This window comes from Manacus vitellinus, unplaced genomic scaffold (genome assembly GCF_001715985.3).
Source record: "Manacus vitellinus isolate BGI_N305 unplaced genomic scaffold, ASM171598v3 scaffold_126_pilon, whole genome shotgun sequence".
NCBI lineage: Eukaryota > Metazoa > Chordata > Aves > Passeriformes > Pipridae > Manacus > Manacus vitellinus.
In genome coordinates, this window is record NW_021938932.1 from 210,476 (window position 1) to 282,564 (window position 72,089).

At 39.5% G+C, this 72,089-nt stretch overlaps 2 protein-coding genes across 2 annotated transcripts in view; both read right to left on the reverse strand.

The window, feature by feature from the left end:
- Nucleotides 1-34,328: 34,328 nt before the first annotated feature.
- On the reverse strand, nt 34,329-48,883 carry FAM171B (family with sequence similarity 171 member B). The gene is given in 8 exon segments (XM_008919349.4): nt 34,329-40,734; nt 41,004-41,127; nt 41,665-41,781; nt 45,403-45,570; nt 47,359-47,517; nt 47,812-47,904; nt 48,609-48,861; nt 48,863-48,883. Coding segments are annotated over 8 exon segments (2,271 nt in total). The 3' UTR covers nt 34,329-39,398.
- Nucleotides 48,884-72,075: 23,192 nt separating this feature from the next.
- The window catches only part of ITGAV (integrin subunit alpha V), a 44,580-nt gene continuing 44,566 nt past the window's right edge, over nt 72,076-72,089 (reverse strand). The window contains exon 29 of the mRNA XM_029965940.1: nt 72,076-72,089. This exon is cut by the window's right edge and continues 5,461 nt beyond it. The gene's annotated coding sequence lies outside the window, so the exon portion shown is untranslated.

Sequence of the window (72,089 nt, forward strand, 5' to 3'; positions counted from 1 at the left end):
TAAGTATCATTTCATGCATATCCCTAATCTGAGAAAAGGCTGATCTCTCTTCATCCCAGAAGGAATTACATCTCTCTTCATCCCAGAAGGAATTACATCTCTCTTCATGCCAGAAGGCCAGGCCATGTGCTGGATCTGATAATGACTGGGATAAGCAGAGACATGGGATTAGATCAGAACAGTTCTAAACTACTGCTCTTGTGCTGGTTTTCTGACAAAGGCACTTTGTTCTCATAAACCTGCACTGGCAGCCAGTGGTGCTGGATCCATATCCCAGCAGGAATCACAGGAAGGCAATGCCACAGCTGTAATTTGCTCTTCCATCAAAACCAACTGGGACTATGGAAAGCTGATCCTGAGCTTTTGCAGAGGGTCAGCACATGTTATCACATTAGCAGGGCTCTGATGTTCATAACCATCCAGACCAAGTTACAGCAGGAGAAACCAGAGCAGGGGGAAAAATGATAGTAAAGAAGTGCAACTCTTGTAAGGATGCTGAGTTTTGCAGTAGAACAGGAAGTGGCATAAGTAACCAAATACAGATACAAATAAAGTGAATAACAGAGGAGTGGTAATATTAAAGTGACTAGGAAACAGAATGCAACAGGAAAAGACTGTAAGGGAGATAAAAGAAGTTTATGGAGCAAAGACAGTAAGAAATGGAACCTGCTAAGTGTGTGCATAAGTATTAATTACAGAGAATTCAGATTCCTTCAGCTCCAGACTTTTATTAGCAATAATAATGACTGATTCAGTCACACACGTTAAAAATGAATTGAGAACTAATCTGATAAACTCAGACAAAACTAACAACTAACAAATTCCTGCAGTATGACTGAATTGGGATGAGCTTATATAGCTGGTGATCAATTTGGCCCTCAAAACTTTCATGGCTAAACACTTGCAAGAATGACTAGCTTAACAACTTTGGGGTGATTCACAACCAGCTTGACTATCATTCCTTATTTAAATTGATTAACACAAGTGGGTATTAAAATATCTGCAGCTTGACAAGTGAAATATGCAGTTTTACATAAAGCTATCAAGTGCTTCAGAAAAGATGTAATTGTTGGCAATAAAGTACACTTTTCATATAGAGCTGTTTGCAATGTTCTGAGCTTGCAGTAGAATCATTTCAGGCTACACACAGACACACATAGTTCAGCAGGCACATAAATCACTTAGTGAATCTAATTTCTGCTGTAACAAACAGGATTCAGCTTAGGACAGATAGCAAATAAAGTCTCTCAGTAAGACTAAGCTGGAAAACTCTGACAAAGACAAAAAATGAAATAAATAGTCACCTCTTCAGCCAACAAAGGGGAATGGTTTGCAGGTAGGGGCCAGGTATACAAACTCCAGGAGCTGCTTTTTGCCACTCCTAAAGCAAAGGCTGCTGGCCTGGAAAAGGTGTTCTTGATGTGTCCTTGACTGCTCATCTTCCCAACTACACCCAGAGAAATCACCTGCACAGCTCCTCGCAGTTATACCTCAGCTTAGGAGCCCAGGATTAAAAATGCTGGGTAACAAGAAGTTTATGGAGGGGTAGAGCTAGAGAAGCACTGCAGAGCGTGCTTTTATGGCCATTTGTTTTATCTTCACTGCTTTCTAGTCCGTGCAGGTTACACCAAAAACCATACTGCACACGTTCCCTGATGTGCAAGCAAACAAAAAAATATAGGAAGAAATAAAGGTGTTAAGAAAACTTCAAAGCTTTAGCACACCTAATTTGGCTAGAAATGAAAACTTGCTGTTGGGGCGAGTTACACAGGAGGTTTGTATGCTTTTTTTCTCCAAACAAAAAAATGCTAAAGAATGGTAAGTTTTTAATCACATCTCTCAGGATCAGTTTATCTTCATACAAAGAGTAGGATTTGAATGTAATTTCAACACTCAAAGGCTTATCTGCCTAAAAAGCAGCATCGATTTAGCATTTTTTGAGCTCTTCCTTGTCTTTTCATTACTATGCAACTGCACTCCTCAGTGCTGTGTCCTCAAGAATTTTATGACACCCTAATCATAATACTACACTTATAGAAACATATACAGTCATCTAGACAGAAAAGCTGCTCCTTTATCTGAAAATCTGGGGCCTGAGCATTAAGAATTTACCTTTAGACACTTCACATTTCCTTCTGAAAAAGGAAAGCTTTCTTTCTAATGGAAGGTGGGCAAAATCACACATTTAAGGTTTTCCAAGGACCCATCTCACTCAGTCTTACTTCTGCAAAATTTGAAGGGGAAGGGAACACAGGGGAAAGAATTTGTCCAGTTTTGATAATGTATGGAGAACTCACCAAAGTCTTCAAAGCTAAATTTTGAAAAATATGTAAAATAATTATTTCAGCTTTTCAGATGATGTTATTTGAGAATAATTCTATTTATACCAGTGCATGTAAGAAAAATCTTACTTTGTCGAGACATGAGTACTTGAACAAAAGCTTTAGCATCCCACCCCAAGCATTTAGCTCCATTTTTTAATCTCCTTAGCAGTAATATCCCTTCTGAAATAAAGACACATTCCTTCTCTTTCTGCCCTTTCTCCAGCAGTGAGTTGTGCTCCTCTCAGCAGGCAATTGGCACAGCTGCAGGGCTGAAGAAGGTCTAACTAAATTTCTTTAAAGTGCTCAGGTGTCTATATTTAATTTTAATGTTGAATATAATAAATAATGATGAATATAATAAATACCACATTATAGCATTTTTCTGCCTTCTTTTGTCACATCAGTACCATCCTTTATAAGTTTAAATGATCTACAAAGATGAGGATTAAAAAAAAGTGTAAAAAGTAGTGATAAAATGTAACTAGAAGCCAAAACTCTCAGTCTAATACTAATTATAATCTTAGCATGCCAGTTTTATTTCTTAATACTGAATTTATTCCACTTTGAGTAGTTAGATCTTCACTCCCTGAAGCTAAATATAAATCCAAGAAATCTGTATTACTGCCCAGGTGCAGTAAAAGAATCAAAGAAATTCCATCATATTTTAAGTCTCTCTGTCTATGTTAAAATGCCACATGTACTTTTATCTTCCTTGCCAAAAAAAAAATGAAATCAGATATTCTGACTGACTATTCAATTTCTTACTACTCTGATAGTTGTCTGTAAATAAAATATTCTTGAATTTCCCTGGTTTTAGCCTATGCAGTGCAAGAAGACTTGGAGAAACAGGTGGGATTTAGCACTTGTAAATGATCAGAATATTCTCTTCCCTCTAGAAACTAGGATGTGGATGAGAAACCAGCTTACTGGATATTTTAAACTGAAACTGGTGGTATTTAAAGACTTCCAGAGAAACAGATGGGTAAAAGATTTAGTGAGGAAATATTTAATCAGCAGAAATTTGACAAATTAATCTGTAAATGAATCCTTGCCTGTGTGCTCTTTTCATTACAGGGAAGCCATATCCCTTCTGCCAATCCTTTCCCAGGCTTTTCAGTGCCAAAATGCACCTTAAGACACACACACTGCCCCACCAGACTCCACTGGTTTAGCAACAGCCTACTATACTTATAGGTCAGATAATACACTATTTTACATTTAAAAAGCAAACAAAAAAAACCTACTTTGATTCCCTGAGGATTCTAGAGGAAGGTTCTACTTCTGGAGGTTGTTCCTCACCAACCCAGAAATGGAATAGTGTGTTTACCTAATGAGGGATTTTGAGTGTGACTTTGATGCTCCAGAGATTAATTGAACTGGAGGTTTGGGTCTAATCTCTCAATTCAGTGAAGAGAGCAAGGGAAGGGAATAAATGCCAGTTTTTTACCTGGCCCTATTGTTTTCCAAAAAAAAAACCCCAGAAAACCACCAAACTGATTTTCTCAAACCTGTTTTGTAATGGCCTAAATTCACCAATCCTACCAATACCTTACAAGCCCTCACCATAATGTTGGTTTTTGAGTATTTATAGCTCCACTTTTTATATCACAGGAAAAGTATGCAGGGTCTTATACACTGGAGAGCAGAGATCAGTGTCAGGAAACTCTATAGTCCCTTTGCTACAGTGCAGTAGCTTTGACAAATAATAAAACACAAGCCTTAAAAGGGTCAAGCATCCAGCATGTGGAACAACTTAATCTATTTTAGAAGAATTATACAACTAAGAGGCAATGATTTCACATTGGCAACTCTTTTTTTCTCGTCAGCTTGCAGGCATAGTCCTAATTTATATGTAATTCTTAATAGAAATCTATGCTGAGGTCGCTGCTTGAAACCCTAGACAGCTTTTCTTTCCAGCCCTTCCTGAGCTTATAAAATGGAACAGGTGTTGCAGTAACTGTAGTTGCTCCTTTCCCCTTGAGGTAACCACGTGCCACAAAGAAATTGAGAAGCTCTTGCCTGCATTTTTCCAAGTGTATTAAAGGAGGCTTTATGTGCTGTGCACACATTTGACAGAAATAACAGCACAAATTTATTTATCCCTTTGCCACAGCTGCCTTCCATCCACTTCACAAAGAAACATAACCCTCCCTGTGACACCCCTTTAGGGAAAGCTCCACTCATCATACCTATAACATTAAAATAATAAATACATTTGGGGAGGTGACAACATAACTGTTCTGAAGACTAGCAGGTGGTTGTATGGCTGAGCTGCTCCATTGTGGCAGCTGCATTTCATCATTTGTGAGTACCACATGAAGAATGAGTTTTATATTAAAAGTCCAGTTTACAGAGCTCAGCAAGGAGTTATGAAAAAAAAAAATGTATTCTTTCTCAGACTTCCAAATCTTTAGGAAGGACACCTTTTCTGCCTCCAAAGAATGTAATGTAATTATTTAAAATCTTGTTAGGATCTGTTTACGCTACTATAAAATTCAGTTCTCCAAGCATGGTATGACTTTAAATAAACAGTACAATTGCTGTACTTTCCCACCCAAATATTATACCTTATCTCTGATATAAATGTAAATGCATGTTCATGGTGAAGGAGAACATCTACCATCTATGAATGTTCCTGGTACACAAAGGCTACCAGAGATCTTGCAAACTTGCTGCCAGTTTATCCTCATGCTCTTCAGAGGAAGGAAATATGTAGATCCTCAGCTGGTATGAATTTTCAAAGGCACGGGAGTGAATATTATACTTATTCATATAACTCTCTATTCCTGTCCCTCTAGGATCCTTAACACAGCTTTTAATTATAAAATTATGAGTGCTCTTTAAATTTTAATGAAAAATTATTATTATTAAAAATATATTATACCTGCACCCCCAGATATAGTCCCTAAAAGAAAGAAACACAGAGCCGAGTAAGCATAAAAGAATCTGAATACAGTTCAAGTGCATTTGCAGCATACAAATTCTGGAATTATATGTCCTTAACTCTTCTAGAAAACTGTTATTAGGTGAAACTAGGAAGCTTTAAAGTACTGGTATATCCACTTTAAAATCCAAGAGCCTGAGCAGCTCTGGATCCCAGTTCTCCATCCTACAGCCAGCTATGGGCTAATCATCCCTGTGTTAACCTCGGTTTGACTCGTTATACTGACAGCAGTGTGGAAATACATGATTTATGAGGCAAAGAAAGTTTAATCCTTCAGAAGAAAAACCCTAACTCAGGCACCCCACGTCGTGGGCTAAAACGTGAAAGGCTCTTTCCCGCTGGATCTTCATTGCTTTCTGGATCGAACCCTTCTGGCCAGAAGCTGCCCACCCACAAAGATTATAAAGGATTGTGTCAGCCTGAATGCAAGTTTGAGAGAGAAAACTGTATGTTTTCTGCTGGCTTCTGCATAAGGGCAAATCTCAAAATCGGATTTTTTTATATGATTGGTTTTGTTTCAGGCTTTACCTAATAATTTCTAACGCTGTCAGAAAGATTAGGGAACAGAGAGATTTTGTCAAGAGGATAGCCTGAATGATTTATTGAGGCCCCTTCCAACTCGATTTTTCTACATTCCTATAATTCTGGAAAGATGCTAAAATTTTCATGCTGTAGTTGGAATCTGGACCAGAGTATTGCTTCACTACACTGAATGGCAGAAGTGGAGCCTGGACACCAGAGCATCAAAGCTGACCATTAAACTCCATGACATACTAGAGAGGAAATGTTCCATCCTACTCCCCTGTGTCCATGCTGGAATTCTTGAAAATCCTGGCATTGTTTCCCCTTTCAGACAATCCTGTTAATACTAGGAAACCACAAAAGTCCAAAGAACCACACAGCAAAATGATTAGTAATGTGCTTTTCACACCACACAGCGAGGGAAGAAAACAGAAGGGAGTAAAAGCAATGTTCTAGTATGTCTGTCCTCAGGGCACAGGCAGAGGAGAGGGAACTGGATTCCTTGGATTCCTGGGGTAACTTTGGGAAAATCACTCAAGCTGAGTCTAGAATGCTAATTTTGTTATTTTGGAGTGCTCTGGGCTCTTAGTCAATACGCTTTCCTTCCCCATGTTCCAAATCAATCCCAAAGTGCACACCCTCTATACCTTGATCCTTCATGAGACCAGAGCCACCAGGAGTGCCACTGCTCATTCTTTCAGGACAGCACGGGGCAGAGACATCCAAGTTCCAAACCTGCAGCTATAACAGACACCTTAATTTGAGAAACAGTGCTAAGGAGTCCTATTGTGGGGCTGCAACAACACAACGGTGTCATTTCCAGGACTTCAGCCAGTGTTTCCAACAGCTTTATGCTACAGCTTTCCAGAAGACAGCTCAGTAGCACTATCTGGGGGCCTCAGGATTGTTTTGCACTCTGTAATGTAACTATATCCCTTATAGTCTAGTTCTCATCTAACTCAGGACTAGTACCCTTTACTTCACAAAAATGCAACTGCAAAAAACATTCTCCAAAAATATTGCAAGACCCTCGTACTAAATTATTGGGAGTGAAGAGAAATACCCTAGAATGAGAAAACTGGGATACAGTCATTAAGAAAATACAGTTGTTTTGAGCAGGATAACAGTAGCCATTCTGTTATGTTCTGACAAATCAAAACTAAACTAGATGCCAGCATCCACAGGAGCTCCACAGATAAAGCAGACAGAGGCTATCCACAAAAGTATTATGAATACCTTCTTCAAAAGAAGATAAAATTGTCACAGAGGGGAGACTGACATTATAATATCAAAGGCAACATCACTCCCCATAGCCCTTGGTTAGGCAGTGACTGCTGGTTTAGTGCACTATACAGAATGTTCACAGGTAAAGCTGCCTTTAGTTTACCTCTGCCTCAGACTCTGGAAAAAACAGGTGATATTTTCATTCCAGGCTTATGTTTTCCCTCTTGGCAAAAAAAAAAAAAAAGAAAACAATGCAGAAAAGTTTCTAAATCTGAGCAAACCTAGAAAATAGCATGTCTAGAAAATGCAACACTCTGATCAAACGAGGCTCCCTCTAACCATTGCTAAAGCCAAATGAACCCCCAAAAAATATAACAGTGAAAGAGGGGATGAAAGAAGGGGATGGGGTTCCATATGAACCCATGTGCCTCTAGGATGAGAACACCCACCTCTCTTTTCTGAGACTTCATAGTGCAATATTAAAAGTGTGGTGTTGGGAACAGATTGATTTTCTGAGACTTCATAATGCAGTATTAAAAGTGTGGTGTTGGGAACAGATTGATTCAGCTCTGCTGGGGTTGCTTACACTGTGTAAATACACGGAAACACATCCCAACCTCCTCACACTTCAAGGTGTGTTTCTGTGCAGCACAGACAGCTCTAAGTAAGGCAGCCCATCCCAACTCACAGACTTCAGCAATTCTAAACCAAAATTATCCTTTTGTGTTATTGTTCCGTGCATAAACATTTTTTAAAAAAAAACCAACTCTTGCCAAACACAAAATACTTCTTCCCAGAAGGAAAACTGTATAGTCAGAACATCTTCTTGCTCTTTGAAAGAAAATAATTGCTAATTACATGATGGGAACTTTCAGAACATACTGCATCAATCGAGTTCTGCATGAGTAATTACACTAATGTTTTGTAATATCAATAATTTTGTCTGCAGAAAATGTCTCGGCTTTCTGAAATACAAGATTTGTTCCCAAAAGAACATTAGCCCTCAGCATAAGTTCTTGGCTAATTTCTGTGACTCTGCTGAGAACATCTGAGTAGTAAAGAAACATTTGTTTTCTGGGCATAATTTGGCTGTTGAGGTCACAGAAGGCATTGTCTGCAAGCTGGTTTTTCCTTCTACAGCAGTTGTTTAGAAAGATTTCACAGAAGTGTACACACTTGTTAGGTGTAGGAAGGCTCATGTCAGTAAGCATTAAAATTATTTTTCCTTCCAGTGGGAAGGCAGCTCACTTCTTTATCTTTATTTCTTCTTGAATGAGACTCTATCTATTCCTTATGGCTATATCTTGAGATTTCGAGTGGGGGATTTGTTAGTTTTTTTAATTTATTATCATAAAGAAAGGAATTAATTTCTCTGCAGAAGTCAACAGGCTGAGAATAGCTTTACTGTTTTATTAAAAAACACCCAAAGGTTAAGGCTTACCTTCAAAGGGCAGAAATAGGAAAACTGAGTCAAAGGACTAGTTTGTTACTGATCACATAACCTTAGAGTAGATTCAGAAATTATTACAATTATTACAATTATTACAATTATTATAATTATTACAAGTGTTCATATAAGCAATGACCCATCAAGAATTTCATAATAGTGATAAGGAAAAGATAAACCTTAAAAAAAGATCAACATTTGCACAGATAAGAAATGTAGAGGAAAACAGTTCCCCCATAATGGGGAAGAGAGGACTAGGAAGGAGATAAGGAACTAATTATTTGACCTGATGAAAGGTCATCCATGGGAGATCCCAGAAATGTGAGATTGTTGTCAGTAACAATATGACCCCAAGATGGGTTTTAAGCCAGACAGTCATGCAAGGAAACCCTTGGTTTTCGGAAACAAAACTGCTTTTTCTTACTTTATGTGGGTCTGCCTCACCACACAAGAGGTGTGGTCAGGCTTCCAGGACACTTGTGCAATTAAATTCCTTTTTAATAAGGAATTACATTAAGCCTTTTGTAAATTATGCCGTTTTCAATTAAAAGAGCTCCGAATTAACAATTTCAACAGAGTTAACAAACAACACTTTACAAACCAAGAAAACTTCATTCTTATTTTTCCCAAGACACTGACTTGTTTTGAATCTGTTTTGAATGTAAAACAAGTCAGGTGAGATGGCAAGAATGAGATTTGGTCAGACCTCTTGGTGAGGAATTCACTTGGAATATAGTATTTGCTCCCTCCAAGAAGATAATATATAGGATTATTCCTTTCCTCAATTTATTTATTTACCTCCCCTGATTTCTATTGCTATCTTCCTACTTGCTGTGCTCCACAATAGTCCAATTTTTTTCTTGAGACACCACTAATACCCGGGGCCCAACACAGAAAAACATCCTTGCAGCCTGTCTTTCTTCAATCCTTTCTATGCATCACAAAGAAATCAAGAAAATAAGAGTCCTGTGCAGCTGTTTTACAAATATATTCTTCACAGAACAGCACCTCTGGGTAAATGATAGTGGATAAATGATCAGAAACCTGTTTCTGATGATGTGTAAGTCTCCTGTGTTCCAAGGTCAGAAGGAATTCAGCTGTCTGCTGTTCTCAGGTACATTAAAATTTTAAGTGCAATATTTTAGAGTAATATAAAGGTGATTTCCTTCACACAGTCAGCCTCCATAATTCATAGTGCCCTTCAATTGCTCTCATTCAGAAAAATGGAATCAATAAATGCAGTATATATTAGAGCAATTACATGCCTCTACCTATTATTCTTCTCTTGCTCTGTATATCATTGATCATCTTACACTAAAATAAGGTATTTTACTCAACTATTGAGACACCAAGGAAGATAAAAACCCCATAAATGTTCAGTTTTCAGGTTTTCCAGGTCACAGCTGGCCTCAAAATACCTTCAGACAGCAAAGGCACACACACACAGACTAATTGAAGGGAAAAGATGTGAAGGATGATCTCAGAGACTTGATCACTTTAGCCCACAGTGGACTTGGCCATCCCATCTACTTTGCCATTGACTGGGCTACTCTCCTGAGCATAGAAAATCCTAGAAAATCCTAGAGTGGGAAGAAGTCCAGAAATCATCTGGTTCAACCTCCTCTTGAAAATGGGGCTTTAGATTATGTTACCCAGGGCTTTGTGCAGTTGGGTCTTAAATATTCCCTGTGAGAGACAGTCCATCAGTTCTCTGGGTATCCTGTTCCAGCATCTGGTCGTTCTCATGAGGAAGAGTAACAAAAGAACCTCAGTCCTGTCTGTAAATCCCTTCCAGTATTGCAACACTGTGATAAGGTTGCCCTGAGCATTCTTTTCTCTAGGTTGGACAAACCAATTTCCTTCAACCTTTCTTCATTTTTCAAGCTCTAGAACCTTTTAATCATCCTGGTATTTCCCTGCTAGATCTTTCCCAGCTTTATAATGTCTCCTGAAACGGGGAGACTAAAACTGGACAGTGTTCCATGTGTGCAGAGTGTAATAATCACATCCCTGGTTACATTTTGCTGATCCAGCCCGGGCTGTGGATGTGTGGATGAGCACACCAGAGACTCAAGGTGAGGACATTGCACAAGATCATGCAACAGGAGACATGCAACGCTGACCATCCCAAATATTTTATGTGGTTCCACCACTGGACTTCCCCTCTGGGCCCAGAGCATCTGGATGACCACAGCCTGGAGGGTTGGGGCAGGAAGGATTCCCAGAAAGGCAAACTGAAGATCCTGAGCAACAGGTAGCTGTTCATTCAAGGTGCACCTCCAGCACAGTAACACAGTTTTCAGAGCTAATAATCCCCGACCTAATTTCTGTGTTCTGCCTAAAATAATAGGAAGGAAAACATTTGTCAAATTGTAAATCAATCCACAGATAAACCACAGCCAACCACATAGCTTATGATGATATTCATTCATTGCCAGGACTAAAGAATATTAGTCTGACACTTAAAATCACATGGAACTCTGTTTACACGTATAAAAATTCCAGAAATGTTATCTTGACATTCCTAGTCCGGCTTATTCATTACTTGGTCTGTGGAAAGCACTTCTGTTTTTCAGTCTCCATGACAATTCAGGTTGTTTTTAATTACAAGGTTGTTACAGTATTTCCAGCCTGAAGTGTGCAATAGAAAAGGAAATCAACTTTGAAAATAGAAAGGGCTTGTGTTGAGCAGATTAAACAAATTGTTCTTTTTACAAAATTTAACATTCTCCCTCTCCCAAAATTCTTGTCATTCTGATTCTACTGGTAAGTTACTCTATATGAATTTTAGCTTTCAGTTTTCCAGGCAAACCACAAAGACTGTTACAGTAATAAATCTATCCACTGTGTATTGAACATCTCACCCAGGGCTTGAATAAAACATATGCACAAAGTAAGGGGAAGGATTTTCATCCTTTTAGAACTGTTTAGTTTTGAATCACTTGTAAGCAATGCTCATTCAGAAATCACGCTGGGAAGTGAGGGAGTGGGCCACAGTGGCCTGTTTCCAAAGGAGTATTAGTGCCACCATGGTAGTCCTAAGTCATTGTCATCCTACAAAATGGAACAGCAGCAGCAAAGAAAGTACAGGAGACTTAGACCAGAGTTCACTACAGGATGATGGTGAGGATATTAAATCAGAAGCTGCTCACAGATGGAATTTCTAGTAATCTCTCAGACCAACAGATGTAGAGAAATCTATTATAAGCCTGGCAAACACAGAGAAAGAAATCCCTTCCCACAGCACAGTTAAAAGTCTGTAAAACTGTGTCCTTGGCACATGCAATCCTTTCAGTGTCAGTACATCCTGGAGCAGATGGAAGCTCTCCTGATGAGATTTTTCCTTCCTCTGCATGGTAGCCCCTGGTATCAAAATAGAGTTGCTTCTTTCCTGTTGGTCATTGTTCTGGTTCTGCGGGGTTAGGAGATCATTTTGCCAAGCGGGGAATCTCTTTAATTAAAGATATCCTTTCAGGAGATGGCTCTGCAGCATCTTCACAAGGGCTGCACTGGGTGGGGTTGCATCAGATAGGGCTGATTTTCAGGAGCATTTCTCCTTTAGAGCAGCACTAGGGCACGTCACAGGAATGTATTTCAAGCTATTACAGCTTTCTTGGACGTGTGACTGCTAAAAGTACCAGCCAGTGAAAGTTTTATTTTACTGACACTCATACAAATGTCTGCTGTAAGTCGTGTATTTTGACAGGAGGATCTCATAGTTTGCACTTTTCAATAAATGTGCAAAGTGGAACTGTGAATCTAATAAAACCCCTGTAGATAGCAGAGGTGTCTTTGTAAGTGCTTGCTCGATCTTTGCCTTTAATATGTGTGCTTAAATCTGCCTTCCACAGTTTCATAACTTTTTCCTATAAATAATTAACAGATTTCCTTTTAAATATTTTAATGTTAGTTGGAAGGTAGATTCTATTATTTCACTGGTTTAGACTTCTCTGAATTTAAGAAACTGTTTTGAAAAACAACTGTGTCAGCTGTAGAAATGGGCCTAACAGAAATTTAACCAGTACTGCAAGACTGGTTTTTTTGGTGACTTTACTAGAGATTCTCTGAATAGTCAGTCAAATTCGTAACACCAATATATTCCCATATTTAAAAGTTTATTTTTTTGCTGTAGTTCGGTGCAGAATCATTAATTACCCATGGATTATTCAAAAAATTTCTCATATTCCAAGAAACCTGCTTTTGAATTTTGTACCTTTATTAAAAAAAACCACAACCCAAACCGAAGCAGAACTCAGGCAGCTTCAGTTGTGGTCCCAAGTATTTTGTAAAGCTGCACTATTTAATTAGGAAATTTAATCAGAACAAGTTTGTATGGCTTAACATCTCCTTGTGAAATAAATAGTACAGCCCATTTTTTGTGTTATGTCTTAACATAAAAGTGCCTTGGAAGGGCTGAGGTTTTGCTGAGCAACCTAACCTTTAATTGCTAGCTCTACAAGACAGGTCCTCAGGACAAAACATGTCTAAAAAATACCAAACAAACATGTATTCTTGTCCCTTATCGAAAATGCTGATCTGTCATGTAAGGTATCTGCACAGGATTTAACATATAAAATAATTATATCTAATGACATCTAATATTTGACACAATGAAATGCACTGATGGCCATGTTACAAAAGCAGGATGCTATTATAGAAATTATCAAGGTAAAATTAGGGAAAAAAAAAAGGTAAAAATATTCTGATTCTGTTAACTGCTAGGGATAACCTTCAGTGCAATAAAAAAAGATAAACCAGTGAAGAGCTCACTGGTGGAAAAGCAAAATGCAGACTTCTGGCATTTAGTTCAAAAATAGTTCTTCATTGACTGGCTTTCACAAGCAGTATAAACCCATACAGCTAAATAATATTAGAGTTCTCTATGAGTGACCTTTAAAACTGGCTGTTGTGAGTTAAATATATAATCCTGATATGCTTGGTGATAGCTTTACATGCATAGCTTTGATTTTAAAACACAAATGTGCCTCAAAAAAAAAAAAAAAAAAAAAAGCCAGAGGAGGATGTGGGGAAACTACCTGGCATTTAGTGCTACCACAACAAACCATTTCAGAGATCAGCACAAATCCATGGAAATAACAAATGCCATAGATCAAAGAGCAGTACCTGAGCAGGACTATAACCTTTTCTATCTGCAATTGTTTCACATGCAGCTGCAGGTATTTTCTTTGGATCAATTCTGAGTGTGCTCTGTGTCTGCCCCTTTCATGAGTGAGTCCTTTCACGAGTGCTTACACTATTTTCCATTCTCCTGATGCCTAATAGAAAACTCAGGGAGAAAAAAATTCCGAGGCAACTTAGTTTTGGAGGTCAGGTAAGGAAAGGATTTAATGGTGCCTCTCAGGCATAGGGGTTACAAGATGTGCTCATGTGTTCTCTGTCTTAGGTGTTACAATTTATAATACTGTCTGTCCAATCCCAGGTTTTTCCACCCCCTGGCTTTTGCTCAGATCCACCCCCGATCCACCTCTTGGGAATTGGGGCTGAGGTCTTTTTTAGACCACCTACTTCATCACTTCATCTTCCTTGGAGCACAAAGGGCACTTGGTTACCCAGTTCTTGACTGTACCCAGCAGTTCAAACTAGAGTACAAATGCTCTTAAACAGAAGAGGCCTATCTTGAAGAGAAGTCTAAATATTTTAGTAGAGTTCAGGGGGGGAATTGATATGGGGTGCATGGAATATGGTAAGAGGGTTGGGTATCTGTGTGTCTACTGTGCTATGGGTAAGGGAATAATGCAGCTGTTTCTAAAACCTATATTTTCTACATAACTACTTTTTAAAACTTATAAAATTAAAAAAATCAAAAATCAAATGGACCTTAATGCATCACTCCCAGGAAAAGCCTATGTTCTCATTCCAGTCACAACAGTAAATCACATGCTCTCTGTGGATCCCTCTTAATGCCTTGGTGGTGTAAAGGAAACAAAACCTGCACAGCAAGAACATCCACCCAGCATTCCCACAGAAACAAGCCCTTGGAGCCTTGGCCAAAGAGGGATGTCGGGAGAAGGGACTGACCAAAAGCCCCTTTCTGACCCAGCCACCCGTGCACACCAAACTCTTGCACCTACAGAACATGGGATGTACCCAGAGGCTACCAAGGGATTTGGAAGAGTCAAACACTTCAAAGGAGGGCATTCACAGCTTGCAGAACAGCACTCTGAAAGCACCACCCCTCTCAGAATCCTCTGAAGGAACAGACAAGGGAAATCCTTCCGTTGTGGTTCTGACTTACATGGCAGATTGCATTTTACTGAACAACCATTTCAAACCACGGAGGACCAATAGTGCCATTTTTAATCTCTAACTTAGGGAAAAAAAAACCAAACAAACATCCCCAGGAAACAGAATCTAGAGGTATCAGGGTGATCCATAGCAATGATTTTGCATATGGTACAAATGTCATACGGTTTCTTAATAAACTGCAGGCCAAACACCACTATGAAGATTTCCAGTATTAATGTTAGTCACAATCTCTTAACTTTAAATTGTAACAGATTTTTTTCAAACACTCCAGATGGTCATATGCCTGCAGGGTAGAAAAGAGGGTCAAACAAAATCTATGCCCTTTTTTTGATCCCAGAATATTCCAATAAAAATGAACCTTAGAAGAAACAGTGCATGGGTCTGGATTGTTTCAAAATCTAATTAACCATGCCTGAATCTCATGGGGGTATGTCTTCAGATCCCTTAAAAAAATAAACCAAAGGCTCTAGCAGATACTGTTAAAAACCACCAACAGCTAATGAGAACAACATTTTTATTCCACTCATAAAGCTCATCGAACTTGTGAACTACAATACAGGAATAAATTATTCCCTATGTATTGGTTCAGGGGAACTATAGTTATTACTTATTGTCCACTTCCCATGCTAAGTATTATTTTAACATAGATTGCCAATAGGTTCTTGGAAATGTCTCAAAGTTTGTATTTTCTCCCTAGTTCAAGAGAAGGTACTAAGGAGTCAGAAGAGAAAATACAGATATGCTCTCCTTTAAGGTATTATAGAGATGCATTTTATGGGGCACATTAGGGAATTAAAAGGATATATTGGGGTACTTATTGATATTAATGTTTGAACTTTACACTGGTAGAGAAAAAATGAAATTAATTAGCCAATACAACTGTATAATTATTGCACATAGCTGATATAATTATTTATGGGCATGGTTCGTTAAGTAAAGAACTAGAAATATTAGCAGCTAGATTGTCAAAGAAAACAATCCACCAGATTTTGCTTTGGGGATACATTCACCCAACATACAGTGTATGTGATTCAAGGGCAGGCAGTCTCCATTGCTGCTGATAAACATAACATTTAAAATACAGCAACCCAACACAAGTCTCTCTGCTGACACTGTTCTTTCCTCTGCCTTCCTCTCTCATGTAAAACCATATTTTAATAAGTTAGGTAGAGCTTTTTTGTGGTTTTGCTGGGGTTTTTTGTGGTTTTGCTGGTTTTTTGGGCTTTTTCCAATCATTTCAAGCCACCAACCAATATAAACTGCTCATTATTTTCAAAGAGAGAAATCTGTCTGAGACTATGCAAGATGTGCACTGAAAAGCCTTATATTACTTATTTGCTTGTACCCACTGGAGATAACCTGCTAGCTACAAAACCTAATTGTGTGTGAGATCTAATAGTTGTTATATACAACAGTCTGAATTTACAGAAGTATATTATTTACCCTGTTAAAAAAAAATAAAAACAAACTGAAATAGTTTAATCATTTGCCTGTCTTATAGAATTACTTAGCTTTGAGGAAAATTTGAGGAAAATTCATACTAGCCAGTGGAAAAGAATTCCATCACACACATCACAAATCAATTAGCTGAACCACTGCTTGGCTGGCTGTGAGGAAGCTTTTAAGCTGCTGTGTCTCGAACAAGAAAAATGAGTGGATGCCTGCATTTAATTTTTTTCCTTACTAAGGGATATTGGTACATTCTTATGCCACTTGCATTCCCTTTGTGGGCTGCTCTTTCTGTTAGTGCTCTAATGAAAAAAAACATTAAAATGAAGAGCTGCTAGCAGTGAGCATATTACAGACTTCTATCTCTAGTATTGTAATTCAAATTTGGCATTATGAAGAAAAGGCTTAGAATCATAGAATATGCTGAGTTGGAATGAACAAAATATGTTTCAAACAATAGTTTGCAATTGTGTCTAAAAATAAATTTAAAAAAAAAGATGCACACATAGAATTGAAGAAAAAAACCTGGCAGTTTAGAAATTACTTTATATTGACAATCAATAGCCTGTTCTTAAACCACCTTTAAAAGTTCCTCGAACTTCTTGGAAACTATAATGCAATAACTTTATGTGAAAGACACCTAAATTCAAGTGGTCCAACTGAATTCCAACAAGATTTCTGATGGAACACCAAGAACAGTTGCTTGAGCAATGAAAGCTCTTCCAAAAGTCCAAAGCCTCCTCTTGCACCTGCTGTAGCCTAACACAGTTGCTGCCAGATGTAGTTGCTGGGGTGAGAAAAAAACCACTGAAAGGAGCAGGTGCTGGTGTGAGAGTGAGATGTAAAGTCCTCCTTCAGAAAAATATATGGAAGGAAGGAAAATATGTCCTGGGGAGATGGAGCAACATTTAGATTTGCCTTTGTGTGAGATTCAAGCACATTCATCTAACTGGTTGCAGGGCTTGCTCGTATGAATGTTTAATCTGAAATAAACTTATCCTGTAATGCTTTATTCTTATGTCCAGGAGAGAGATTGAACTGAATCTAAGAACAATTTACCCACATGGCTTTCCTCTGTTATAAAATGTACAAACATTTTATACAAATACATGATAACAGGTTGCAGGCATTCAAGTAACCCAAAGTGTCAGACAAGACAAACAGAACAATCTCCTTACTACACAAAAAGGATGACCAGCAAAGCCAAAATCAAGATGAGCAGCACTGTGACACTCCTTTTGGGACTGGGCAATAGCATAAGAACATCACACACAGCCAAGGAATATCAGAGAAGAAAGAAGGGATCACCTTGATCTCAGATACTAAGAACCACAAAGGATTTAATCAATAGTCTGAATTATAAAGCATCAGCTCTGTAGTATTGTATGCTCAGGGCTAATGTGGGTGCTATAAACCAACAACTGTGTGTGGTTAATAAAGGGTAAGAATTAATCATTGCCAAGAAGTGTGTTGTTGATGATTTATTTTGGTAAGGTTAGTCTTCCAAATACTCATTACAGCAACCTGTAATTCCTTATTCTTTATCCACATATATTCACCTGCAACAGCATTATAAGAAAGATGCATTACATGAGCTATAAAATACATTGGCTAGTCTTCAGTAAATCACTTCAGAGCACAGCAAGCTGTAAATAACATGCCTAGTCCCACTAAGTGCAATAAAATTATTTACTTTAACAGGTGCAGCATTAGGAACTTTTGCTTAGCATGGGAAGTTTTAACATCATATTTAAATCCTAACTTTTTAATGATTTGAATAATTGGGAAAAAAATCACGAGGACTACAGAATCCTGACACTGACACAGCAACATTCCACCGGGGAGCCACCTTTCCATCAGTTAAAACAAATTAACTCCATCCAGTAGAGAAAGCAACTCTATGGTCATTACAGTGGATAACTCAAGCTACCATGATCTGTGAGGGTGATTTTGATGTCTCTGAAGTCTCATAAATGTAGAAGATTTATCTAAAAATCCAGGATAACAATTAAGGAACCCACTCCCAAAGTGTATAAGCACACTTTCTGAGCAATCCCTTGGGAATACCGTTTCATCTTAGATTCTCTTGCAACTTAATTTTTGGAACAGTGTCTTGTTGTAAGTAGGGCCAGCATCACAAACTGATTTGAAATCAAAGCAGACCATGAACAGGCAAGAACACAAGTTAGGGTAGCAACAGAGAGAAAACCACCAAGCCTCATCCACTCCAGTCTGCACAGGTCTCAGTGCTCTGCAGAACTGGGAAAGGAAGCCAGGAGAATGGAGACTCAACTGGCTGCATGGATTTCCTCTCTCAGTTATCAGACCTGTTCTCCAGGAAGCTCAAGATAGGCACTCAGGATTAAGGAGCTGGGGGACAAACAGAGAGAGTTACTAGCTCCAGCCTTAAATATTTCTCAGTCCACAGTAGCTGCAAAATAACAAAATCATAACACTGTGATTTTGCAAGAGAGGTAAAACAGTAGTTGTGTTCTAAGAATTTTTTTTCTATTTCTTGCTGCTTTGCTTTTTTTGGAAATTCTCCCAGGACATTTCGGGTTGGTCTCTTTACACTTCCTCAATTGGTCTATGGGGATTTCCGAAATCCAAGCTACAATGAAGACATATATTTTATGATCACATCTAAGACAGGGCACTATTAATAAAGGAAAATGTGATGTATTAGTCAGAATGCTGTAACTCACAGGGGTAGGCAGAGTAGCTCGGGTGGACAGGGAAACTATTCTCTGTAGACAGTACATGATTAAAACACTGAACACTTCTCACATCCTTCCACAGCATTAGGCAGAAGTCTGACTTTGTGATTTGAAGACTAAACAGCAAACTCAATAAAGACTCTGCTCGTTCCTTCATATTCCATTGCACTGTAGTTAAACAGAGAGAACAAAACTGTTAAGAAGTCACATGAAGTCATCTAACTTATTGTTGCCTGGCCATGAGAAACTGTTTCAGTGATTGGATATTAAATCACTGAGTCAGTGATTGTAAGTTATTTGTTTCACCAAAATGCTGAAGCTTAATAGTTTTCTGTTTCTGGGAAAATGGGATAAAAGGCACTCTAGGATTCAGGGACTTTTACGGGACTTCTTCATCCGTCATCTTGACCATTTATTTAATGCCTCATCTGTCTCTCTCTGTCATTACTTCTCTTACCTGTAAATTAAAATTATTAAAGCAGGGCCAATCACTCCCCTGCATGGCACAATGGATGCAGGGCCCAAGAACTGAGATCCTAAACACTACAACAACACCATGAAGTACCACTGACAGTCATCAGTTAAGCTGTATCTCACTGATGAACACACTATATCAATTTAGCTTTGAATGAATGACAACAGTGTCAAACTGAAGATTACAGCCCACCTTCAATGCTTCAGGCCTTGATTTAAAAGCTGTGTTGGGTTCTAGGATTTTAATGAAGCAGATCAACTACATACAAGTTTTAACAGCTTTGCTCTTACTGAAAATCCATTTACAGTCTGAGTAACCATATTGTAATTGTGTGGTTCTCCATCAAGAAAAGCATCTAGGCAGAATTACAGACATGAATCAAATACCCTATATTTGGAGGAGTAGGAGGGGAGGAGAAAGCCCTTTTCCTTTCTCTCTCTGGTAATTAAAACCTAAAGCCTTTAGAGCCAGCTCAGTCTTTTTAATATGCATTTGGAAAGTACCCAGCACAATGAGCCCCAGAGTCCCCAGTTAAAGTGTCTGTGCTCCATCACAACAGGAATGAATATGTATTGAATATATTCAATAAACATTAATTCTAAGTTAAAGAGCTTAGGGTGATTTTTCTGTTTCCTAAAGGAGAATGAGGGCTTGAAAGGAAGTCACTTGGGCTGTAAACAGGAGTTTATCATATTCCACTTCCTTCTGTGACCACCTTTCTTTTTATGGCTACCTGATTTACAGCCCCATGCAAAGCTCAGCTGCCAACTAAAAGTGAATCTCAGCAGCACCAGAGGCTCCTTTCCCAGATTTTAACTCCATCCTCCCCGTGCCCCTCAGTGTCCACGCAGCAAACATCTGCAGCGAGCGAGCTGGGCTGGAGATGGAATCCAGATAATCCCAGCACACTTGCTTCCCACATTTCTGAGGGTGTGTCTTCCCAAAGAAACAGGAACAAGCCCCAGCAGCAGCACCTCGAATGCTTTTCTCGCTGCAATTCTATGGCAGGAAGGAAGACACGGCCGATGCCAGTGGATCTCACATCTGAACTTTCAACTCCCACCGGCGCTGAGGCACCTCCAGCCTGAGGTTTTGTCAGATAATGGGAGCAGATGGTGATATTTGATACAAACTAATCAGCCAACTTAGCAAAGACTTGGGGATGCATCTTCATAACGAGGCATCTGATGAGGCTGATAAATAAAACTTCCCACGGGAACGGAATACTGGAGATAACAGCCTTATAACAGAAAAACAGAACTAATTCAATAAAGAGCAAGTGAAGGTAACCTTAATTATAGAAACCTCAGTGTTTATGGTCTTTTTGCTACAGGAGTTACATTTGCAAAATCTAATTGTGAAAAGGTGACTTTCCCACAGCTAATAAATAAGTGTCATGAATGTCCTGCTCTTTACCTAGAGCATCCTTTTGCAGTAACACAGGCATTATCAAATAAAATAATTAAAACTAAGACTGGTCAAGAAGTTTTTATTAAGTGCCCTTCTTCAGAAAACAATATTTTTTGTTACTATTAATACTTATTTTTTGGTTTTTTTTGCAGAGAAATCTTAATTGGTTCATTTTCAGAAAAAAATACCTGAAGTGCCCAATTTCTATGGCATTTTTCAGAGAGAAGATTAACCCATTTTTTCATTACTTTTGGCTGTCAGAATAATAGTGATCTAAAAAGCTTCAGGCTAATGATAGTGAGCTTTGCTTCCTGATTTTTCTTTATTCACTGTAGAACTAAAATACATTACAGAGATTATTTTCACTCTTCCCTCTGAATGCATTTATACTTCAGAGAAGTATTATAGCTACTATAATGGCATCTCAGCTGTGCTGAAAATGAGCAAAGAAGTTTATTTAACAGAACAGGACCCAATAAAACTTGCTGTGTTTTGTCTGATGTCTCGTGTACGAGAAAATGTAGAAGTTCTTTAAAACTTGATACCTTTAATATAAAAGAGAATAAGTAAACTAACAGCATCAATAGAGAGGTCTTCCAAACAAAATGCCATTGTGCCTGTCAGTGTAGTAGGACACCTGTTCCTTTGGGATCATGGACTCCTTTCTCAGCAGGCAGACAAAAAAGCAAAGGTATGTTTATTTGGACAGCTGACTGTGACCTACAAGGATCTTCTCTATTACCAGCTGTTATTAAAACCTGTATAAATTTGAAACTCTATCACATATAACAAAGAACTAGGAATTTCTAACTTAGTAAAGTCAAAGTGTCTTCCTGATGCTTCAAAGAGCAATTAAAAAAAAATTAAAAATATGTTTTTCCTTCTTTTTCTCCATGGATCTTGTTCTTAGTGGTGATAATCCCTGTCAAAATAACAAGGTTTTTTTAGCCTTCTTCACATCTTTCAGCTGGGGACCAAGGTCAGAACAAAACAAGCCAGGAGGAGGTAAATGGGGTGCAGTCTACAATTCATGGTGGACAGCCAGTGCCTACATTAATATTTCATATTTTTGGTCACAATAAAGCAGCACCGAAGAAAATGTTCATATTCAGGCTGTGTTCTAAATAAAATACACTTTGGAAAAAGAGAGAAAAAAAGAATCAAAAAAATCCTACAGAGGAGAATCAATTGCAAATTAAAGAGAAAGCATTTCTGACTTGAAAACAAGAGTCTTCATTTTACTGACAGAAACATGACAGGATTAATGACAGTATTTCATAAAACTCCAGTTATGAATATTAGTTGTCATATTTTAAATAAAAGCAACATGATGGACATAAGGAAGCACTATATAGATCTGTTCAAGTGTGGGAAAAAGAAAAGTGTGGGAAAATACAAATGGGAGTGGTAATGAAACTGATGCTGACCTTGGTTCAAAGTTCCCAAGAGTAAATACAAAGCAAATTGCAGCTCACATTGTGGTTTTTATGATGCCCTTCTTCAGTAATCCTAAGACAAAACCCCCTTAAGTGTGAGCTATTATATTTACTAGCACAACATCCAAGAGATTTTTTCTTTTTTTTTTTTCTTTTTTTTAATTCTTTTTTTTCCTCTCCCATTTTTCCTTCTTTGGTCGAGATTTTCAACAGAATATCAAAGTGAACTAAAAAAAGCTGATTAAAAAAATAAAGCTGTGTCATTTTTCAGGAACAAAAGAAGGGCCTCCATAATGTTGTTCCTCACAAGGAATGGATCTACTTTTACCCGTATTAACGATATTTAAAAATTATTCTTCCTGTCTTGGTATTCATTAAGGTAGTATTTCTCAAAGTATATGTGCTGTTACCTTGAAAACCATCTCTTTCCTAAAAATATTGCATTTTTTTGTATTCTTTTATTTTAGTTCTGAGAAAATTCACATAATAAATATTCCCAGATGCCGAAAATGTAAATGAATAAACTGAAAACACCACTAACACAGTCCCAAAAAGCCACTCAGCTGTGTACAGAGATCTTCCAGCAGCATTGTTGATGTTTTTAAAAAATCTTGAATTGCTGCCATATGGGCAAGATATGAAATCAGCTTTTAGCTGCATGGTGAGATTTTCTAGAGGAAGGTCCAACCCTCATGATGCTTGTAGGCAGTTAATACAACACAAGAGAAACACAGATTGTGGCTTATGTAGGTATAAAAGACAAAGTTTTTTCTAAGAATTAAGGATATATAAACAAATCTTTCAAAGAGAAATTACTAAGTTCTTCCCAGAATTAGAAAGAACAAGGAAGCTGAGATTTCCCCACAGGCAGAAACAGGATTTCTGCATTATCTTTCTTGCATCATAATAAGTCACTACTGGTTGAAACAAAGACTTTGCCATCATTTGTCATTGGAGACAGGATTTTGTTCTTCTCTAACACTGGAGAATAAACCTTTCCAAACCTTTTGCTCATCAAATGGGAAAGGCACCATCTCCTCAGTCACATCATCCTGTTGCATTACAAAAAGTGGAGGTTTAACCATTTTTGTGGCAGTGTCTGTGTGCTATGAAATGCACTCCTCCTCCTGGATCAGAGTGCTGAGAGGTGAATGAATGAGCCAAGGATTTATGGAATCCACTAAACTGTCATGTTCTTCAGAGATTATCCATTAATTAAAATTGGACCTAGAGTTCTACTGTTACATTTTCCAAAACCCGTTCACAGTTAGGATTCTGAAATAGGGCAGTGATCTTTGTCACTCCATTGCAAAACAAGAGCAGAGCCTTTATAGAGGATTCTGGTATCCTACAAACACCAGTATAAACAGGGATAGTGTCTCAAGTGGACAAAGCATCCTGACTCGAATTCACCTCATGGTGGTTCCCTGAAGAAATAAAGTTTCTCACAGAGATTTCCTCACAGCTCTTATTCTATGAATTTCACCAACTAACAGAATGACCATGCCCAAAAATGCCTTTTACATCATAACTTTTGTAATTCTAAATTTGCCATAGAGGTACAAAACAAAAACCAGAATGGAACAATTGTTTTATTACCCATTCTTTCGATCTAAGCTTTTCAATAATTTTACAGTCCATGACTTAAAACCAGTACAACCCAACAGTAAGCCCATATGAGCAGGACTTCCTTTATGCTCACCAAAAAAAAAAGGACCAACCAAACAGCCAAAACACCCTTCCTAGTTAAAGCAGATCAGTTTTTATACATTGCAAAGAACTCCAGCCCCCTCTTGTGACGACCCATCAGAAGACAAGCACAGTTTCTCAGTGTGATACCGCGCTGTTGGAAGCAGTTTCCCTCCAAACCAAATTCCTTTGGAAAGATCGGGAGACTGGAATGAAATAACTTCGACTGCACAACTTTTTGCTGATTTCTTCCCAGCATCAGAATGGATGTTACATGAGGAAGAGCATCACAATACAGTGACAGAATTCTGTCTCTGCTTGTTCTCTGGGCAATAGTGATTTTGCTTCCTGTAGTCACAATTCTCTCTCTCTCTGCCTCAACTTAGATAAAAAGGTAGCATTCATATAAAATTGCACGAGTTGAGAACGAGAAGGGTTTTTTTTTTACCAGTCAGCATGAATTCCTTCCACCTCTCTCACATAAGGGCTGTTAAGCCCACTATATCTCAAACAGGGGACACAAAACAACCTCCTGCACTGGCTTCATGCCATTAGGAATGGCATATACCATGGAAATCCTCACGTGTAAACCAAATGTCTCATGGATATAAAAAGCAATTTTGGTCTAACCTCTTCTTCCAGTGGTGCATAATGGACACCGTTTTCAGGACCACCATAACATTAGCCACATTTCTTTAATCACAGCACTTTTAGCATAAATTCTTGATGAATATGATTTGCAGAAGTGTAAGGGACTTAGAATGGAGGAACATGTGTAAAAATGCCCATTAATTTTTGACCTGGCCTGACATATCTCTGCATCTGCATCTATGTAGACACATCTATCAAACCACTTGCAGATTTTGTATCTCAGAAACAACAGTTCAACAGTAAACCAGCCTGTACTGCACTGACTTACTGACTCTACAAATGGAGAAATTCAGCTCCTGTGTACCACTGGAGTATTGGGAAACTACCAGCACCAATTTCCATTGCTGTCAATGGAAATGTTTCAGAGACCTATTTAGGGTATGAGAAAGCAGTGCTGTGCTTTGGTCATTAGACCAGAGACCCCATTCCTCACTTCCCTGGAGGCATGGACCAGCAGTGGGTTAAAATCTACTTCTGCATCCTCTATTTGCACGGAGATCTGTGTGTGTGTTATTCATGGCGTGGCCCAGGAATTCCAGGTAGCAGCAGTACCTCATAGTAGAGCTTGAGCTGGTCCTTGGAGACAGAAGCTGGAACTCAGTGTGCTGACCTGATTTGTTCTGTGCTGAGCAAAAGCCAGAGGGTAGGAACTAGTCTAATGTGTTGGGAAGAGTTCCCCGAGGCAGTAAACAATGGACGGGAAGCAGAAGAGGAGCTGCAAATAGATCCCAACTCAGCACTAAGGAGCCTGGCTCCAAAACACCGAGAACATAAAGCTGCTGTTGAGCCACCTTCCACACTGCAAAATCACAGAGGAGTGGGAAACCTACTTTTACCAACACTGAGCTGTCACAACCTCCAGCAATTCATTGCACGAGCTCGCCGATACGTCGTACATCATTTTAATCGAGATGTACCACACACTGTGTGTGAAAATTTAAGGCAGCTCACAACCTGCTTATTAATTGACAGTGGGAAATTGTGTCTGTTCTGATCCACTTCAAGTTCAGTACTTTATCACTTCATCCCATTGCAGCTTTGCTCTTTACCAAAGAGCTCTTCTAATATAATGCAGCCCAGCCTCAGGGGATGATACCACCTGTAAAAGGCTTTAACTGGATACCTGTATTCAGGTTGTAATAATATTAAAGCAATCAATAAGAGATAACCACCTTATACTGAAAGATACCCAGCATACAGAATGGTGTTAGTGGTTATAGTATTATATACTGTCTTAGCAGAGCTCCCTCAGCTTTTAACTATCCTGACGCTCTTCCTGTATTTGTACTTTGCTGGACACAAGCAGGCTCACAGCTTCCTGTGTGATGGTGATAACATATGTCTGACTTTGTTGTTGGCAGCTGGAGTGAAGGGGAAGACAATGCCCTTTGACTCGTGAAAAGCAGTATAAAGCTTATCAGATCCTCTCCAGATATCACTGAAGGAAATGGGCTGGAAGAGTTGGCCCCACATAGGAAATATATATAAAAACCTGTCAGCACTGGTCTTTTTGAAATGTCATTAAAAACATACTTCTGCAAATCTGAGTCCCTGCTAGACAATGTCATTTGTACAAACTGAACTGAAGTAAAAGTGGAGAGGAAGAACTACAGACCACACATTAAACTTAAATACACATCACTCAGCCAGTGGTACCAAGACTGCTTCACTTTGGGGTGCCAAAATAAACTTTTCTTAGTGATTATTTCTCTGGTCCACTTCCGAAGCAGAGCTCTAAAGGTCACGTATTGTATTAAACATTACACACAACTTTTCCCACTAAGCAATTCTTTTTGGGGTGTGATTACCTGCAAAGCCTTCTACATGAACTGCAGAAAAATAAGAGCATGGACTGACCCCCACAAAAACCCCACACCTAACAAAAGGTGTCTTTGCAGGCCAGTGTTAGGATAAAGTCCTTACTGCCCTGCCAGACATTGCAGGCAGCATTAGCATATAAAACTTGTAATAGGAATCATGTTGTTTGACATGGATAAAACACGTACCTGATATACCTTGCACTGTATGGTTACAAAAGCAGTTAAAGAGCACCAATACAAAAGTTGTAAATGCAAAAAAAAAAATTCACTTGGACTTTTTTTTATATGATTGTTGAAAAAAAAAATCCAAACAGAACACTGATAAACACAAGGATGAAAAGATTATGAGCAGAGATTCAGGGAACTCAATTTTTCCTTTTGATGTGCTCACTACACACCAGTTACAAAGCAGTTTTTCAGTATCTTCACTGACATAACAGGGAACATTTGTTGTCATTACAACTGGAATGACTGCAAGGGGAAAAAAGAGAGAAAAAATATAATACAACATCCTCAAATTAGGTAACTGAAGGAAAAAACCCCAAATCTGCAGTTATCAGGTGAAGCATCAGCAGCTGAAGTGTTTCAAAATCTTCTCACAGAAAAGATATTAATTTGCTGGGATTTTGCTGCCCCTATATCAGCATTAATACACAGTATATAATAAAATCTTGTGTTTCACACTCAGAACCCTATTCCTCTGAAACAATGGTTAAATCTTTTAGTAGTCATGAAATCACACTGGAGATCATTCTAATGGCGTCAATATAAGAACGTAAGCAGGAATAAACATTATTTCCCATATTATTTAAAATATATTTTAGGATAACACCCAGGCAGGACTATTGGCAGGACTGAACACACAATGTTGCAGTGCAGATCTGCCCCAATTTATCAATGCTGTGCTCTGCTCCAGGGACCTGTCAGAACCCAGCTTCATCTTTCTGGTAGAGAGGAAGAGGGGAAATTGGGTTTTCTGATATTGGGTCTTTGTTGGTTTTTTTCCTTATATTTACAGCTTTTGAAATTATATGGAAAGAATGCAGCTGGTTGATGTGTGCCAGAGATCTGTGCCCAAGTGGCTTTGCTCAGAAACTTCTGTTTGGTTTCAGGAGCTCACAGAAGTCAGTGTTCCATCAGACAAATTCAAATCCCAAACTTGTGACCCTAATGATTATTAATAAAGCAGAAAGTAGCTCTGTCACTGTCAATATATATTGAGAGACCTGAACTGCCACTCCTTAAAAGGGAGATTGGTCTAAGCAGACAAGGCAGGGAAGGGGAGAAAGGAAACAGTCCTGACAGAAAATTGAGTGATCTTGTTCAAGGTCGTTCAGGAAGCCTACAAAAGAACCAGGATGGTTAAGTTTCCTCATTCCTGCTCTACCACAAGTTCATCCTACTTTTTAAGTCTTAAAATATTTAGGGCTTTTACCACTGAGTTAGTATCTCTGACAGGAGTTATATCTTCTATTTTCATTATTCGCAGGAGATTTCAGAAATATTAGGATTACATTTCTGTTTTCTGCTTGCTCGTATTTTGTTTAATTATGTTTAATATAGAAACCTTAAAAAAAAAAAACAACCAAACACCAAAGAAAAAACAACCAGTCAAACAAAAAACCCCACCAAACCAAAAAAAAACCAAAACCAGTACATAAAGTAGCAAGATAAAAAAGTTACCTTCCTGCTCTCTGGCCCAATAAATCTTGACAAGAAAGAACCAGAGTTCCCTTTACTATATTATTTCATGTAGCCTAAATTCGGGAAATCAGAGACTTTCCAAGCATAGAGAAAATGGAGATTTGACCTTCCAGAGAGGTGGGAACTGAAATTTTCTTCGGCTTTCCATTTCAAAATTAAATTCAGAACCAGGCTCCAACAGCATCCAAAATTGCATCCCATGAGGGCAAAATAATCCACCACTGGCTGGACACTTCATGGTGACAGTTTAGAGAGATGAAGGCAGATGGATGATGCCACCGAGCTGTACCTCCTGCCCAGCCAACAAACCTTAGGACTTCAAGCAGCTTTAATGCACTGGCATTAAAAATGAAACTCTCCTTGCTTTAAAATACAATAAAACAACTGGAGAGGCACGTGCCATCTCGAAGAACATTTGAAAACAACCACGGTGTTATTAGTTTTAAACAGAGTTATTTCTGAAGACCATTAATACAGCTGAGTTCTGCCCCACAGCACAAGGGTTACCATACGTGGAATATGTTATTTAAGCCTCTAGGCATGTTGACAAAGATCTGTACAGGTTGATCTGCTCCAATGGGGAATAAAACAGAGTCATTTTGCATTCTGTGATGTTATAAGGGGATGAGGGTTAAGAATATTTGCACTCCAAGGCCAGTAAGCCAGGTCAGATGAAAAGTCAATAAATACCAGGCTGGCTCTAGAACAGCAATAGTTCAAAAGGCAAACAGTTTGCAGGAGCAAATTGATACATCTTGTGTCTTTTTAACTGCAAAAGGGAACGGTCTGTCATGGGTTACATATGAAAACCAAGCAGAACAATACTCCCAATTTTCTCACCAGAAGGATTCCCTATACCATCACGTGGGAAAAACATGTCCAAAATATGCCCAGTGCAGCTCTTAATCCCTAACATTTTACTGCAACAGGTTCTTTTCTGAAGCTCTTTCTCTGAAGAAGTTCAACAAAATCTGTAACTCAGTCCTTTACATGTGTTCATAATCCTATCTTTCAGAAGTTGGACAAGGTACGTGCATTGTTGCACACCTTTCTCAAACCTAGCATTAAGAATTGTATACATCACAAACCCATGGTTTGGCCTTAACTACTCTTAGAATTCCTCTTCCCTCAGAGCAGGTACCACAAATTTCTGAAAGGCTTTTAACTGAATGGCATCTCATGTCTAGTGGGGGGAAAAAAGTGAAATATAATTTTTTATTTCCTAAAACATCATTCAGGAGAGATAACACAGGAGTAAAGACAAGGAAAGGGACATGAGCAAGCTGGTGCAGCAGATTTTATACAAAGTCTGTGATACCCAGCTAAAAATTACACCTTGAGGACTCCCCCATCCCATTCACATCCCAGCAGGACTCAAGTCACTTCTGACATGAGAGGGCACTTCAGAGACACCGAGTACAGGACAGAAAGGATTTATTATGCCTTAAAAAAACATAAATGGGACTTCAACTTCCATTAACACTTTGGAATTAATCTTGGAATCATGGGATGGCCTGGGTTGGAAGGGGGACTTTAAAACAATCAATTTGTTCCAAACCCTGTCGCACACGGGCAGGGACACCTTCACTAGCCAGAGTTGCTAGCTCCAAGCCCCATCCAACCTGGCCTTGGACACTTCCAGGCATGGGGTAGCCACAAATTCTCTGGGCAATTTGTGCCAGGGCCTCCCCACCCGCACAGGGAAGAACTTTTTCCGAATTTTATACCCATCATATATCATTTCCCTAATATTATATATTATATTATTATATATAATCTTATATATAAATATCATTAATTATATAATATTATATATTATATATATTATTATATAACTTATATTAATATACTATTTATATAATTATTTATTATTATATTATATTATAATAATATTAAATTATATATTAGTGTCTTATATAATATTATATTGATATTATGTATAATAGTTATTATATTATATTATTATATTATATACGTATATCATGATATACGTATTATGGTATATATTACATATAATATATATCATAATATACGTATTATGATATGTAACAATATACTTATTTTTGTATATTTTATATATCCAGTAAAAACGAAACAAATGACTCTTCTATTACCAAAAGACTCGTAACCATCAATCGTTTGAAGGACTGTCACAAACGCTTAGCACGAAGTGAAAAGCAGCGCATTTTTACGGGCTACGGGGAGTGCAACAGCCCCCTCTGGCGGCTGCCGCGGGGAGCAAGAAACCCGGTCAGCGCTTCAGAGCTGTTGTGCTTTGAAAAAATGAAAATAAAACTAAAACACGTGTGTTTCGGCGCGGAGGAAGGAGCGCCGAGGGAGGCGAACAGAGCGGCGGCCCTTCGCTCTCCGCAGGCCCTGAGGCGGAGCCGCCTCCGCGCAATGGCGGCCGCGCCGTTGCCATGGCGACTGCCCGCCAGCTGGGCCGGGCTGTGCGGGCCGGGTGGGCACATTCCCCTCGGGAATCGTGTGGGTGTGTGCAAATCGGAGAACCGGCCCGGCTGGAAAAGACCCCCGGCATCATCGGGTCCAGCCTACGACCGAACATCACCGTGTCGGCCGGACCGTGGCACTGAGAGCCACGTGCGGCCTTCCTTTAAATGCCTCCAGGCACCGGGACCGCACCGCCTCCCCGGGCGGCCCGTTCCGTCGTCTAATCACCCTTTCCGCGAAGAAATTCTTCCTAATGTCCAGCCTAAACCTCCCCTGGCGCACCGTTGGACTATGTCCTCTCAGCTGTATCTCAGCTTTAGACTCTGGTTACCTGGGAGCAGAGCCCGGTGCCCACCTGGCTGCACCCTCCTGGCAGGGAGTTGTAGAGAGCGATGAGATCTCCCCTGAGCCTCCTCCAGGCTGAGCCCCCCCAGCTCCCTCAGCCTCTCCTCATCACCCTCGTGCTCCAGCCCCTTCCCCAGCTTCGCTGCCCTTCTCTGGACTGGAGATGTTTGTATATCAAATATATATGTTTATATACAAGAGCAGGTGTGTTTAAGTTGGAGCGAAGACAACCCTGGTGTCAAAAACTGTCAGGCAAGACCCATTTCACACCTCAAAAGAAACTCCGGCAGCTCCCACCTGAGCCCCTGACACACCCCAAATGGACCCATGAACCCCCCCCCGGCCATGCAGCATCACAGAATTCAAGTTATCCCATTCTCTCCTCACTGTCTGGGATACATTACTTACCTCTGGATTCAATAGGCTGAATCGGAACCCACCACATCAACAGAAAATTACTGGTTTTGGTTAGCTTAGTTATTTTGGCAGTTTAAAGAGTGGGGCCAGGTGACTGAAGAATATAAGCTAGGAGTAAGACGAAGCCCTTGATTTAAATTAATTTTTTAAAACCAATTTAAATGTTTTTAAACTAAATTTACTACAGTAAGATTACTCAGTTTCTGTCATCTAATCACACAGTTTACATCCTCTGTAAAACTGCTGAAGATTCTTACAAGTCTGCTCCATTTAAATTGTAAAGTTAAACGAACAACATTTTTCACTGATGCTTTTACATATTGGATATTTTCATTATAAATTCTAGGATATTGCAGAAAAAGTATCAATTACCAACAGATCATGAGTTTAAGTGTTGGCCTCTCTTGCATGTAGAGCTTATGAACTTTAAATTCATGAAGCAAAGCCTTCTTTATAGATCATATAGTCTTTATAGTCTTGTTGTTCCTTTATAGTCTTGTTTTTCCTCTCCCTCTCTCATGTTAAAAAAAGAAAAAAGAAAAAAAGAAAATAAAGGGGAAAAAAAGGAAAAAAAAAAAAGAAAAAAGAAGAGAAAAGCACTATGCTGTTTAATTTTTGAAGAAATATTTTCCTAGAAAATCCTCCATAGTTCATGTCCAGTACTTAGAAGCAAAAACATTTTTACTCTGACTTAAACATATTTATAAAGGCCTTTTGTGATAAAATCTTGACTTGCTCAATATATTCAGTGAACAAAATTTACCTTACTGAAAACTTCACATACAGAAACATTTTTGATAAATAACTGTCTAGGACACCACTTCAGGTAAGAACTTGCACATGCAACACTGTTCACTGTTTCTGTGCAAGTTAGAAAAAAACAATTCATAACTTTTTTGGTCTGAAACACCCTGCAAATATTTGACAGAGTACTTGATCTCACCCAGAGAGCAGACAACATGTTCTTTGTAAACAAACAAATATCCATGGTAAATAAAGCAAAGGGGTTTTAAGCTTGCTTTTAGTGCAGTGCATCTCGAAACAATTCTGTAACAAATATTTGGACTGGCCTTTGCCAAATAAATAATTCAGGTACTATGTTATCATGAAGTGTGAGGTGCTTGTTAACCCAGCTCTTTATTCAGTTGTTTTTCCTTTGAGGTGTACCACGTGTGTTGACTGGCACCTGTAACATGAATCTTTCTCTGGCTTTTGCCATCCTCCTTTCTTTGTTTTTAGACAGGTACCAAACATATTTCCTTTTTTGTCTCCTACTCTGTTCTATATAATGATTTACTTTAATTCCTCATTTGCAAATCATGTAGACCTCACATTGAATTTACTCAGCTAAAAACGAAGTAGCCACAGAAAGATAAGCAAAAATAGCACAATAAAATAAGAAAGTTTGATAATCCTCTCCCTGTATACCTTGCACTGTGGCACCCTTACAGAGACAGCAGATGCACATATATCCTACCTTAACCTACCTTTCTCATATCTTTATGTAGATAAACCCTTGCAGTTGACAGTGTAGTGCAAAAAAAAGGGGCCACAGTAACCAGCATTAACTGGGAATATTTTGGAGGTTCTTCGGACTCTGCTTGTGAAGGACACAGGCATAACCCATCAGTTTTATGTTTTAGAAGTTAATTTTGCTGCTGTGTTGTCTCTAGATTTCCAGACATAGCAGTATTTCAAGTGTGAGGGCTGGAAACAATCTCACTGTTCATGAGACAAGTCCCAGCTGAAGACTTCAAGTAGCCATTCTTTGCTCCAGGCTTTGCATAAGTCTGAATAAGAGATTTCACTTAAGGTGGTTAATTGTATTTGCCACACCAGAAAGAGTTAGGAAACACATCCACTGAATTGTTCTCAGCTGCTCTTTTCATAATTTACAGGAGTGTTCATTGTTTCCATCTTGAGTTCAGTTTACCTCAATTATTTGGCATGTTACAGAAGAAAAATAAGAAACCTAGGGGTCTTCCACAACTTTCAGAATCATCAGCTCAAGGAAGAATATTTAAAAGCTTTAACTCAGAAAATAATTCTGGAGACACTGTATCTTCAGGAGAAACAAGATGCCTGCCTTTTTCCACACTGTCCATTATGACAAACATGAAATATTCTTTTAACAGTTTCTTTACTTCAACAGAAAGGGCAATAAAAGGAGTTTGAATAAGAGCAGACAGTAATCAAGAATACTAATAAAGCAACAATTCACCTGAACGTAGTTAAAATTAAATGTACCTGGGAACTAATTCTCCTCATGTAGTTTAGGAACTCTTATTTTAAAGTACCTAATGGGTTTGCAATGGTTAAAAAAACCATGCAAATGCCCCCTGAGGCAGGGAAACCTTTGCAATGTGCTTGTCTGCAGTCTTGCAGGGCTTCTGAATGATGGTGTAAACACCCCAATGTGGCTTTTGTGAAGCACAGAAAAGAAAAAAGCTTGAGAAAAATCAGCGTTAGATGCAATTAAGAATAGGATATTACATGCTGAAGTTTAGCTTAAGCTTTTCCATGTCACAATACTGTCGTGTTCTTCACCCTGGATTTAAGGGCTTTGATCTTATTTGTAGCTGGAATTGATGCCTCTGACTGTGCAGACATACAGAAATAATCTTTTACTTGTTCTTAAGAGTCTCTAAGTGACAGAAAGTCTCTAAATAAAAGAATGGAGAAGATAGAGATTAGACATAAGAACAAAACCTGAAGTAATATTCTTCTCTGTGTACCCCTTTCCAACTGCAACAAAATCAATTTACAGGAGGAATGATGGTAGCTGCACTAATCAGGACTCAAGAATCAGATTTAATGGTGGATACAGGAGTCTTTCTTCACAAGAAATGGAACAGAGAATGTGACTGCATTAGAAGTGGTACCCTTAAGGATAACACTCTTTTGTCATTGCAATTATGGTGATGAGAGGAATACACATTTTTTTAATTGATATTTAGAAAAAAAAATGCTGAGTGATGTATGTTCCTAAACAACGTATGACTTCAAAGATACTCAAATCAAAGTTATGGCACAGAGAACTTTTCAAAATTTTTATTATATTGCATAAGGTATAACATTTTACAAATCTTAGTTACATTTTTCAGCAACAGATACACTGATACTGAATTTAAATACAGAGATGAAAAGACACCTCTGACAAAATATAAAAAGGTAGAAATACTGAAAACCAGGATGCTGAATATCAAGAATGCTTTACATAAACAATATCTATACCAGGGGGTTTTTGAAAATGATTGCCAGCCAAGGTAATGAAGTGTTTGTTGAAGATAAGGCTCCAAAATGCAAGGTGGGGAGCACAGTCAGTGCCATCAGTTCCCCTGCCTTGCACCATCCAGAGCCAGGCTTTGTATGAACTCCATGCTCTAATGAGCACTAAAAACTGCCTTTCTACACAATAACATGTAAAAATATTACTGTTCTAACATGGGCTGAAGTGCAACAAGCGCTTCAAAGGAATTAAATCAGTTAACTGGGAAATAAAGTACCAGGACATTTTGGGGAGAAGGAATTATAGGAATGTTCAGCAAGTCTTAAACCGACAGAAAAAAAAATGCATTTGGTAAAACAGTTTTCAAGCTCAGAGTGCTAACGAGAAAAATAATGACACAGTTTTCCCCTGCCAGTCTTAAAGAAAAAAACCTGAAGGTTTTTTTTTGTTTTGTAATCAGAACACAAAGCATGCTGCTTTTAAAGGAATATGAAGCTCAGATTCAAATCATTAATCCCCCCTCATATAAATTCTATAACACAAATGTAGCTGCCTACTGTTAGAACTGTGGCACAAATTAGTGCCAACTACTACAAAAGAATGCTCATTTTAACTCTGTAGGCATAGTACTGTGTTTTGTATAATTCTACTGAATTTTAAAAAAAAAATACTTAAAAACCAGAAGCTTAGGTTATATAAACAATGCAGATTAGGCCCCAAATTGAGATAAAAATTGGTTCTAGAAAAAAAGACTTAAATACCCATCTCCATAAACTCTCTGCTGCTACTGGCAAGGAAGGTTAGCAGCTGAAAAAAAAGGATTTTTATATTAGTTTTTATATATAAACATATATTAATTTCATTTTTGAAGTTAAAATCCCAGTCAGTTTGATACCTGTAAGTCCAGTGCCTTCAAAACACTCGCTCTTGACATATGAAGTTGAATCAAATCCCATCTGTGCATTTTTTAAAAGATACTACTGTTCAGATTGCTAAAGATATATTTTTTTAATTTCTTTTCAAACAGAAGATACAAAAACTAGGGCTTACAACAATTACCATCATCATCAACATGCAGGAGTCAGTATTCCAACATTAAAAAAAACACCAGATCTGTCTTTTAAAATATTATAAAAGCTACATAATCGTATGAATCGAGGTTTTTTTTGGCTAACAGAAAAAAAAAAAAGCAAAATGTGCTTTTCAGATAGTCAGATGTCCCACTGATAAAATAAGTCTGATGAAAGAGAAAGGCACTTCAGCAGGCTAATTAATCTTCAGATTTTATTTAATATGCAGCACTGGATGTAGTGTACTGCCTTTTAATCTGCACAGTGTTAGAGCAGCAGTGTGGTGAACCTGTGCCACTTTTGAACCAACCAGAAGAGTTCAGACTGGTGCCCCTTCATTTCATCCTCTTTGGTACAAATTACTGCATAAAACAAAGCAGACAACTAAACACTCCTCCATCCTGAATTATTTTTGGCGTGTCACCTCTAGCTCTGTGTTGGTTAATAATGTCCCTCAGCATCACATCATTTTTGCTGGCAGGTTTGTGACATACCAGACTTTTCTATAAAGATTTTTCCTGTTAATCAAATGGAATCTTTAAGTGATTCCCCCATCTTTTTTTTTTATTATTCTCTAATATCTAGCATTTGTTAACAATCTGAAAAATACTGTCAGTTAGCTTATTCTAAGTCTCATATCCAGATTACTGTGCATACAGCTGCACACTGTTCAGCCTGATTTAACTTACATCAGAGTACTGGCCTAAGCCACATGAGTTAATTAACAAAAACAAGTCTTGGCTATAACTCCACTAATCACCTTATTAAAAACAGGTAAGATCTGGAAGCCATATATCCTTCTGCAAGAACCCCCTCAACATCATGTGTCATAACCATGGTGGGGAAACTTTCCTGAAGTTTATTAACTGCTTTTCACCTTAAATATATGACCAAATTTGGTCCTGAGTGTTGTGTTTAGCTGACACCTTGCACTTAAAACTGTATATACCTGGGTGTGGCTCTCCTTGTGCAAGAGCTGACAGCTCAGAGAAGTGCCCTGGGAAGAACTGAGATGTAATTCTTGCAAACATTTGTGTCCTTCAAAAAACCATTTCAGTGATTCCTATAAATTTGTATGTTGAAGTCTTATACAGAAAATCACGAGTTTGACCACGAATACAAATTTCATTGTGATATTCTGTCTTTTCCACGGTACACATACTGCCTGGTTATCTGTGGAATTAAAAATTTTAGAACTCAGTGGAGTCAAACTCCTGTTTTAAATGATCTAAAACCAGAAAGAATTTTAGTCACAGGTTCTTCCAGTGCATAAATTCCAACATGAAGCTGGAACATGAAGACTCAAATAACACATTCTGTAAATACTGAATATAAATCATAATCTTAAGAATTTTAGAGTTGGATTTCCAATCTTTTTTCTTTGATGACCAGATATCCTGGTGCAGAACAAGAACAACGGAGTGCCAAACTTCCTTCCTTTGAACTCACAAATAAAGCCATTTACAGTAGTCCATATTTTTTAATGATACAAGTGAGTTTGAGAAATTCGGTCTTTTTGGTATATACAATGAAAAAATGCATTAAAAAAGTCTGAAATTTCAAGTAGAGACACGTGAATTTAATATTAACTCCTCAAAACTATTAGCTTGTCAAGGATTTTCTGTTATGTGCAACAGAATATATAATAGTCTCTTTTTGAAAAGGGAGCCACCAGAACCGATGCGAACAGGGCAATATTGAACCTCAAAAGTCACAGCAGCTTTCAGAAAAAATGTGCATATATAAATTGATTCCTACTAATGTATATAACAAAGCAAGGGATGAAAACATCAATGTCTGGGGCTAGAGAGTCATACACAAAGTCCAACGAAACTGCATATTAAAAAAAAAAGTATTGTGAAAATGTATTTTGTATAGGACAATTGAATTCCAGTTACCTAAAAAAAGAACCAAAGGCATGCTGATATGACAAGCCATCTTCACCTCTGAAGTAGATGAACTGTATAATTAAATCAGATTCTTTAGGCCAATTTAATTACACACTGTTTGCACACCTAACTCAAACTTATTTCACATTTTCATACTAGGAACTCAACAGGAACATTTCTTTAGTGGAGCAACTACACACCAGAAGCTGGATCGATGCATTGCTAGTACCATCCTGGTTACCTTCCATATTCTTCTAGAAACAACAGCAGACCACTTGACAATCCCAACATAACAGACATATTTCACATTAACATTTCCTGAGTAAATATTCCCAGAAGCCCAGCTGCATAGGATACTCCCTAACTCTTGAGTGTACTACAGGGCAGACAACCCAGCACATCTCACCCCACAATTCACATAAAGGCATTCTATGTTTGGGTCTTGGTACAGAACTTTAACCAAGCTATAAGGGAAATATTCATAAAGCTTTCTTTAGGATGATTTTTAATCAAACTGCCAAAGCCAAAATGCTGGAACTTATTTCATCAGGGAAACAGCTTCAAAGCCACAGAAATACATTCTGTATACTACATGAAGCACATTAAGAGATATATCTACTTTTCTGTTAGCCAAAGCTGAAATGATCACTTTGACAAGATGAACATTAAAAATAAAGAATATTCTGATGGCCTTTCCTTCCTCTATACATATCTTTGTTACAATTCATGCATTCATGACTTTTGGTAAATTTAACTCTAAGATGAGTCGTAAGTAGTATTTATATTGCATTATAGACCAAATTTTGCCATCTGCTCTCATGCTCATAACCCTCCCCCCCAGCTTTTAAAGACTGTTTAACTCCTCTGCAAACCTAGACAAAAGCAGCTCAGGATGGCAAAAATGTAGGCACATAAACCTCCAGTGATCTTCCATCATTCTGAACATAAAATAAAAAGCAATGCTGCCAAACTTTCCTGATAAAGAAACTATTTCAAAGGTGTTGGTTTTGTCTAAACTTGCACACTTTTTCATCACGGACCAACCTTTCTCTTATAAATAAGCAGGGATTCAAGATTGTGGGGCACAGTTGGCCCAACAGCATGCAGATTTGAACTGGCAAAGAAGCCAAAACAAGACAATGGGTTCAGCAGCAGCTGCAGCTCCAAATGCTACCAGAACCAGTCCCTTCCTGCTGGACGTGGACACCTCCCAGCAGATCTCAGTCTTTGACCTCCAGGGTTCGTAACAAAGCAGATGGGAAACACCTCAGACAGCGGGGACCAGGAACTGCAGCGGCCACAGACCTCGTGCACTGCCCCTTTCTGCCACTGCTGCGTGGAATTTGCACATGGATGGGCACACAGGGAGGGCAGGAATGCCACAGAGCTCCGCTGAGAAATCCAGCAGAGCTCCTCTGCTGGTGTCGCGGGACCGGCGGATGGAACGTTTTACGTCATACAAAGAAGTAGTAATAGATCCCTAGAAAAGTTCACATATAAAATACTGTACAGATGGTCACATGGATTAGGAACAAGGCTGAGGAATGGCTTTAACTAGGCTACCAATGCATTAGCAACAAGTATAAAAAAATTAAAGCATGTGCCTACATTTCTCGCTGCGCATTCCCAGGGGTGTATCCAAGAATGACGGGCTAATTAAAATGTGGGCCTTCTCCACACTGCCAGTAAAATTAGGAAATGCAAAATTTTAGTGGTAGCATTTCCCTGTTTTCAATTCACGTTGAATATCAATTGCCCACTTGAAGTTTAGTAACTCAATCTGTACGTTACAAAAATGAAACTTTTCTTGATACTAGAAAACAACATTTTCCTTGTAAACCCAACACTGCAGAATTACAGAAGCAGCCAAGAGGTCAACAACTAGCAGGGAGAGCAACAGCACAAAGCACACTGTGTTTTAATTTATAGGAATAAGCGGCCTCTCCTCTCTTTTCTTCCAGATATTGGTTTTGCTATCTCTTTTTGTGAGAGGTGGTCTATCCCTTTTTTTAGCAGAAAGGATACCAGATTCATGACTTCCTGATACAGATTTTTTTCTTAGACCTTCCTCATCATGCTGTTCTACAACTGGCCCGTTCCCTCCTTCCATAATGTGCCTCACAGCCTGGTCCTCTGGAGTGCAAACCGTGGTCCCACTTTCACTGCTACTCAGATCCAGATCTTCCAAGTAAAGAATCTTAGAATGTGGCATACTTTTAATGAAAGTTTTCTCTCTCTCCAGTTTCCTGCTAGGATGATGCTCATTCATGTCCACACCAGAGTCCAGACTGGTATCATTACTCTCTGTTTTTCTGCCTTTTTTCAGATCTATGAAAGAATGCCTCACTTGAGCTATTGGCTTCCCGTCCAAGGACACAAACCACGCTCGAGGGTGTGGAGATGGTTTTCCTTTGGAGAGTTCCAGCAACGTTTGTTCTGAAATTCCTTGGAGTTCAGATGAAAACGGAGTCATTACAACTGCTTCGTTCAACGTCCCGGGAACAGAGACAGACTCCAGCAAGCTGTTGGTGTAGCGGCCCCAGCTGGGGGTTTGGGAAGGCAGGCCCTCTTCCCCATCCAGGGCACTGCTCTCATCCCTGCAGGCAGCAGGCTGGGGGTGGGAATGCCCTGGCATTTTCGGCAGTGTCTGCATGTAACTGTCCCGGTCCATGGGCTCCATCATGGGGCCATACACCAGCTGCCCTTTCCTTGGCAAAGTGGCTGATTTAGCAGGATGTAGTTGTTCCGGGGAGTGGAAAAGGTCAGAGGGCTGAAGAATAGCAATAGGTTGATTGTAAATATGCATGAGATGTTCAGGGATATGGGAAAGCCCATACATCTCCTCTTTCACTGAGAGGTACCTGTTTGGGTCTGGAATGTCCCGGGGAGCCTGGGAAATAGCACTGTTACTGAGCTTTGGCTGCTGTAAATGCCTCACTCCAGCACCAGGCTCCAGGGAATGGGCTGAACTTCTGGACTGGCCAATCTGACAGGATGACTGGTAAGAAGCATCCTCGGTGTAGATTTTAAAGTTGTCCCGTGATTTTCCATCTTCTGTGTCTGTGGACACCCTTCTTGGAGGGCTGTACGAGGAAATCTTCGGTGTGTACAACTGGGAGCTATCCTCCAACTTTAGAGAGCCTTTGACAGCGTTGATGTGATTTATGTGAGTTGTTGATGTTGTCTGGTCTCTTTTGATGACCTCCAGCTTAGTCGTATTTTTCTCCTTCTTTCGTGTCCGATGACATTTATCCCTATGCAAAAGAGATGCAAAGTGACTGCAGAGCACACTAGGAAATATTAGGCTGTTCACCAACAAAGCTGAAGACTGCATTTTGATTAAAAAATTACAGTGTAATGTGACATCACAAACTTAAAATGAAGTTCTGTAATAACAGGAATTTTTGAAGAAATATTAGGCTACACATTATTGCCAATGAAACAAGTCTCAGCTTCAAAAGACTATTTATCAACCTTAAATTGCCTTCCTGACGAGCCTACTAGAGCTTCTCTTTTTGCTTACCTGCAGTAACAGAGAAGAACAGCAAAAAATCCGACGATGATGACAACAGTACCTCCCAGTATGGCCGTAAGGAACACTGTGTGATAGGCTGTTATGTCCTTGGAAACTGCACTAATAATGGACTCTAGATTGTCAAACAAAACCAAACAAGAATTAGATCTCAAAAACAAGTAATTCCACTTGATGGGCAGAGCTGTAGCTAATAAATTGAACTGTCCTTTTCCAGTGATTTTGAGTTCCATTGCCTCTATGCTTATCCTTCCCTTTTCACCTTGCTATTTCAGCAAACTAGAAAATATACAGTAGTTACAAAATAATGCACCTTCAAAGGTTCATGTCAAGAACTGAAGCCTTACCATGACATCTACCTGATTCCAGTCAGATGACATTTGTATTAATTGTCCAAACTGACTTAGAAAAATGGTCTTTTTTAATGATGTCTTATGTTTAAAATTAGACAGACCATTTCTCTGATAGATCCCTTCATGCTAATTTGCAACACATGCCACAAGTCTACATAAAGTGGGTCTGTTTTACCCAAGACTCATGTTCTTGTTGTATCTCCTCCTGTCGCACATGACCCTCAGCAGCAAGGGATCCAGTCCTGCTCATTTTTAGATTCCCCTGGTCACAGCTCCCTTGCTGGCAGTTGTGGCAGTACCTCTGGTTCCAGGCAGTGGAGCTGCTATCCAGTAGCCCAGGTGCTGAGCAGTGTATGTCCACACTAACTGACCATCTGCCTCCTTCACCATTCCCAGCCCGCGGTTCACCCAAGCGCCTGCAACGACAAGGACAAAATATTGCACGTGCCATGCAGAATTCTCTCAGCCCTCAAACCATCAGCCATGAAGCTCTTACCAAAAATACACAAGAAAAATTGAAACTTCTGACCCAGACACTATTTATTCCACACCTTTATCTAAACGTGCAAACTTTCTGTGCTCACATTTTCATTGCAAATGTCCCTCTGTGGCCATTTACTCTGAAACAAAGCATCAACATTACTTACCAAAGGTAAGCTTAATATCATTCTTTTTCTGTTTATAAACGTTTTTCATAGATATGCACACAGATAATTTGAGAAATGAGCTTAATATGAGCTTAAGCATGTATGAAGGCCAAGACTGAAAAATGAAGGAGCAGGTAACTGAAGCATATGAACACAAGTTTAACACTGGTTAGCAGAATTTAGTGGGAAACCACTTTAATCTGATAAACTACAATAGAATAAAAAATGTTTGTCTTGAATGTTTCTCTCCTCCTCCCTGCCCCAAGGCAATAACAGTTCAGTTAGCCCAAGGAAGGGCTGTTGTTAGGACACAGATTCCACACCATCTGTTTGGACACTCAAAGGACAGGTATTATGGTATGCCAGCTTCTACAGTTAATAAAGCATCCCTTAGAAGAGACAGAATTATATTTAACTCACTTGAATACATTTACTGTGGGCCATCTGTGAAATTCTAAGGACATGAAACAACCTCATATAAACAACCTTATATTTCCAACAAATACAAATACAGAGAGGGAGAGAGAACCACCAGCTTTTTTAAAAGAACAATAACCACAGCATCAAAACTATAAGCTGGAGCTTATATGAATTTCAATCCAATTTTCTTCCAGGACCCTTCTTTTCAGTAAAGCAGAAAAGTAAATATCTGCCAACCAGGATGTAAAGATGAGAACTGACACCTGCCACAGATGCAAACACACACAGGGACACACAGAGCAAATATCACCTGGCAGTAAAACATGCAGCCTTCTCCTGCTGCTGGTGATGGCTGGCAGAGGGGAAGAGCAGCAGCAAACACCCAAAGCCCTAGAAGTGCTGGTTTCTCAGCTACCTGATAAATCTCCTGTCCAGAGTTGGGAGAAAGACCAGCTGGAAAAGTCTTCCATCCCTACCTCTCTTACAGACAGACAGATCCTCAAATTCTGTCCTGCCTACTCTAGGGCAAGTGGACACTACCCTGCACAACTATTGCTTTACAAATACAGACTGTGGGCTACTTACAGGCAGATAAAAACCAGCATAAAACACCACATACTGAAGGCAAAAAAATTTTCTAGGTGTCCAGAAGTTCTATCTTGATTGAACAAATCTATAAGTAGTTATACAATCTTTGCTGTCCTCTTCAGTAAATTACATCTCCCCCCAATATACTCCATAGAAAATACTAGGTATTAAGGAAAACATTGAAATGTGACTTATGAGTAAGCTCATTTTCTCTTGATTTACTGCCATTCAAACAGGAGGATATAATTCTCAATTTAATGTTGCAATACAAGCTTTCTGGTTTTGTGTAATTTTATTAAAACCCACTAAGTACTCTTAGCACTAATACAGTAAAATATTTAGAGAGAAGGAAGCCGCATTCAGTATCCTCCAATAAATTCTGCATTCACAGCAGCTGGAATATAATTACCAAAGCTCATTTTCCAGGAACACTCTCAGCACTACTACACTTGCAGTAACCCCAGGGAACACTGCTTCTGTCTTCTTCCTGGTGCATATGGATCAGCCCACACCACACACAGACACGTTCCCCTCCCGCTACCAATACTGACACGGGAGCTCTGATTACCATCCCCACACATCACCCAAGGACTTCAGGGTTTAAAAGTGTGGCAGTGTCCTGCTGGGGACATCCCACATGCCACAGCTTGGATGCCAGAGCCTCATTATTCCATGCAGCAGGAGCTCTGCATTCAGCTCAGATGGGGGCCTACTGCTACTTATGGATGCTCTGGAATGCTTGCTGGAGAGCTGAGCTGTTCAGCTCCACAGGTTGTCTCCACAACCTTCATTTGCCATTTTGCACGTGTCAAATCAAAAGGTAAAACTTAAATAAACGTATTTAGGTATAAAAATTCCAGAAGAGTGACTACAATTGCAAATTTTCACTGTAGAGAGGAGGAAATGGAAGAAAACGTGGAAGTTAAGAGTTATGCCCCAGCAGTTTCTCTCCTTTTTCACAGCCCTCCTTGTGCTCTCCTCAGCAAGCAGCAGTGAAGGCTCCATGTGAACACCACCCCTCAGTGAGCATCCATTACAAATGGTTTACCTTTATGGAACCTCTGTCAGAGGAGGAAAAAGCCAACTGGTTTTATTTTTATGGGTCAGCATACCATGCTCCCTGCTCTTGCCCTGGTTTATACTCTAACCCGACCCTGTGCCAAGTTGGTCCAGTTCTGTCAACTTTTTATTTTAATAACATTGTTGACTTAGCTTTGTTTAGTAAGTTAAAACAACTCTGCACAGGTGGGCACAGGAGCTGGCAAAAGTGGCTGTGGCAGTAAGAAATTAAAACCCCTTGTGCTGTTTTACCACATCAGACTAAAACCCTTTCTTTGATGAAAAATGCCATCTTGTACCATCAGTTGCCCCTCTGAAGCCTCCCAAGTGTTTAGACAGAGTTAACCTTCTATGCCAAAACCTATCTTATTTACTCTTTCCCCACAATTTTTTATTAGCCTAGACAATTTTTTATTAGCATGTTCTTAATTCAAATTCAACCAAAGAACTAAAGGTTAGTTGTTCTTTATTAGGATGATCCGTTTCTTTCTTGAACATGTAAACAACACTTGGTTGGAGTTGGTGTCCTCTCCTGTCCTTCCAACAGCTGAATAAAAACTTTTTGCCTTAATAAGGAGCAGACACACCTCTTCACTCACTTGCATTTTTCAAGACCAAGTGTGATGGCAAGTTTAAGGTGCACTGTAATCAGGACACTAATGCACACACACCTAACACAGGACACCTAAAAGGGTTAAGTGTACACAGCTCATTACTCACTCTTGACTAAAATTAGACATGAAGGGATGACAAAAGGTTCAGAATGACTAATCCCCAGCCTCCTCTTTGCATGCACACTGCAAGAACCATGTTGTTCCCTTTGATAACTCCTATTTCCCCTTCATTTCACTCTCTCAATTGCTTTTGTTAACTGAAGTAACATCTATTCCAGTTCCAACGTCAAAGCAGCTTCAGAGTTACGCTCTAGGAAACAAAGCAGCCAAACCTTCAGTTCTGACTGGTTTGCTTTTAAGAAGGCATTCACAAAATTACCAGGCTTAAAATTTATCGTCACCTAAAATGTATGTTCCGTGAATACTTAGACTCCCATGCAAATAAAAATCCAGTACACTAAAAATTTGGGCAACAGGAATGCTAATGAATTTTACCAAAGTTCTTTTAACTAGTGAAAGCAGGGAAATACTTCTGAACAATTCAAGCTAGTCCATTTAAAAAACCCCCAAAAACTGAACCCCTAATAAAACTTGTTGACCACCACTTCATATCTTAGTGCTATCGGTGTTCCCTGACCCACAGTGTCACGTGTCCAAAAACAAAGGCATGTGTAAGAAGGCAGAATAACAAATAACTCAGCCCACTTACCAGTTTTCATATCAAATGTCCATGCAGGTACAGCATCTCCTGGTTTTACAGTAGTTGAGGGGAGAGGAAGTGTAATCTGAATGGGACCGTTTACTTTCAGTTCTTTCCCAGTCAAAAGAACATTTACACATATGGCAGCAAGAGGAGTTAATTCCATGCTTTTAAAACCTAAAGGTGAGAAAAAGCTTGTCTGTAATTCTCCAATTACAGTTTGTTTTAAAAGAAATATTTAGGATTAAGAATCTATCCTCATTGTAACTAAACTCAAGTCCTCCTCCACATCCAGCTATGCAGTCAGCTGTCACCAACTCGGCCAAATAAACAGCTTTTCTTTTCTTTTGGACTCCCAAAATCTTATGATTGAAATAAAACCCAGTGCTGTAAGAGAAACAGACTTGTGATATCGAGGTTCAATGCTGACTGTAGAACTAATGATGAAGCAAAACACAGTTTGGGAGTGGGCAGAAGAAGGGTTTTTCCCCTCAGATAATCAGATTACAAACTAGCTACCTTATGTGAAAGATAGATAAGACAAGAATTTTTGCACAGTTGCAATGTACATAACATTGAATCAAACTGAAGATGTGTGCAAACTCTCCTGTAAGGATTAAGTTTCCAGAGTGGCAGTTATAATTAACTGAATCTTGAGGCTGGTCAAAGCACTCAAAAGGAAATGTTTCATATACAAAGCTTTACAATGCAGTCTGAAAGTTTGTTTCCCTTTCAGCAGTTTGCAAATACTTCAGAATGCACAATATGACAAGATGGTGAAAGAAGCTGAAAGAGAATTAGCAAGTAGCAGAACAATGTTAAACCCAGGCAGGCTGTTCGAAGCTGGCTGTGAGAGAACTCCTGGCACATCACATATCAATTAGCTTCCACCTGCCCTGAAAGGAAGCCTATTCTTTTAGGAGTGTATGAATAATTTAAAACACATGCCAGACAGATTGAAAGGAAAACTCAAAGAGGAGAAACACTGCTTATTCTCTTGTGCTTCTTCCCTTCTGCTTTCCATTTGAAGAGGTAAAATATAGATGAGAGATTTTAAAATATGCACGTCAAAATATCAGTATATGTGATGAATTTAATTCAATTAATATTAAAGAAGAGAGCATGCCAAGTTCAAATAAGCCATGTAGTGGCCTTCTCATGCACTGCAATGAATTTAAGAGCCTCATTGCTTCAGATCTGCTGGGAATAGAAAGAACAAAAGAAAGATGGGACTGCACACAGTACAACCTAACAGAGATTACTGTGTTTAGGCACACTGGAAAACTGTCTGATAGAATACTAATACTAAAAAATACTAAAATACTAAACAAACACTAAAGAATCTGTTGGTAGAACAGCAGGGTGTTATGACTCATGAAACCACTTAGTGCTTCTCCAGTGAAACAGATGCACAGAAAACATGATTCCAGTTGTGCTCTATGACACAACTGTGCAAGTGGCCACTTGGTCCCACACAGGCTTGCACAGACTGACTGACTGTGAGCCAAGCAAGAGATTCCACACAGTCTTTGTGCTGGGTGTAAAGCTCCTAGAACCGATCACTGCAGTGAAAATGCAGAAAACCCCAACTGCTGCAGTTTCACTGATTGCTTTATATTCATCTAGTTTACGCTGGCCATAACCTGATTTTTAAGGTGTTTAAACCAATTCCACAGCCTTGTGAAATCCTGAGCATACATGTTAAAAGTAGACTCTGAGGGAGTATTTCAGTGCAGCAAGGTATGTTATGTTCTGTACTCCACGAAACAAAAGAAAAGAGTGATATTGCTTATTGTGTTTATAGCTTACTCCTAAGGAACAAAGCTTTGTGATACAATACAATGGGAGCAGGTTCAGGACCTTTTAAATTAAGCAGATGTTTTTCTGAAACACTGTACACTGATATGCATTGTAATTTGAAGATTTCTATTTTAAACAAAATTCTTAAACAACATATTTACATACCTGATTTATTTAGAAGAATTCCTGTTGTGTAGAGAAAGCTGTCCACTTTCAGAAATTGCTCTGGCACTGTCAGATAGGCTGTAACATTTGTAATATGGTGATTTGTTGGAAGCTTTATTAAAAATTTTGGAAATTGAACACTTGGCTGAAATTTGGCATCTGTAAAAGAGTAATATTTTATCTTAGCCACAGTAAAACACACCAACAGTGTTTTTATTACCCTTCAGAAATCCACTTAGCATAACAACCCATTTTCACCCATTTTTTCCATGATTTGTGCATTTCTAGTCTAGCACTTGTCACAGCCTCACATAGAAATTTATAATTAACTGAAAATCTGGCTCACAGTAGACAGGTATTATATGAGAATATGAACATGCCTAATTTTCATTGGTGTGTGTACAGATGGTTATCACAAAGTGTTTAATTAGAGTCTTCATGCACTCAACTTACCAGACAGTTTTCCAGTAATTAAGACAGTATCTTCAAACAGCCATATATTAGCTTGATTTTGTGGGAATAATGAAAGTGTCACGGACGAGTATACTGTGGAAAATGATAATATCTGTTACAGTGTGCAACCAAAACAAAAAAATCCTCTAAGACCCCTGATTCTGAAGGAATATTGAACAGAGCAATTAAAAAAACCCAAAGAGCATATGAAGACTGAATAAATAAATTACTCCTGTTGTCCAGAGCAGGAATTTTAGTGTTTAGGCAGGAAGAATTCTGTTGAATGTTTCCTGTCTTATGCCTTCCATGGAGGCTAGAATTCTTAAAAGTCTATTTCTTTAAAAAAAACCAAACATGTGCCTTTTTAAGAGCATGTAATAGTTAAAAGGAAAACTTGTGAGGAAACACTTCTGAAAGGGAGCTGTAACAACAGGTTGTACCTGTTATACAGGACACAAAGCATTGGCACTCCAGGAATTACTCAAGCCAACAGGATTTTTTGTCTAAACACACTACCAGCTCTTTGCTAACTCTAGGCAAACAATTTCTCAGACTTCACTCTGTATCACCACATAACCTACTCAGAGCTAAAAAAGGGCTATTTTCTGTCTTCCGTTAACAAGAATTTTGACAAGACTAACAGATCCTTCACCCTTAGATGCACACTGACATGCTCTGCCTCCCTTGACTGACTTCACTCCACGCTGAGCTGACAGCAACTACCCAGACAGCTTAGTGGAGAAATTTAATTACAGGCAGATCGAGTTTAATAATAGGATTGTAAGATGCTTACGCACTTGGCATCCTCGCAGGCTTCCAAGGCAGAGGTGTCAGCATGTAGCCATCCTTGTAGGAGACAATGGTGAGGCTTAATCCCAGTTTGTAGGGCACTTTTATTAACACTGCTCCATTGTTTCCAGTGAGAGTAGAGTTTGTCTTTGTGTAGTTCACAAACACTTCCACCACTGCTTGTCGCAGGTACTGGTGACTGATGATGTCATTGACTTGGACTTTGAGGGTAAAAACAGATCCTGTTAACAAAAGGAGAAGACAGGAGGTCATAATACGTCATAATTAAGGATCTGATTTAAATTTGTAAAGAAGTCCCAGAGTTCATGTCTTTGCTGTTCAGTGGATCTCTATCTCTGGCCAAAATCAGGGATAACCTTGCAATTTTAGACCACGGGGAAAAAGGAAGCAAACAGCCTGAAGATGGGGCACAAAGGTGTCAAAAAGTGTTTATCAAACTCAGCAAATATAATACTTAACCAATTAAACAAAAAAAATCAAACCCAAAACCCCAAACCAAACAAAAAAAAAATCTTCCCCTTTTTGTTTAAGCTTGAACAATGCACCTGTGACAGTGTGAGGTTTAATGTGCTCTGCAGTATCACACTGATAACACAGATGGTCTTGTTACCCAACCCTTGGCTCGGATCACACATTTAAAGAGGCACCTTGAGTTTCCAAAAACAGGAACCTAATGTCTTACAGGCAGTGGGATAATACTTCTGTATTTACATGTGTAAAATTATTATACAGTAACAGAATGCATCCAGACTCTGACTGTTTTAATCTGCCTTCTCCCACCAGACTTACACTGGGCTAGTTTTCACCTTCCTGTATTGCACCTTCTAAACAGTATTTTTCTACTGCTAATTAGGGGATCTGCTATTCCATACAACAGCCAGTGTCCTGCAGAGATCATAATGACAGTGACTGAGCAGTGTGTTGACAATAATAAATCCACTCAAACAACAGTGTCAAGGTTGTTTCTCTCCCACTTTGATTGTAAATAAACTATTAGGGAGCCTTTTCGCAGCAGGTACATGCAAAAGGACAGAATTCCACATTATTTCCAGGTAGGAATTAAGTTATTATTATAAATGAAAATCTCTATGGACCACTGTTAAAAGTATTTGAAAAAAACCATCAATTTTCCAGTATTTTGGTTACAGACATGCTACCATACAATACCAGTGCACTACTTTATACCTTGATATTTTCAAATACCTTCATTATGAACACACATTTCTATTTAGGTCAAATGTCAGGCTAAGTTACTGGAACTTATCTACCTAAAATCATAGTTCCATTTCATTTTGTTACCTGCACTATAATTGAGATTGACACTGCACCAAGAGATTACTACCACTGACCTTGATTTAAATGAATAGGCCTTGAGAAGCCGAGTGCAACCCATCAAAAAAACCCACTATGCAGTGAAGACATCCAAGTTAGGCCTCTCTGAACCAAGTATTTCTTTAGGTCTATTGTATGCATGGGGCACCCCATATATTAATGCAAAAAATGGCCCTGCAGACAACAAAAGCTCCACTGGCCTCAATTTACTATTTATCACATACACAGCAAAACCTTACCAGCTGTGCCAGATTGATTCTCTACAGTGTTATATAAAAATCTACATTTCCTTGTGCAAATTAATCTATACTTTCAGAAAAAGGAAGAAAAATCTCAGTGGTACTCAAAGTATTTGACAGAAAATGCACAATAATCTCAGAACAATGTCGTCTGACTTATTTTTCCTTACGCGTGATATTTCAAGAACAAAATTGCTTTAAATTGCTGTGCTAGAGGGGTTTCAAATCACGTCATGACTGGAAAAAAAATTTATGTCATGTCAGCAAATTATGGTTTCTAAACAGCTCTTCCAGGCATGGATCCAATTACACACATACTTGCATCATTCCAGTGGTTTCCAAAACTTGAAAAACAGGTCCTTTGCCCTTAGTTAAAAGGCTACTGAAGAGGGAAAACAGGCTGTGTACAATATTCTTATCCAGGAATCACTTGGAAGCCAGGAGTATCTCATGAAATGGTATTTAAAAAATAAGGAATTCAAGCTCATGCCAGTAGGAACCAATACCAGAAATGCCTGTTATGAACTAGTATTTTAACAGCTGGGATCAAATCAGGAGAAAAAGAGTCTGGTCATAAATCATAAAAAAGTTTTGCCTTAAGACACAGAAAAATTAAGACCTAGAATGTATTCAGAAAGATATTTTCTCTCCAGTCATTTCTTACTTTTAATGTGTATTTCCCATTTCCTGCTAACAAAAAGCCCAGCAGAAGAAAACAGGGATGGGGCCAGTCGCCACAGTTCCCTTCCAGCTGTTAGTAAATTCCAGGGTTGTTTTGTGCACAAATATTTCTTCCTCTCATCTCCTTCAGTTACAGCCATATATAAAACCCCACTTTCTTTGGGTTGGAAAAACCAGAGTGTAAAACTGCCGAAAGCTGTGCAGTTTTCATTAGCGAATGAAACGGGGAATGACAAATATCACTGGCTGCTTTTAGCCACACTCAACTTTGATTACTTCCTTCTCCTGTGGGTATAGGAATTGCCACAGCTCTTCCCAGAAGGGATGCTGTGTCTGGCAGGCTGCTGGGAAGCCGCAGATGTGGGGTCTGAAATCCCAGGGGGTTCCTGACACGGCTCTGCAGTGAAGGCTCTGCAGGAGTCCCCGCCTGGGTGTCACTGTCACACCAAGGCAGCAGCTCCTTCATGCCCAGTAATGTTCAGACACAGATTAAAGGAGACTCAATCCCTGGCTCTTGGTGCTTTTGGCCTTATCTTTTGTGCTAACACAAGAGCCTTCCTGACAAGAGCAAGTATGCTGATGGCTGGGAGTTGTGTCCTCCCTGCAAGTAAAGCAGATGAGCAAATCATTTGGATTTTCTAGTACCAAGCAGAATATACTCTGCCAGCGAGTCACTCGAAATTTGTGTGCAATAATTTCGGAAAGACCTTGTTTTTAATTGAATCTTTCCGTTCCTCAGCAGTAACAGTACAGAAGACACGAGCACACACTATGCCCCTATCCAAATGCTTGGGAAATTATAGGTTAAAAATCCTAGTCAAAAAAAAGTCAGAATCCAATAATAATAACAACTTCCCACTGGCACAGCCACGCTCACTATTGTTCTGTAGAAAATGGAGTGTACCAGAGTATCCCACAGAGTATCCCACCAGTAGCTGCAGTCTAGGGAAAAGCAAAACAACCATAAGGTCCTAAGAGCTCAGACTGTGTGTGCAGTGCTGGTCCTACAGCCCTGACCTGTGTCATTCCAAACCTGACAGCTCTCTCCTTAAACTGACCCCCTCACACACCTTTGTATGCATTTAACGTGCAAATTTATCACACATTTATTGGCACTGAGTTATTAACAAGGTCATATTAACACTTTTGACTTCTGATTTGCAAAGATCTTAATTTGCAAGTCCTTAAGGACACTTTTAAGTCTCAAATATGACAGTGGTTGCCATTGGATATTTTAATCACACTAAAATATACCCAAAAAAACCATTTCAGTTGCAAAAAAACCAAACTGCAGGTTATGTGTTTAACAAAACCAAAGCTGAAAACTTCAACAATAGTTGAAACTTGTGCTTTTTTTTTCCTGGTCACTAACACGTGCCAAACACAAGTGGGTCAGCTGCATCTCAATATTAAACAGATTTGACAGAACTCCCACAATTAGAAGAAAGAACTCAGTCTTCGCTAATTTGATTTGTGCTGCCTCAGAGGAAGGAGATTCCTCTGCTGGCAGGTCCCCTGGAAATGCCAGCCCCTACAGCATTTACAACCTTTGCTGAAAACATCCACACAACTGCAGCAGTTATATACACAAAGGGAAACAAAGCCTTCCACCACATTTAGCTACTTGAGAAACATCCTGGCCATTAAAATGACACCTTATTTCTTTGAGCAGCACCACGAAATACCTGGTGTTATATGAATTTGGATATGAATTTGGCTTCATATCCCAGAATTAAGGCAAAGAACTGCTTGGAACTGCAAGCTGGGTACAAACGTAACAGCGCGAAAAATCTCTATTACACCCCGTGTAATTTGTTCTTAATTCTTCCTTGCAGATAAGTGTGTCATCTGGTTACCATTTCTGTGAGATTTAATTAACACAGCCAAGGCCAATACAGGCACCAATGCATTCCAAACTTCACGTGTCATTAACTGTGAGACATGGCAGTGAACACACACACACACAGGGCAATGCCTGGAACAATTCCTACCCATCCTGCAACCCAGTCCTAAATCCCTTTTCCTATTTATCTCCCTATAGCCAAAAAGGTTCTACACGTTGAAGGAGGCAGTTACTCTTCTCAAACACACAGACAACTACCCAATTAAGCAATTATCTTATGGATTGAACAGTAACTACAATTAAATTATTCATTAGTTCCTTCCTTCGGAGGAGATTCCTCTCACCCTTGCCTAGAGGTGTTTAAACCCCCACCAGAAAAGGCAAGCACTTCACGAATTTCATGGAAACTGCCTACACAGCTCTATCAGGCTCCCCACTAACCAGGCAGAGAAAATGTGGGCTGTGCAATTTGCTTGCTCTGAGCTCCCTGAGCAATCCTTTTCTCATCTTTTACATTCATAGAACACCACATTTTTTGGTTTAATGCAATTAGGGGTGTGAAATGTGCCCCGACCTGTAAAGAAGAAACCACGAGTTATAAGAATATCAGGTTTTACTACAGATGCAGCATTGCAATGGCTATTGCCACGGGGGGTGGAAATCAATGAAACATATAAACTACACAGTCAACATGCATCTGGCTTTACGAAAAAAAAAAAGGCCATGTAAAAGCAATCCATCCTCCTGCCCACAGAAACCAATCACTACTACTTAAAATTCCCTTAAAACTACACTAGCACCAGTGACAAACTACAAAAGCATATCTAGAAAAATTAAAAGCCTGTTACACCTTTAAAGCTCATTAAAAAATCCACGTCTATGATGTTGTGGAGATGATTTAATGCCGGCCCAAGCCCTCCTCCCCACAGCACACCCTCAGTTTGCAGTTACCTTTGTTCTTTATTAATGCCCAAAGCACTGACACAGGGTGGATTTTCCTGCCTTGCAGAGTGCATTAACATGCCCTAATAGGTGACCCCTAAACTCCAATAACTATTTTATGGCTGTGCTGTGACAGATATTGTCAGATAGCAGGGTAAGCACTCTGACCAGTTTTCAATTATGCCTCTCGTAGCTATCAAATAACCTGCAAATCTAATTAATAAGCCCACAGCCAAATGCAGTCATAATTTGTTAGCTATCACTGTTCTTTTACCCTGTCATACTCCAGGCAGTCATTTATACACCAAAATACAGATGGGCACATACATGTATAAAGACCTTTCTAACTCCACACAAACAATTCTATCTCTCAAATTGAAAAGAATATCTCATTTAAAAAGTAATTATGTGATTTCTTATAAAGATGTTTATATGCTATTTATATGCTCTTCCTCTGATTCAAAATATTAGCATAAAATAAATAGCAGAAAAATATTTTTTCTTCTATTAAGTGCCACAGGAACACTACTAAAATAAAAAATACACCACAAATGTTTTGCCCTGTGAAATTTTATCTTTCCTAGTTAGTTTTAAGTACAATCTACCTATTTGATTTTCAACAACTTATGCTTGAATTGAGAAACAAAGAACCTTACACTGTTCACAAAAGGTCTGGGGAAATTCAGGAAATATCTAACCAGCTGTAAAAATCAATTTCTCGGGAAAAGAGAACCGTAGATTCAGATAAGAACACACACTTGGGATATAAACATAATATAAATAGAACCATTCCACCTGGCTGAAAAAAAAAAAGAAAACACTTCAAAGTTGACAACTAGTTGACACAGTTTCATTCTCACACTCGGCAAAAGGTTAAATTTGCACCACCCCTGTCCAGAATAACTCTGGGAGACAAAACATTCCAGCCAGGGAAGCAACTCTAAGCCTGAAGTGATGGGTAAGCCACAGGGGTGCAGGACAGACCCAATGGCAACAACAGCTAAAAATTGCCCTTGATTAGGTTGACCTTCGGGCAGAATGGCAGCATCGTTGCTCTGATTTTAAAGCAAGCACAAGCTGCTCCTTGAAATGCACTTTGGAGAAAAGATATTGATGTTTTACTGCCACGTGTCAGGGGGTGCTGGTCAATAGTGTTCGACTACAGAGACTTACAGAAAACTGCTTTTAGACAATGCAAAGGTATTGGAAAAAAATTAAATATTAAATAAACCAGAGCTCAGGGCTAATCAGCATTTGCTGCATTTCTGTATGAACTGCCAACCCACACAACCCACACAGTGCAGTCCTGTAGCTCTGCACTCCCTTAAATATACATCCTAATGTTGGATTTTGCATTACAATGTTTTAAAAGAAGAGCTCTGGCCAAAATTTTTTGCAGTGACACAGAACACATCACCAATTTCCAGAGACAAAGCAGCATAACAGGGTCTGGGAAAGTAGGACATCACAGTATTCCCAACTGCCCTATTTCTGGTCCAATTTCCACAGAAGCCATCAACAAAATCTCAATTATGGAGGAGCTAAGGCTGCATCCTGGGGGGACAAGCAGTGCCTTTTACACAGAGAAAGGCTGGTCCAGGTTTTTTACAGGAGACAGTTTAACCCAATGTAGTCAGATCCAGGTGTCTCCAGCAGGTAGGCACTTCATAGTCAAGAGAAACTTTAACAGATTAAAATTAGGCAAAACTTGAACACACTGTTACCCACACGAGGGATTTGTCACCCATCAGGCTACTCTGATGAGTTCTGCTGGAAAAAAACAATTATATTCTAACACTGAGATGTTTTCAAACATTTTTTTTTGTATATTTGCTTCAAATAAAGCATTGTTTGACATGGAAACACTTCCTTACTTCACTACCATACACTGTGACAGGCACATACAGACCACAGTCCTCAAGCATCTGTACATGGGTAAGAAAAAAAATGGAAATTATTTCCTAGAAGCTCCTTCCTGACAATGCACTCAAGCACAGACTACATCTGCTGCCATCACAAATGAAAATGTCTGCTCTCTGCTCATCCACTGTGCTCTGAAAACTCTCTTTCCCACCTCCTATTTCTCCTTGCCTTTCATACTGTCTCCTTTCCTTGGCAAGGCTCTGCTCAGTCTCCTTCCTCCCAGAGTTCATCCCATCCTGGAGTAATCTCTGGGGTGATGAGTCCTTGTCATATTTGTCACTGATCATGAAGGAAGATCAATACTTTTCTTAAGATGAGGTTTAGGGTGTTTTTTTTTTGCAAGCCTCCAACTAAAAAGAGTGATAAATGTATTACATGAAATTAAATGCATTGAATCAAACCCTTCAGGATGAGCATTTTAAAGGGACATTTCTAATCCAGCAGACTGAAAAACTGCAGGGGATTGCCTCTAGCAAATTAGCACATGATCCAGAGGAAATTCAAGGTTCTAAGTAAATTAGTAGGTCAAAGACTAATTATTGATTTTGTTCAAAACAGACCCAAAATCCAGTTTCACGTTATAATAAAAGTGTATCAGACAGTGTGGAGAAGCTGACCATTGACTGACATACTGGAGCAAGTGTTAATTTATTTTACAGATGAGAACAAGGCTGCTTTCCCTTTTGAAAGGGATTTTGGAAGTAAGGAGAAATAAATTAAGACAGAATAAAACCCAGCACACAAAAGAAACTGTTTTTCTCAGTCATACCTTGTAGGATTTTTCCCAGCAACAGTATTTATAGATTTGGCACCACTTCTTTACACAGAATTAACACTCAATTTTTACTGATGCTTTTACAAAAAACAACAACAAAAAAACCCAAAACAAAACAACAAAAAACAAAACAACATAAACCCCCAACATTGCTAATTGAATTTCTTTGCTTAGAACGGTTTTGTTTCATTCCAGCAGAAGAATTGTTTTCTTTCTTTCACATAAACAGAATAATTATTTTTCTTTAATACCAACATATTTCAGGGGGTTATATTTTGTGTGTGTGTGTTGTGTGCATATATAAACACAAATCTTAACCAAATAAAAAAAGGAACAGGATGTTCACTTTTCAAAGAGGGAGGTAAAGGAAATGACAAAAAAAAAAATCTTAATAGAAACCTTGTCCTCAAATCTTAGTTGAGAAATATTAACTTATGCCTCATTAGTACTCAGGCACTGAAATAATTTCCAAAGTATTATGTCAGTGTAAATCAATAAACTGCTCTCCCCACAACTTTTGGAATCAGTTCCTCCCAGTTCAGAGGTCACTTAAAAGAAAGACTAAATTTAATCAGGACTAAACATGGCCAATGTTCAACACTGGTAAACCTGAGCTTTCACATTTTGATGTGATATTTGCCCAGTGTGAGCTAATTATTCAGATTTCAGACACTCCCAGTACTTTCCAACAGACACTGCACTGCATCCCACCTATCTCATTCCATGACACACTTGTACAGATACAGCAGCACTACCTTGGGTTCACATTTAAAAAAAAAATTAAAAAAAAATTAACCACATTTCAAAAAAAATTCAAACTTTTAATGTTAATTATTTTGCTGGGTTTAGGTTATTTTATTATCTGGATGGCCTCAGAGTTCAAAATCTGTACTACTGCACAGGCAAATCAACATTTCAGCTTTTTCAATCTGCAGATGTGTTGTATTCCTGTTGTATACAGGAATGGAGTAATTTAATGAGTTGTTGAAATAAATAAACGAAACCAACCCTCTTCCACGACCAACAGCTGTGTCCTGCCGTTAGAAGTGGTTACACTTCCAACCAAGATCTCAGGCCAGATGCATAAAGAAACTGAGTAAGCACAATAATCACACCACAAATGCTGACAGGAGCCAAATATTGATGAAATTAGGGTTCTGAAAAAATCCATAAAATAAAGCAGATCATTACAGGCTGTACCAGTCATTATTACTGCTGCATAATCAATAAACACCTTTCCAGAAGGATCATGCCTGTAAGAACTACACAAGAATGTCAGCAGGCTAACCCATGAAGCTGCTAATGACTCACTCACCCATCCAGTGGGAACACACCCCCAAACACTTCCAAGGAAGGTGTATTAAATAGAAAGTAAATGTACATTCTCCTTTACCAGCTTTTAAGGGCTACCCAAGCAAGAGCTATGAAATTCAGACACGCAAGCAGCTGTGAAGGTCAGAGGGGATTTTTTTTTTTTGTCCTCTATGCCATATACATGTGCCATGAAAAAAAATCATCTGGAATATTTTTAAGTGCATAACATGTGCCTGCTGGAAAGGACTCATTTGGTAAGTAGCTGCAAGATGGTTTTTCACCATTAGATGCCTTTTTCACTCCACTGACGTGTTAAAATCAGACTGTTTCATACCCCCCCCAGACAGAACTCACAGGACACAATAAACCTCTGAGAATTACAATTACCATAGCAACTTTGCATTCCTATTTGCTGCTGTGCTGTTGAATCAGCCAGCCTGGTTCTCAGCACTGTTGTTACTGTGGAAGACTGAAGCTGAAATTCATCTTCCTGGGGCAAGAGAGATAGGCAGCAGACAAGATGCAATGCTGCTTCACTTCTTTAAATATTATTTAAATATCGTTCTCTGCAATTCTAGGTAAGTGGGATAAATTATCAGTATTACACGACAAAAAAAAATCTTATATAAAACTTATTTCAAATTAAGATAAATTTGCAAGTGGAAGATTTAAATGAGCAAGTAAATACTACTAAGAGCTCCTGAGGCCTAGAAAATAGAACAGCTTTCCCCAGGCATTTCAGAGGCCATTATAAGATTATTTTTTTCATTTCAGTTTACTCCACCAGCTAGTGCTAAACCTGTAATGCTGCTCTTTCATTTTGTTAAATGACTACCATTATCATTTTACCTTGCATCAGAGTCGAGGGCATGAAAAAGAAAGAACATTAAAAATTCACACTTTGTTAAAGAATAATGGGGAAAAAAGTACAGAAGGGGAAAACTAAAATCTGCATAATACTCTCTTTTAAATATGCTATTTTAAATACCCACACTATGTCACACACCCTCAAGAAAAATGGGCAAGTGCCTGTTAAGGCAACTCTTTACAATTAAACCTTCATTATTTAAATGGAAAAAATAAATCATTCAGCATCATCTCCTTGACAAAACGAGACCATTTCTTATAGAGAATTTCTAATGATTTGTCAAACCATCCCTTTAATGGTCAATATACTCAGATAGGAAGAATATTCCAGTATCCTTGTACCATGAATCATCTTTTTTTTGGTTTTTTTTATCCTAATGGGTAAGGTACAGGATTTGTCTTGTGGAATTCTAAGTGGTGGTTAGTGAGAGGAATTAGCTGAAAAAAAAAAAAAGCTGTGCAATTTCAAACATCTCCTTAATTTTGCAGAACAAGATCACAGGAAAAAAAAGCAATACCCTGTTAAAATATGACATTTAATGCTGTGAAACCCTAACACAGATATGTGTCCATAAACTCTCTGGTCTAATACAACCCACCAAGCAGTAATTCAAGCATAAGGGAACGTTATTCACTGATCAGGAAGGAAAGGTCCTGCTGCACTCAGGAGTTCATTTTCAATAACACAGTGGTCACTATTCTTGGCTGAAAATACTTTCTCCCCCCCCCCCAAAGCTGCAAAAATCTCACATTCCCGCTTAAAGAAAGGTATTTGCAACATCCCAGCAATGTCTCTCTTTAATTTATAGGAAAAGATCATCCAACCCCTTGAAGGAAGGCCATTTGGAGAGACACAGAAGGAGAAAACAGAAATCAAAGTTTGCAGGACAACACGTCCCAGGTTTAGCTCTGCACACGTGGGATGGGAAATTTGAATGCACTAGTTGGGAAATCCAGATTGCAGGGACAAAACGAGCCCCCAACGAGCCACAGCCTCTTTCACAAGTAAATTTTCATTGGAATTGGGTTCCCCAAATTGAATGATCAAAAAGCACAAATCAAAAAACATGACACTGGGTATTAGAAAAACGATGGCAGATTCTCACTAATTTGAAATAAGTAAAATTCCTCAGATGCCATAAAAAGAGTTTGGGAAATAAAAAAAAAAAATAAAAAAAAGAAAGTTCTGTCAAATCAGATCACAGCATAAAGCAAAACAATTGAATCAAGACAATAATAGAAGTCCTCTGCCTACAAGGATGCCATCCAGGTAAGGGTCAAAATTGAACATAATCCTGATTCTGCTTGGAATCATTATTGCCTGCCCACAGCTCAGCACCAGAGGAAGGGCTCCAGGATCCAGCCAAAGTTGTCATGGATGAACACATTGCCCACCAGCTGTGTTGTCTCCAGCACAAGCACCACCAACACACACACACAAGTTCTCCCTTCTCAGCAAGTGGCCAAAGTCCTGCAGGGCAGTAATTGGAAAACAACTTAGCACCATGGAAACCTTTCTAGGATGAGAAAAATGGTTTCATTGACACCAAGACTAAAAGCAGGACAGTAAACACTCTTTCCTTCCCCACAAATACTCGAGATTCATTCAGCACCTCTGATATTGTGCCAGCTGGACTGGGGGGAAACAAATCCACCTCAGTATTCCTGAGACATTCTGTTCCATGAAACACTGAGGAATCCAGCAGACAGACTCCTGAATGGCCAGGTTTTCTATACTGTGCTTAGGGAAAAAACAACAAAAACACAGATGGGGGGGAAAAGGAACCTGACAACTAATTAAAAGGCAAACAGCCATGACAGTCTCTTTTGCCCAACACTGCACCAAAACTATGCAGGATCTCACAAATGTTTTGCTGGGTCTCAATTCCATTCAATTTAATTAGAGGATTTTCTCAACATCAGTGGTCCATAATCCAAAGCAAAACACTCCTGCAGCCCAGTGAGAGTAAGTTTTCTCCCCTGCTCACATAAAAAATGGAGTAAGTCCCTTTGATATTTATCACAAGGCCTAATTCATATTATTAACAGCTTTCATTGTTCAAAAATACACTCTGCTGATGTCCTGCATTTACCCAACGTAAAACTATTCATTTCTCCTCTTCAGGCCCTTAATGAAATATACTTTGAACCAGAGCAAAAATATTTTCCACAGTCACATGAAAAAACTCTTTATAATTCCATTAGAGTCTACAATAGTTGGAGGGAGCAAGCACCTCCTTATTCATCCCAGCAAAATAGCCTATAATTTCAAATATCTTGCCACCACTGACCTTTTCTCCAGTTAGGCTCACATTAGCACAGACAAATTATCAACCAGATTTGCCACCTCACAGAAAATAACTTGCATGAGAATGTTCCAACCAGTTTCATTTGGGAGCCTTGCCCATGTAGAGTTGTTAATAATAAATAAATTTGGTGTCTTGCCAAATTTCGTAACCATGCTGCACACTTGTATCTGTTCCAACAGACTGAGCCAACTGTATGCATCATATTTATAAAAACAGCCTCAAATCTGCAGCAGAGGATGTAATTCCACTTCCTTCTAATTTACATGTGTCGAGGGAAAGTACATGAAAGACATGAGCCTTGTTTAACCTTGCAAAGCAAAGGCTTTGGGGGACCCAAAACCCAATCTCCTACCACCCAGGAGCTGACCAAGAAGAGAAAGCCAAGCTCTCTGTTGAAATGCAGGGCAGGGCAACGAAAGGCAACAGTAAAAATCTGCAGGGGATGATCTGACTGGATACGAGGGAATTGCTTTTTCTCTGTAAGGATAAACAGTCACTGGAATGGTTGCCCAGAGAGGTTCTTCAATCTTGAAGCCTTTCATGGCCTGACAGGAAAGAGCTCCCAGGTCTGAACTCAGTGCCAACCCCGCTTTGAGCAGGTTGGACTGGAATGCTCCAGATATTCCCTCCAGCCTAAACTGCCCCATCACCTTTCAGATCCTCAGGCAACTTCAAACCACAGAAAACACAGAGGGAAAAGCCAACAAAGTTCATCTGCACTTGATTGTGGTTTGTTTCAGCTGCTAGTTTTAATACATTAGGCAAACCTGGCTGGATGTTTTACCAGAATATCATCATCCTATCATAATTTGAGGCTCACAACTTGAGGCATATTCGATGCTTCGTTAAGGAAATGGGATGAAAAAGATATATTTTATTTAGCATGGCCTTACTTGATAACACCTGCAGTCAATGAAAACAGTAATAATGATGACTCTGAAAGTCAAATCACTAAAGGGTTGCTCAGACCTGAAACTAAAATAAGCTGAAAGCTATGTGCACACTGCACTAGGAAAACTCAGTCATTGAATACAGGCAAAGGAATCGTGATAAATAAAGAAATAAAAGTATGTTGAATACAAAAAAACATTTCAGACGAGGCAGATGAACAAAAAAACAACACCTAAATTCAACTCTTCCCTCCCAAATTCTCTGTATTTTCCTGCTTCATGACCTCCTAATGCCCATGGCTCAATAGGTACCTGACACCTGCACCTATAAGCACTGCATCATGTTCAGCACACACACAAAACCCTGACACTCCCCACCACAGCTTTATGGCCCCACGTGCAGCTTCACCTCTTAGAGCTGCCAGTAGCTCAGGTAAGACCCACACCAAAACAACCAGAGTTTTCAAAATGGGACTAGGAAAACCAGAAGGTAAAGGGCCAGGATTTTGTTTGCCCTCTAGCCCACCAGAAGCCAGGATTTCTTTCCATGTAATCTCAATGAGAGGCCACCTCTTGCCTCTTCCACTGGTAGGACTGCACTGTCTCAGGTCCCTGGCACTATCAACAGTACATGCAGAATGCTGGAAAAGGGCCATGAGGGAAGTCCAGCAGGAGGAACTGACCCTGTAATCCATCTCCTTCAACTGTCTCATTTCCACATCATGACAAGTGTGCCCAGAAGTCTGACATCTTGCAGACAGAAGAGACTCTCTTCGAGTCCACATGATGGAGCATAACCACAACCTCAGGGAAGAGAAAGAAGGACAAGAAATCGAGAGGAAAGGATCAGGATTCACTTAGTGAGCCTTAAGGGGCTTGTGCAGTCACAGACAGGCAAGAACATCACTGCTGCCAAGCCCAGCAGCTCACACTGGGATTGCTAGGATGGCTTCCAGGAGCTACATCAGACAAGGACACATGCTTACGAGACAGCACACTGAAGCATTTGGAAAGTTACAGCAGCTGGTCCAGCTGAGATGGGAGAAGGAGACTTTCTTCACATCATCTACAAACAACTGACAACTGCCTGTGAAGTTCACAGCACAGGATACATGCAGGTTTTCACCGGACAGAACTGCTGGTGCCACGTGTTACCCCTCCCCTCAAACACGTGCTAGCACAAAAAGTGCTTTCAAGCCTTGTGTTTTCTCTACTACAGCTAGTGCCAGAAAAGCAAAGCAAGAACTGTAATAGCTGCTTTCAAACCTGCTGAATACAGCTTCTTGTGGACATTGTGTGGAAGGTGACAGTTTAAGAGCGTGCAGGGAGTGTGCTGGAACACCTCTGGCAAGCCAGGATTAGGTAGGAGGAGCCAGGTCTGGTGGTGTCATCCTGCTGAACACAAAAGAGTTACTCAAAAGTACACTAACTCCTATAGGGCAATGGAAATTCTTGATCACAGAACCTGGGTGCTCCCACAGCACACCAGATGCCAGATCTATGAATTAGGAATTAAATCTAACAGGAGTAATAAAGAGGGCTCATTTGCTCTGTGCCTTGAATCCCCATTCATTAAAGGATATAGCAGTATAAAACTATGCAACTTTCAAGACAACAAAGTAACCTGCAGTGTTTTTCCAAGTTTCACATGCCAAAAATTAAGTTTATTTTGAATAAGCTTCCCTCTCAGATCTTTGCCTCTGTCTTCAAAGGCTTCATCTACTGAGCTACTTCACACAGACAGCATGCTACAGATCCCCAGTGACCCAGATAGCAGCTGCATTCCAATTCCTGAACCTGCCTTTTTCTCAGCCTCACAGCAACTCTGTGAATGTTTTTACATAGCAATTTGCCTTTGATGATGTATTCTCTGCCAACAGATCGACAAGAAGTCAGGAAACTTTAGCAAAACAAATAAGAAGCACAAAACCTACCACCTTGCAACAGGGAGTTTCCTGCCATCATCCCTCACTGCCTCCTGCCCCTTCTCACCAGGTAACTGTGGGTTCTGTCTCAGTGAATGCTCAAACATTGGCACTGCCTGCCCTTGTCTCTCAGTTCTTTATAATGAAAGCCACTCTCAGTGCAGGTTTCTCCAAGTCAAGTTTTCTGAAGCACAGAGCATGATGCTGTATAATGTGTTACAGGCTTCAGTAAAAATCAGCTTTCAGCTCAGGAGAGATGTCCAAGTTTCCAGAACTCCTCAGCACCTTTGTGTTTATGTGGATTCTCTTCTGGCAGAATAAAAAAGTACTTATTTTTTGTATGTGTGCTTCACTATGGAAAACCCCAAACTCCTCTTCTTCTTGTATTAGCAACAAAGTGACCTAAATAATGGAACATGTGAATCCATGAATATTTCTTTTTCATTATTAATTTCTATTTCAAACTGCAGATGCTTTATCACCTCTCAGTGTCCTAATGCCCTTCCTGATATTTTGTTGCATTGCTAAGTCTTAGATCAGCACTGAAAGCTAAGACACATCAGCTCCAATAAATCAGGGCAAGTGTAAGTGTTGCATTCTTCCTCACCTAGCTGAAAAAACACTATTGTGAAGAGGCTGAGAACCCTGAGAAAAGCAAAGCAAAGGACATTTTTTGAGCTTATTTCTATAGGTGGAGTTAACTGCTTGCACTAAATCATTTTGCTGGGGTGTGCATATAACACTTCTAACTTGAAAAGAAACCTTTTCCCTGACACCAATTATATTCCAAAATCTACAGGATAAGAAGGTTGTGTTGCTGGTTGTATCAAACAATGCCAGTTCTGACCAGAAGTCCCTAGTTAGACAGCCCTGACTTCTCGAGCAGGAACTGTATCCTACATAATCACTCAGCCATGAAAATTACTGAATTTCCTTCTTTACTGGAATGCTAAGGAATCTCCCATACAGTTTTTAACTCCTCACTCATTTTCTTGGGGTATCTGAGTGCAACAAATGTTCCAAAACAAAACTGGATTTATTGTTGCCATACTAACCCCCAATCCAGTGACTATGGAGAGAGTAAACCACAAAGATTGTTCCATCAGGTGACAAACAGGCCAGTCACACTGCACTATGTTTTGGGGTTTTTTTAAGTGCATTATTATGTATTATTGCTCAAATTCAAACCCAGGCTAGCACAACAAGTTATCATAACCAAATGCTCCTCTAAATACCTAAGTTCCAACTGCACACCAATATACAAGTCATTAGGAAAAATATTCTACAGCAAAAACCACGGAAAACCAAGGTCAGAAAAGCAGTCAGTCATACAACAATGTGTTGGGGGAAATATTTCTGCATGGGAAAGTTTCATCCTTCTGGAATGATCAGGAAGAATAAGATAACCTACAAAAGAGTTTAGGAAAACTCTTAATTAGAAATGTCCTGTCTACAATAGGGTTTTTGCATTACACAGCAAGCTATCATCACATGCAAGCAGGACTGTATTGAGAAATGGGCTCAGAATCAAATTCCACAGGCAGCATCCACACAGTATATTTGTCTCCTGCAGGTAAAAAAGTAATCTCTGATTTTCTTCTGAGTTGGTCAACAATCACATATTTATCCCATCTGTCTCAACAGATAGGACTAACTCCATAAATACACACAGCAATTCCAATTCTCCCCTCTCCTTTGTTCAGCACCTCTGTTAGCTGCTGCTGCTGCTTTCGAATTTCACCCTACAGAACCAAGCTCATCTTCCCATCCTGTACAAACCCATCTGCCTCAAAAAAAAAAACAACCCAGACCACAAACAAATAAACTGAATTTCCCCCTGAATTCTGGAATGTGAGGCAGATTGAGATTGGTCTAAAACAAATAGCATGACACGTCTTTTCTTGTTTATGCTGGGATCACAAAAGGTATATGACAGAAACTTGAAGAAACAACACTAATTTAAAAAAAAAATCCAACATTAAGATGCTGTCTGTCATCTCATGTGCTGTCTATATGTAATGTACCAGTTTCCACTTACACAGCTGCTTTTTTTTTTTGCAGAAGCATCTTGTTCATTCAGCACATGTCAGACCTGCCATAGAACTGATGCAGATAACTATACTTATTCAATTAGTGGTCTCTGCTCTGTTTATAGCACAATATCTGCATTATAAAGAGAATAATAATGCACCACATCAGAATACCCCGTGAACATGAAAGAACACAGCCCTCATCTCCTGTAAAGAATGCATCTCAATAAAGATAAAGAGAAGGGAACGTGGAAAACAAAACCAGATTTGCCTGGATCAAAGCCAGGACTATAATTTACTGAATTCCATGCTAAAGCCTGCTGACCTTAATGCTGAATATTCAAAGCTCCCAGTGACTTCTCTTCAACTGCTCCTCCACAGAGTCCAGATTTCTAAACTGCCACACAGAAAATGGAGAAACTCACTTCGATGAAGGAAGAATCAAGGCAGGTTCTCCACTTCAGCAACCATCACCCTAGCCAGACTGTCTCTCTCTCTCTCTCTACCTCCAAATTTATTATTATTTTTTCATAAAATCTGGAAGAATGCCTGTATCTGTTAGAGGACACGAGTCAGAGCAGCTCCATGAGCTGGGTCCCTCCTGTACACGTTCTCTGCCTCGTCATAAGAATTTATTTCTCTCAGCAGTAGTAAGTTTGCTGTTGTTTTTAAGGGAAAAGAAAGAGATGAACAAAAACCCCTTCTCAGTGGTGATGTGCAAACCATCTTCTCACTGCTGCGCTGAGACATCAGGAGCAGAGTGTACCCCTCAAACCTTGGAACACAGCTGTGCTGACTTCAGCAGCTCTCCTCAGACAGCACAATAATCACACTGGCAGGAGTCAGTTAATCCAGGGGGGGAATTGATCTGTAAAAGGGTATAATGAGCTTCGACAGAACAGGGACATCGATACGGGGACACATGTCAAGTGACAGAAGGTTGTGAACTCCAGCCTTAGCTCTGCACCCTGCCTAGTTAAGGAGGATAAGCCTCCTTTGCTTTAGCAACACTGGGGTCACAAACACGCTGCATAAATCCAAAAATCAGCCAGACTCCTCCTCACTTCCAGAAGCCACTGCGTGCCTGGCAGTTCCCAGTGCAGGACCTGCAGCTGCTGCAGGAGTGGCCTCTTCAGAGCATTTCCCTTAGGGATTACTCTGCTGCCAGTCTTCTGCTGGAAAGGCAACAGCCGTTTATCCTGCCTACCTTACAGCTGTAAACCACCAGGTGATTTCACTTAAAAAGACATTAGTATCTGTTAAACACATAGACCTGGAGTCAGGCTCTTCTTCTACAGATAAAGCAAAAACTACTTACACGCTTTCCTGAAAGAAAATACCTCACAGAAAATAAAGGTGTTCAGCAGCTTCTTCAGAATAATAAAACCTTCGATAGCAGTAATTAGCTAATCTTTTTAAAAGATTGCTCCTTTTTTTTTTTTCGATTTTCATAATGGAAAAAATTAATCAAGATCATTTAGAAATCCAGCCAACAAGTGAAATAAAGCTTTAACTGTATTTAAGCACAACAAACAAACAAACAAACACGGCCAACTCGAGTGGTAATTTTTAACAGTCATAAACTGAGACCGATCATTACAGCTTGTGTGCTGTAAGATACTTCTTGACTCTCATACCTCACAACCTATGAAGCAAAATAAGCAAATAAAAGAAAGCAGCAGCAACGGGGCACGTGGGTCTGCAACAGCAACAACAGCAAACCAATAGCATGACATCAAAACATTAGATACCAACAAAGACTTTGGCCAGGGCTGAAGGCAACGAGAGAACAGAGCTTCTCAAATAGAAATCAATACCTGAAACCAAAGAGGATCATTGCATTACAAAAAAATGTCCTTTTTTTTTTCTTGCCTCTCAATTTTTAATGAGCAAAATGTTCACTGTACGACTTAGAAATGCTGCCAATGCCTTTTAAGTGGGGTTTGCTGGTGATTAATGGTATATCCTACTAAAAGCGTGGTAAGAAACAAACTGATGAGAAATCAACAGTTCAAAAGGAAAAACAAGACCCAAGGTGTTCTTCAAAGTTCTACAGTTTTAACTCTTCGGAAAAGAAAGAAAATAACAAACCCCCCAAACCCCAAACCTACACAAGAAAGAAACCAATAAGCAAATGAAGGCATTTCAAGAGTGTATCAGGAAAAAATTAAGCCTGTTCATATTCTAGTTACTTGTTCTAAATCTTTAAGAAATTACAGGCAAATACCATAATTTAATATCTTTGCTTATATTTCCTAATTAACACACATACTTTGGCAGCTTTGCAAATTGGCTTAAATTCAGCAAAATATTAACCATCTGCCTAAAGCTAAGCACATTTTATACCTTCTTGAAGTGAAATGGAAACAGGAGTATGCATATATGTTAAAAATGAAACATATGCTCTAGTGATATGCCCAAACGGAGCCTTGGTGTTAAGAGGTCTTAAATAATTCATGTTTGAAACCATCTTGAAATTCTTCAGTGAAAGAAAAATACTGGGTTTATCCTAATTTGAGCCACTAAACTTCAGGATATACACATATTTTTTAAACTAAGTGACAGAACAGACACCTTATCACTTGCTTCAGTCATGCAAACGGATAACCTCACGTATTTGACCACATTACTAAAGCCTAATACTGAAGTAAGCACATTATTTTTATACTCTTTGATAAACGATGCATTTCTCTGTTTCGCAGAAGGGATGCAAAAACTAATGAGCTCACCAGCCCCATCACTCATTTGACAGGCTCGAGACGCTTGAACGCGTACGAGATGGTTTATTTTTACAGTGATATAAATATATATAGAAACAAATATATTAATATTTTATATATATTTATGTACACACAGACACCTTGCTGCGAGCCAACAGGAATCCCTGGAGCCCCATCACTCGAGGCCACTCTCCCGGCGCCCGAGGGCGCATCCCCATCCAGGTCACTGCCCGGTCGCCGGGGCCATTCCCGGCCACCCCGGCCGCACCATCCCACCGCGGGGCACACGAAGACGGAGATCCCGCTCCCTCCAACCCGAGCGCTCCATGCCGGGCTGCGGGACCTCCGCCCGCCCCCCGCCCGGTTCCGCGGGCGAGCAGGACCGCGGGGAGATCGGGGCCATCCCCTCGGGGAGGGTGGGACGGGGGCAGGAGGGGATTCCGGTACCTGAGGCCGCGGGCGGGGGCTGCCCCGGGCAAGCGCCGCCCGCTGCCTGCTGCGGCGGGGGGCGGCGGCGGCGGTTCGGAAGGGGGCGGCCGCCCCGTCACGCAGCAACAGCAGCAGCAATCGCGGCCGCCAGCGCCGGGAGGGCAGCGGGGAGAAGGCGCCCGCAGCGAAGCCCGGCATGGCGAGCAGCCCCAGGTGCAGCGGAGGCATATTGCGGGGGGCCGGGCGGCTCCCGCGGCTCCGGCGGCTCCGAGCGGCCGCGGGCACCGCACTGGGGCGGCGGCAGCAACCGCTCCGCCCACGGACGTGCCGCGGGCGGGGCCCGCGGCGGGCGGGGCCCGGGAGGGCAGGGCAGGGCAGGGGAGGCCGCGTCGGGGCCGCCTCACGCCCCGGGTGGCGGGGGCGCCCACCGTGTTCGGTTTCCCTTCAAGCCCCCCGGGAGGGCGGTTTGCGGCGTTCGCGGCGGTCCGGCGCTTGCGCTGGCAAGAGGGCAGGGTGCGTGTGGCGGCCCTGGTGGTCGTCTGGGCGGCGCTGCTGGTGGCGGCTCGGAAAGCGCCTTCGCTCTGGCGGTCACTGAACCGCCGATTCAGAGAATCACACAGTGAGTTAGGTTGGAAAAGACCTCCGAGGTCATCAAGTTCAAACCGTGACCGACCACCACCTTGTCCAGTCTTTCCTTAAACACCTCCAGGGACGGTGACTCCTCCGCCTCCCCGGGCGGCCCGTTCCAATGTCTAATCACCCTTTCCATGAAGAAATTCCTCCTAACGTCCAACCTAAACCTCCCCCGGTGCAGCTTTACACTATGTCCTCTCGTCCTGTCGCCCGGGAGCAGAGCCCGGTGCCCACCTGGCTGCACCCTCCTGGCAGGGAGTTGTAGAGAGCGATGAGGTCCCACCTGAGCCTCCTCTTCTCCAGGTGAACAGCCCCAGCTCCCTCAGCCTCTCCTTGTGCTCCAGACCCTTCCCCAGCTTCATTGCTCTTCTCTGGACTTGCCTTCACGAACATACCCCCACTCCGATTTTACTCATGTGCACCCGCTGTCCTAAAATACGTGTAATGTTTGACATCAGGACTGTTAACGGGAGTAAACATGTAAATAAGGTAAAGAGATGCCTGTGTGGAGAATCAAAGCTTTAGGAGATACAAATACAGTTATGATGACTGTTAGTGTCACAGAACTGGGTGATACTAAATTTGTCATGTATGTTTGAGCAGTGAATATAAACTTCTTTGAAAAGTATAAGATCGCTTGATTTGGCCTTTAATAAGAAAAGGCTAGCCAAATAAAATTTTTAATTTTATCCACAATAACATACTAGGCCGAATTCTGTGGTTTTTAGATCGCAGAACATTTCTTCATTGCAGGGAAAAAAAGAGGAATAGAGTTACAAACTATAGAGGAGTATAGATTTTCCCATACTGAAAGGAAAAACTGCCAGGTTACCGTGCATATTTCCAACACATCTGTTATAAAATCTAAAAAAAAAAAAAAATCTAATGTATTTTTCCTTATGATGTAATGTCATTCTGTAAAGTCCAAGGTAATACATTCATTGCCATTAACAATTACTTCAAATAAATTTGGGATTGACATAGAATTAGCATCCTAATTAACATCCTCTCACCAAGCTTCCTATTTCAACCTTTTATCTGGGCACTGCAAAGAAAAAGCCTCTGTTTCTGCACAGCCACTGTTACAATTAAGTCATTTTGGACTCCCTGCAACATTGTGTGGTCTCAGGTGGAAGAAAAGGGTCTACTTGCTCATGCTTTGAGCAATTTGCTTCCTTTCTTTATGAATTTGTCTGATGAGTATCTGTGGTATTGAGAAAGGGTGGATCACATACATGTTCACTTCCAAATGTTTGCAGGCTTGGGCTTTTAACAAGATAAAATCTTATTTTGAGAGGAATAGTTGAACCAACTTGGCAGATGGAACATTTTAAATTAAAGTTGATGACATGAATATGAGCAATTATTCATTTATAAAGGTCTGGGAGGAAAAAAAATAGTCTGTTAAATGTTTCATAAAAGCTCTCTTGCAAATGGCTCCAAAAGGGGGAATAACACATGTGGAAATTAATTGTTTGTACTATATCTAGATCGATTACAAAGAAAAACTAGAGGACAAAATAACACTCATTCCAGCAAAAATATAATCAAGATTATATTTTCTTAACCAACTTTTCTTTGAAAAAGAGATGAAAGCTGATAGTAAGGAATTTATTTCAACTACCTGAGTATTTCCCAGAGGAATTATGTCCAGCAGTAACTCCTGCAGTCTTTCAAGGCTACTCAGATGGGCTGGCAGCACTGACCTTAATTCTTTGTAAGACACAATATATTGATGATAAGTTCATACAAATACTTAAAAAAACATATTTTCAGTTGTTCTCTGTGTTCTTAAAAGTTCTTGAACTGGCAATTTAAAAACATTAATGTAGTAATATGTCATAAAGTATTAATGCATCAGTAATTCATTTATAAACTAATTATCAAAGCATGCAGTAAAGTATCATCCATGTATGCAAGGAGTCAGAAATCCAGAGAGTGTAAAGCAGCACAGCTCCAGTGGAGGCAGTGGGGTTGTGTAAACATAAATAACCTCAAGACATGGACAGTTTTCTTCAGGTTAACTGGAGGTTTTCTAAAGGGTTCAAAAGTATCAAAATAGACTTCTAAATATGTGTTCTAGCAATGTAACAAACATGTATGCCTTTATTGTGACACCAAATAATTACTGCCAGCCCACTCACAAAGGTATGACTGTAAATCAGAAAAAGAAAATGTAATGCTAAAATCAAATTAGACTAATAATACAACAAGAAAAGAAACACTAGGTCTCTGGGAATTTTCCTAACCAAAGGACAAACTGTCACCATTTTCTACAGTGATATGGCAGCTATAAAATCTAAAATGTTAATTTGCAGTATATAAAAAATTGTTGTCGGAAATCAAATTTTCTCATGGCAGAATATAATTTGTGAATAGATCCTCTTTCTTGCTTGTGATTAGAAATTTTTTTGACTCAAGGTTAATATGTGCCACTTGAGCTGAGAATGTAAAAGTTGTGTAAATGTGATCTTTCTGTATTGAGCAGATATCTTTATATTACAAACATATACTACAAAATATTTGCTGGTGAATTAATGCATTTAAAAAAATACACCTCAGATTAAAAAAAAAAAACAAAAAACAAAAACCAAACACAGAATTCCTGTTGATTAA